The 71356-nt window shown below is 49.9% G+C and overlaps 2 protein-coding genes across 2 annotated transcripts; one reads left to right on the top strand and one right to left on the bottom strand.

The window, feature by feature from the left end:
- Positions 1–4025: 4025 nt before the first annotated feature.
- Positions 4026–16458, bottom strand: Pla2g2c (phospholipase A2 group IIC). Its single transcript, XM_026413011.2, is given in 5 exon segments — positions 4026–4123; positions 4126–4191; positions 11120–11220; positions 14319–14456; positions 16418–16458. Coding segments are annotated over 5 exon segments (444 nt in total).
- Positions 16459–29051: 12593 nt separating this feature from the next.
- On the top strand, positions 29052–29897 carry Ubxn10 (UBX domain protein 10). The gene has a single exon (XM_026413008.2). It carries the CDS (start codon positions 29052–29054, stop codon positions 29895–29897), a length of 846 nt encoding a protein of 281 aa, XP_026268793.2.
- The last annotated feature ends 41459 nt before the right edge of the window (positions 29898–71356 follow it).

Genomic DNA, 71356 nt, shown 5'->3' on the forward strand with positions numbered 1-71356 from the left:
CCCTGAGCTTGTCTCTCACTCATCCTCGGGTGGCTTCTGGGACGGGGCTGCTCAAGGCTCTTCACAGCTTCACTTATAAATCAGGCCCAGAGAAGCCAAGTAAACGACTCCAGGTCTTGGAGGTTTGCATCTGACCCTGAGCCTTCACCTCAGCGAGCTCCGAGTCCAACATTCGCCGTTTAAGAAAGGGAAGCGAGAGACGAGAGACGGGGAATCAGAAGCCATGGTTTGCCGCCCAGCTGACCCCGTACCAGCTGGCCCCTGGGACCAGGTTCCTCCGTGAAATGGGAGAAGTACTCCCTGGGGTCCCCCTGGTGGTCAGTAAGACAGTGGATGAGAAAGCGCCCCAGGAAGGGGCTGACGTTCACTGCTGTGAGGAGACTGAGGCCCAGAGAGTGGGGGCTCGCGTGAGGCCGCTCCAGCCTCCTCACCCCTGCTCACCCCGACTTCACAGAGAAATTCCTGCCCTCCAGAACCAGAACCAGGCCCCCGGCAGGCCCCCGGGGGCAGCCTCCTAGCTCAGCCCTTCCCCACGGATCTCCATTTCTTGGTTTCTTCTGGAACAAGACAGCCAGGAGCTCAAGGTGTGGCACAGGGTTGCACCCGGGTGGCCCTGAGCCAGCCCCCTCCTGCCTTGGTGAGTTGGGGATTTTCACCACCCGGGCCTGCAGGTTGCTCAGGAATCCCAAGGGCCTGGCTCCACGTGGGCTCTCAGTCCCTGGAGGCTGTCTGACCCAGCAACTGAGGCTTGGGGACATGTCCTGATTCCCCTACTCCCTCACTCAGGCTCTTGGGCCCCTTCAGTGGCTCAGCAGTGCCTGGCCAGCAGCCTGAGCCCCCAGCCTGTGCACTCAGTGACCCAGAGGCCCAGCCACCCACTCTTCACAGGCTGACTGTCACCTGCCACGGTCGCAGGCCCTTCCAGACTTTGTGGTGTCCCAGAGTGGGATGAGGCAAGAGCAATTCTGCCTCCTTTGGCTTCCACACATACAGTTACCCCAAAGAGTGACTGGCACTCCTGCGTGAGGTGTGGAGCCCCAACCCCCACCCTCCACGGAGAGCCCATTGCTCTACCCACCCAGACATCGAGAAAGGTGGCTGGTTAAAATCCAAAGGGAATTCAATGTCTGGTGGTTGGAGCTCACAGCAGTGCCCCACGGCAGCTGACATCACTAGGTCCTCACGACCACCCCATTCCTCCACTTGGCAGCTAAGCCTTGGTCACAGGCGCCCATCTTGCTTAGACCCTGGGTGGCAGGAGGCTGGCTGCTCCAGGTCACACAGGTGGAGGACAGTGGGAAGTGCTGTGGGGAGGCTGGCCATACGGCAAGGTGTGGCGGGTAGGAGCAGGGGTGGCTTGGGACCTGGCATCCTGCTGGCGGGATGCTGTGTGGAGAAGATGGAGGGGGCAGGGAGGCTGCGGAGAGAAGCGTGAAGAGCGGCTGCAGTGACCCAGGCCCAGGTGAGCGGGCTCCGGCAGGAGGGCGGGGCTCAGAGACTGTGGTAAGTGCTCAGAGGCTAGATTTTTCCTCCTCCTGTTTTGTTTTTTCATGTAAACATTCGACCTCGTATTTTATGGATGTGGAGTCGGGATGAAAGGGGAAGGTGGTCCCACAGTTGGTGGTAGGAGTTGAGAAGGAGACTCGGACACCCAGGGTTGGGGCCTGGAGGGGCCGAGATGGGGAAGGAGCTTCCGCTGTGGTGGGGAAAGGCAGGTAGGCAGAGGAGGGGACTGCTGTGGGCGCCTCTGGCCGGGAGGCTCTGCCCGCCCCCACGGGGCCTCCCCAAGGCCTGCTCCTCCTTCAGGTCTCAGAGGAGAGGTCAGGCCCCACGTTCCTCCAGGAAGCCTCCCCAACGTGCAGGACAGGGCCTGTGCTCCTGGACCCCCCGGGGTTGCCCAGCCTGCTTGCCATGTCCCGCCACCCTGCGGTCCAACAGCCCGGGGTGTGATGCACCTTTACTTCTCTACCCGAAGCATGGGGCCTGGCCTGGAGCCTGTCCTCAGCACAGATGAGTGACTCGAGGACAGCCACATTTCCTGGTGCATGGAGCCGGCCCTCTACAGCCCCACCTCTGCCCTCTATGACCAGGCTCTACACCAACAGGCTGCACCCAACCAGGCCCGTCCTTTCTCCTACCAGACGAGGTGCTGGGGCCCCTGGGGGCAGCCCGGATCTCCCGTTGGAGTCCAGCCTCCCCGCCCAGCCTCTTCCTTCACCCTGTCTGGGGCTGGTCTCTGCTGTGGTCGGGACTTTCCAGGGCAGGTGCTGCTGGCTCCGCCTGGCCACCCTGTCCTTCTCACAGACCCCCCAGACCCTCCCTGATGCTCCCTGGCTTCAGCTTCCCTTCTGCGGTGACCCCTTCTGTACTGGTTCAGGCAGGGAAGGAGGAAGTAGGCCAGGCTGCTGCAAGATCCTGGTGCTGAGCCAGGCCAGCCCAGGGGCCCTGGTTCCCAGCCCTGCTGACTGGCTGTCTCCGGCAGGAACTCATGATAGCCACCATGGCTCAGCATTTCCCCCAGGATTTTTACACCCAATTTTGTTCATGTATGCCCACGCGGGAGCGTGTGTGTGTGTGTGTGTGTGTGTGTGTGTGTGTGTGTGTGTGTTCTTTACACCTCTGTTGCCCAGCACCATGCATGGCACATAGTAGATGCCCAATAAATATGTGTTGGGTGACCTACGGAAATGAGCACCGCTCCTCGTGTGTGTTTCATGACACGTCTGACCCCCTCCTCCCACACCTACCAGGGAAGGGGCAGGGACCATGTCACCATGTTTCAGTGGGCTCTGTGTCTGCCACAGTGCTGAGGCCCAGGAATCTCCACTTAATAAAGACATGACGAGCCACGCCACAGCGTCCTGCCTTAAAAGAGCAGTCTCTCAGCAGCCCGCAGCTCTGCATGCTGTGACCAGCTGGGCGGTCGCTTTTGTCCCTGTGACGCTGTCTCATGAGTGTGTGGCCAGAGGAGAGTCAGCTTGGCTGACCTGGGGCGAGTGCGCACACGTGTACCTGATCCAGGTGGGCTCCGTCTCTCCGCAGGTGAGCCCCGGCCTCTTCTCCCAGTGGGAGCCCATGTCCCAGGGAGTCAAAGTGCCCTGGACCTCCGAGACCTAGGGCCTGTCACTTCCACCACTTCTGCGTTCTGAGTGAATCACCCGCGGTTCAGATGCAAGGTGGGAAGGGAGACCGGCCTCTTGCTGGGAACACATGCTCTTAAGCTGAGCTCCGCAGGTGACAGGTGAGGATATCCCGAGGCAAGGACAATCACGGTGGTTTTGCCACCTACAGTTCCAGCTGGGGCCATAAACATCAGAATCCGCCCCGATGATGAGATCACTTGGACGTTTATTAGAATTTAAGTCTGGAGTGACCAGAGCCTTCTAAACGTGGATGGAAATCTGGGATTCCTCTGATGCCCTCTTTCCCGTTTCTTGGCATCTTCCTGAATCCACGTGGCAGCAGGGGGTGCTGACATGTCCTCCTGACCCAAGACACGAAACCAGCATCAAGCTGCTCCTACCTGTGGGTGTCCAGGGGGCAGCCCTGGAGCAAGTGAGAGCCAGACACCAGGTGTAGCTCCCAGAATCCCATTTCCCAATATTTCTGCTTTGTCCCCAGGGTTCCCAGGTAGATCTGTTGTAGGCAGGTTCCCAGGTCTGCCTGGCAGCTTGATTTGGGGTTGGGCAGGGGGAGAGTGTAGGGCTCCCCGCTTCTGGATCCCTGTGGGAGGGGGCTGGGAGCTCCTGTCTGCTCCACCCCTGGCTTTATTGCTTCGAGCACTGGCTGCTGTCCGGATAGGTCACTTATTCAGGAGACCTTGGTGGTCCCTCTCTATCTACAGAGTGTAAGCGCCCTCAGGTCAGGGAATTCGCCTCACTTCTAACCTCCCGTCCTCAGGGGCTGGAGGAGAAGGTGCACCGAGGTGGCAGTGCCAAAGGGTGGCTTGTCGGGGATAATCAGAGATGGCTTCCTAAAGGACGGCAGGAGAGCAGATGCCGAGTGACAAGGGGCTGGTGGCCTTCCTAGCCCTGGAGCCGGTGCCTGCTGCGCTGGGGCCACCTGGAGAAGGGCTTGCAGTTTTTCTCGTAGGTGGGCGGGCTCTTTCTGAAGCAGTAGCAGGTTGCTTGTCACACTCGCAGGCCTTCAGCCCACAGAGGCAACCGTCACCAGGATCCAGGGAACATCCACCTGCAGAGACACACAGGGTCAGGGGGGTGCCCTGCCTACCCAGGGCTTGGCTTTAAGGCTGGGGAGAGCAGGGAGCTGCAGGGGCCAAGGGCTGAGGGCAGAAAGGGACGGGGCCAGGCGTCCTTCCCCTAAATCTGCAAGCACTCCCCACCACATCCGGGCACCCACAGTGCTGGAGTGAACGGCCTGGATGGAAACGAGGGGTGGGAGGGGGCTGCATGGAGGAGCCCTGAGGTACGTGGGCAGCCACGGGCCTTGGGAGGAGGGCAGGGACTCGTGTTCCCAGAGCCCATCTCACATTTCTGACTGCCTGCTTGACATGCCACTTGGGTGGCTTGGCACCCCCAACTGGGACGTTCAAAATGGCACCCTGGGCAGACCAGTGCCCCTTCCACCTGCCAAGCCTGTCCTCCCTCCACACTCAACACATGGCACCAACTCTGACTGGAACCAGAAAACTAGGAGCCAACCTGGTCCTCTGTCCACGTCCACACCAGGCCCCGAGTCCTGTTTAAAGTATTTCACGCTCTGCCTGCTTCTTTCCACCATCCTGGCCGTACCAAGTCCCTGTCATCGGCAGCTCTTCCTCCTTAAAGGAAGGAAATCAGCAGGAGCAGTCTTGAAATGTCCCCTGAATTATGTTCACTCTTCTTCAAGCCCCACAGTGCTTTCCTCTTATTCAGGGAAGACACCCCAGCCCTGGTGGCCAGTGGAGCACACTTGCCCTGACTGCACCCCCCCAGCCTCCCCTTCCTTATTGAACCTTTACCCCCTCCCCAGCCTCATTCTGCTCCAGGGACTCCAGTCTCTTTTAACTCACACATCTTACCCTGTCGTCCCAGGACCTTTGCACATGCTACCGTCTTGGTCTGAAAGCCTTCTCTCCAAGACCTTCAAGGGGTGAGATCCATCCTACACTTTGGGTCTTGATCAAATTACACCTCCTCAGAAAGGCTGTCCCTGGCCATCCCAGCCACGCTCCCATGTCCCCCAGTTTATGTCATTTGCCACTTTTCACAATCTGCACTGACTGATTGGTTGACTTGCTTGGGGCCTCTCCTCTGTGGAGCGTGAGTTCTGGGACGTAGGGCCCCCCTCTGGCTCAGCGTCTCCAACATCTAGAACAGATGCTGGCACCTCAGCCGCGGCACAGACAGCTGTTGAATAAGCGAATGAGCCTGTGCCTCGGGGACCCAGCGTCTGCCCTTGGGTTGAGCAGCCACTAGATGGGGCCTTTTCTTAGGTGTCCAGGGTCCTAGCTGTGTGTGTGTGTCTGTCTGTCCATCTGTCTGTCTGTGGCACAGCTTCCCCCATTCTCTCTAACTCCCTCTGAGTTCCACATCTGTGGGGTTGCAGTGAGGAAGAAGGTCACTAAACACCTTGGCGTGTGACCTGGGAAGTCCTCCTCGGTGTCTGTCTGTAAAGTGGGGACGGACAGAAGTGCCTCCTTCCCGGTGGTGGCGAGGCTGCTGCGGCTGGCTCCTGGGCAGGGCACTCTGCCAGGCCCACTGCTGCCGTGACACGAAGAAGCGGTGGCTGTCAGGGGACCGGCCTGGCTGCAGGCTGCCCGCCGTCCTCCTCTGCAGCGTCCACCTGGCGGCAGGAGCTGTCCTCCCGCGCCCGTCTGCAGGCGCCGTTTCTCCAGGCAGATGTCACCGCCCCACACCAGCTGCCCCTCGCCACTCGCCCTCGGGAAGGTGCCAGGGATGTTCACGCCTCTCCCACCCCTCCTGAGGCCCGGGCCACCTCTGCCCCCCCACTCCCCCTTCCCCATCTGCCACAAGCTGTCAAGGTCCCTCAGGCCCCTCCCCAGGCCCGGCTCCCCCCTCTGCTGCCCCTCCCACTCCTCTGTCCGTCCGTCCTTCTCTCCTCCTGCTTGTCTCTGTCTGTCCCCTCCTCTCCTCCTCGCTCCGCTCCTGCATCTCAACTCCCAGGCCTCCTCCTTCCCTTCCCTCACTGCCCTCTCCCTCCCCCTGGTCCTCCTGTCCTTCCTAAATCCTCCCTGACCTCCGTCTCCACCCCCCGTAGCTCACCCAGCCCCTGGCCCTTCTGGAGTGGATCTCCAGCAACGGTCCTTCACTGGGGACTGCCACCCCTCAGCCTGTCACGACGGGGAAGAAGAGGCAGCCCTGGGCCATCTCTGGGAGCCTCCTCCCAAAAGCAAACCTAGATCAGACCCTGCATCTTGGAGTGCGCTGCGGGAGAAACTGAGGCACGAAGAAAAGAACTGGTGGCTTCAGAATGTCCTTTCCCTTTCCATGAAGTACAGCTCCACGAATGAGACAAGGCCACAGGTGCACGTTCCTGCCTGTGGCTAACCCAGACCCTCACCAGGCCTGTCTGTGCCCCCAGCCTGGGCTCAAATTTTCCCCCAATTCTCTACCAAGTGGCACTCTTGGTAGCCTGGTCCCTATCAGAATGTCTCAGCACCTCACATCTTCTGGATTCCCAGCTCCTGCCCAGACCTCTGCCTTAGCGCCAGACTTCAATGCAAGTGTCTCATTGCCGACCCCTTGGATGTTCCTTTATTAGTCCGTTTTCCATAGCTATAACAAAATACCTGACGCTGGGTAATTTACAAAGAAAGAGGGTTATTTAGCACATAGGTTTGGAGGCTGAAAGTCTAGACAGCAAGGTGGTGGCTCTGTGGGGCCTGCCTGGCTGCCTTGAGGTGGATGGCATCCTGGCAGGAGCATGGCCAGGGGCGGAGATCACACAGCAAGGGCGGAAGTCAGAGAGACCCGGGAGGGGCCGGTCTTGCTTTTATAAACAACCCTCTGTGGGAACTAAGCATCATCCCGTGAGAACTGCATTAGTCCCTTCCAGAACCCCCAGACACCTAGTGACCTCCTACGGGCCCCACCTCTTAAAGTCCCCCATTTCTCAACATGGCCACTCTGGGGACCAAGCTGCCAACACAAGAACCCCTGGGGGACATACCCATGTCCAAACCACAGCACGTCTCAGACTCCACGGTTCATACCAAACCCCCTGTGTCTCCGTGGTTCATACCAAGCCCCCTGTGTCTCCGGGGTCCGCTCCTCCCCCATTTCTCCAGGTCAGTAGATGGCGCCACTACCCATGGCCTCAGGCCTCCAGCCCCCATCAGCCGCCCTCTCCTTCAGACCAACTCCCACCTGCTGGCAGGTCCTGGCAACTGCACCTCCGAAGCACAGCCGGCACCTGCCACCACCCAGTTCAAACTCGGGTCACCCTCCACAGGGCTTCAGAAGCCGTCTCCTCCTGGCTCCTCCCTCCCCGCTTCTGCACAGCAGCCCCAGGAATCTTTCCAGAACAAAGCTCCCGCCTGGGGCAGCGCCAACCCCCTCTCCCTTCCTTCCCAAGGCTCCCCGCTCCTGCCGCTGGCAACCAGCCTCAGACCCCCCTCGCAGGCCTCCCTCGGCCACTTAGGTAGGCCCCCTGCCCCTGGCCTGCACCTTGCCCCAGCTTGGCACCTGGTGTGAGCTGCTCACAGCCTGGTCCCTATCAGAATGTGTCTCCATGGTGACCAGGTCGTGGGCTCTTGCCCCTAGAAGGGAAGCTCCCTCCCGACAGGGGTGGCGTCTTTCCCTTTTGCTCTCCGCCCTGATGGCTGGTCTGCCCCCGCAGCGTTTGCTGACGGCCTTCCAGGCTGCCCTTACGTGGCCTGGGCACCAGCCAAAGGCGCCTGTGCCGGGGCCCAGGAGCCAGGATCTGGTTCCCGATCTGTGGCTCACGCAGGTGACAAAGGTCTCTGCAAACTCAACTCCCAGAAGCTGCCACTTCCGCCTTCCCACTCTGGTAGAGGGGGCATCGGAGGCCCAGAGATGGAGGTGACAGCAGTACAGGTGGCTAGAACCGACCGTCTGTCTCCAAGGCTGGGCTCCTCCCCACACGACACATGCGTGCATGCGTGGGTGGAGGGGGGTGTCACTGCCGGTGATCTTAAAGTCCCTTGCAAATGCCAAGTACTTATGTAAGCCCACTCAGAGGAGGGAGAACCACCCCCCAGGCTGCTGGAGGGCAGCTGTCCCCTCCCAGCAAACCGGCCCCTGGGCTCTGTCAGAGGCCTGTCTCTGCATTGATCTCCTGGTGGCATTTAGGTGGACGGACCAAGTTGTTTTGCGCCTTTCCTTCCCGGCTCACCTACCACATCCCTCCCAGCAGCCACTGGTTGCTAGGCAACATGGGACCAGGCTTGGGTGCAGGATTTCAGAGCTCAAGGGAGGCTGGGGAGGGGTTAACCCTTGCAGGGCAGCTCTTTGAACTAAGGGCTAGGGGTAGGGAGGGGGGCCTACCCCAGGAGAGTGGCCGGAACAGCCTTAGCCGCCCAGTGCTTTCCCACCAGGTAGAGGGGAAGAGGAAACCTGGACAGATGGGGAAATCGCTGTGTCCCACAGGAAGGGCACTAACTGGGTAGCCACTGCAGGCCAGCCGCTGTAGCAGGTCACTCTCCTCAGTGCTCCCAGCCACTTTGTGAGACACCGGTTATGAGCTCTGCTGTATAGACAGGGAGACGAAGGCCTAGCTGGGAGGGGGGAGGCTGGCAGGGGGGAGGCGGGGGTGGGACCTGGCTCTGCCTGGCTCCTTCGCCTTTCAGCAGGAGTGGGAAGATCTGAGCCATTAGAGAGGCCCTCGTTGCCCTCCCTGGGCCAGGGCTGAACCTTCTGACTAGCTTGCTGCAGATCACGAGGCCTACATTTGTGTGAGAGTCCTTCCAACAAGCACCGTCTACAGGGCAGGGTGGTGGGGGGCAGGCCCACCTGGCTCTGAACCCCAACTCTTCTTTCCCTGACTGTGACCGTGGCTGTGACTCAACCTCTCTGAGCTCAGCCTCCTCTTTGATAGTGGAGGGAATAATACCCACCTGAGAGGCCCATTGCTGGGGTTCAAGGTGCTACATGTAGAGCATCTATCTTGCCACCTGGAGTTTCCATAAGAATGTGACTCGCAGGACAGGAGGAGCCTGGCCTGCCCTTGCTCTGTGCCTGGCCCTGGCACAGGGCTGGCATTGGACAGGCACCCAGGGGTGCTCAGTGCATACTGGGCAGGTGAATCATTGTGCCTGGGTCCCAACACACAGCAGCCACAGATCCAGCAAGAGCCCAGGTGGCCTGGCTCTCGGCTCACTGCTGGGGGTTGCTGATGCCAGGTGCTGACACACAGCCCCTCCTGTGCTAGGCCCCTGGGCAGGGAGGGCTCCAGACTGCGGGAGCCCGGGGCAAGGCTCAGGGCAGCACGTGAGGAAAGCACAGCCCAGGCCACCAGCTGGCCAGTCCAGCTCTCGTCACCACCCGGCACATGCCAATCAGGGGACATGTGTCACCTGTTGGGGCTCCAGCCTCCTCCCACCCCCAGTTACTTTCCTGCACCCTCCCATGTCCTGGGGTACAGTGTCCCCACGGGCCCTCTACCCTGTGAGCAGCCCGGGCGGAGGCTTGGTCTGGGCCTCTGACCAGTGAGGAGCCTCTCCCCACCCCCTGGTTCCACTGCCCTCCCTTGACACCTCCTGTTCCCTTCTTCCCCATCCTTGCACTTTCTGAGCCATCAGAGGAGGGCGCCCTTGAGCATTCTTCTCCAAGAGTGGGGCCTCTTTGACGGCGGTAAGGGGCACTTGACACCTTCACCAAGATGAAGAGAGGGAGCCCTGCAAAACACGACCAGGAACCAGGATGGGGACGGTCGGGGGACCTTGCCAGGCATCCCTCCCTCTCTAACCCATGGCCCCTCCTCATGGGGCAGACAGCCCCTGGCCTCAAGAAGGTGTCATTCTTGTGTTGAAACAAACACCGTCCTGGGGCACCCCCCACCTTCCCCTCTCCCAGTGTGGCCTTAGGGGCGTCGTGGAAGAGGCGCTTGGCTTTCGGCCTGAGGATGACCCTGGGCAGAGAGCTCCAGCCTGAAGCCTGCTTGAGCTCCCCTGGGGAAAGGGGTGCTTCTGGTCAGGTGAGCACTCACGGGGGGTGGGGGCCATGCAGGGAGCCGCGGGAGGAGCTGAAGCTGATCTTCTCCAGCCAGTGCCGGAGCCTCCAGTCTACCCCACGTCCGTCCTCACAGCTGGTGCCCAGGAGACCTCACAGTCCCCACCCTGGGTCTGGTACAGCCGAGTTAGAATCCCGGGTCAGCACACTGAGCGCTCTGGAATGTGGGGGGGTGCATGTCCTTGGGATGGCTTTCCCTGGCCTCACGGAGACAGATGAGCTCCAGAAACCCTCACTATGGATGATCACACCAGGGGGGAAAGTGTTCCCTCACCCCCACCCTAAGAAGGGAGCCCCACCCTGTATGGGGGACCCAGACCACCGGCTGGAATGGGTGCAACCCACAGAAGGCTACTGCCCAAAGCCACTTGCTCTTTAGACCACACTTGCCCTACCCATACCTACACCCCACCAGCCAATCCATGCCTCGGGACCCCAGGTCATTCCCCATGGGTGGACTCTCAGTGTACCTGCCCACTCTGGCTTTTTTCCACCTCTTTCAGTGGCCTCAATATCCTATGGATTCCCTTCTCATATCCCTCCTAGTTACTTTTGTGTCCCCCATGGCACCGATCTGCATGCCTGGCATGCAGTTGCCCTTAACGAGTATTTGCTCAACTGAAAGACGGTTGAGCTGCTTTGTTAACACAAGACAGAAATAAGGAAGAATGTTTGCAACAGCAACAGTTGCCAAGGGAAGCTGCAAAGACAATGAAATCTCAAGTCAACAACTTTTTATTGAGCAGGTACTATTTGTCAGGTGTTAGAAATACAGCTTTGGGCAGAGAGTCCAATGAGAGATAAAACAAGCCCTTTCCAAGGAGCTCTGGTCCTTGGTCTTGCCCCTTTCCATCTCAAAGCATCTGGAAAAAAATCTCATTTCCTAAAAGAACACTGGGTCAACAAGGAAGTGGTGGTTAAGGAAAGACCAGATTCTAAGGCATTTCCCTGCAGAGAAGGCTACTCACAGACCACCGTCTTGATGATGAGGGACTGGTAGCTGTTCAACATGGGCTGGCAGCCAGACTCCTTCAGCCTCTCGTAGCAGCAGTCATGCGTCACATAGCATCTGGGGCCACATGAGAGGGAGACGGCATGGGTGCAAGGGTCCCTGGGGAATCGGCTGGAGGACCTCAGGTGGGACAGCAAGGGACTCACCTGCCTCCCCTCCTGGAGCCAGAGTGGCGAACTACTACTAAAACAGTTGTCCCTCAGTTCCAAGGAGGAAGGGTTCCGCATCCCTGAGGATGCCGAGGTCCTCAAGCTCAAGTCCCTTATGTAAAATGACATGATATTTGCCTATAACCTACACATGTCCCCTATAATACCTAGTGCAATGTAAATGCTATGAAAATAATCATCATACTGTGTTGTTTAGGGAATAACAAGGAAAAAGCCGATATGTGTCCAGAACAGACGCATTGTTTTTCAACTAGTTTCCATGTGAGGTTGGTGGAATTGAGGATGCAGAGCCCGTGGCCGACTGTAATATTAAAAATAAATAAAAACAGCCAGTAACGTCCACTGAGCCCCCCTAGTACCTACTGCTGTTTCCTTGGTGACTCGGTCCCCTGGGCAGTATAGTCATTGTCCCCATCTTATAGGGGAGGAAAAGCGATTCAGAAAGGCAAATTTCTCAAAATTATGTGGCTGGCGTGTGGGGTGTGTGCGTGCGTGCGTGCGTGCGTGCGTGTCTAAGCAGAGAGGAAAAGAATTGCTATATATCATATTAATAGATCTGACACTTAATAGTTGCTGGTTAAGTGTTTAGTTCAACAAAAGAATGTTGAAGCAATGATGGGAGAACAAAAAGTATACTCATGATATTTGCAAGACCCAACAATTTGTTGATTACAAACCTTTGTGAAGTTAGCTGCTGTCCTGGAAATACAAAACAAATTAAGAACAGGGCGGTAGCAGGAGTTTACATTCTAATCATCTAATGGTTGCCCTTAAGTAGCCGAGACCTAGCACATATCCTACCCTGCAGGAAACAATAAACCTTATCATCTGAATATACACATGATCATGTGGATACAATAAGTTTAATCACAGCCCTAAGACAAAGGACACATAATAGAGACCTGTGAAAGGTGGGGGGAGCTGAAAATACCTGTGTCTTCAAGAGCAATAGTGACATTTCAAATTAGGGAAAAATACTAAGGGGAGGTAAGATAAAAACAAATAATTAAAACGATAAAAAAAATTATGTGGCTGGGAATGATAGACCCAGAACTCAAATAGGTCCCTGAGACTCCTCCATCGGTCCAGCCATTTTGCCTGAGCACCTTCTATGTGCCAAGCACTGGGATAGTCTTTTTTTTTTATTAGTTGTTCAAAACATTACATAGCTCTTGACATGTCATATTTCATACATTTGATTCAAGTGGGTTAGGCACTCCCATTTTTCCCCCATATACAGATTGCAGAATCACATCGGTTACACATCCACGTTTTTACATACTCGTGTCTGCTGTATTCTGCTGCCTTTCCTGTCCTCTACTATCCCCCTCCCCTCCCCTCCCCTCCCCTCTTCTCTCTCTACCCCATCTACTGCACTTCATTTCTCTCCCTTGTTTTTTTTCCCTCTTTCCCTTCAGCTCCTCTTGTATGTAATTTTGTATAACCATGAGGGTCTCCTTCCATTTCCATGCAATTTCCCTTCTCTCTCCCTTTCCCTCCCACCTCTCGTCCCTGAAGGAGACTACTGTCAACAAGAACAGTCACAGTCCTCGCTCTCAGTGCTCAGAGCTGGCTGGGGGCTGGGGGGTGGGGGGCGGGGCCGGGGGAACAGCAGGGGATTGACCTCTGCCCGCTTCTGCTTCTTCCACCACGAGGGTCAGGGATGCGGAGCCCCCGGGGACAGCCAATAAGAAGACAAGATAAACCTGGGCTCAGATCCTAAGACCAGAAATGCCAAGGACAGCGTTTCCATCCCCTTTCCCTTTCCCATCTGCAGGCGGGCTCTTGGCCTTCATCTTTGGCTCATAGTTTTGAATCTGCCTTTGAACTTGGACCACACATCATCAAGGAAAGGGGATGGGCTATGACAGAGGCAAACCCTATTCCAGTCCTGGTTTTGCCACTTAGGACCACAGGCTTAGCGGCTCTTGGTCTGGGACCTCCCCGTCCTCACCTGTAACATGGGGGTGGTGACATGGCCTCCTACATTCACTAGGAGGGTTAAATCAGTCCTCCTGCAGACCACCCGTCCTGGCCAGTCCGCTGTTCCACCACCAAGCGCGGTAGACTCAAGCTCAGGTGTGATACTTCAGGCCCTGGGGTGGGGACACAACTGTCCAGCTAGGTTGAACATGGCAAGGAACACTTTGTCTTCTTATTTCTTCAAATGAAGCAACACACATACTACCCAGTTTCCTCCCGACACCCTCCCCAGATGACACCAGCTGTCACCTCTTCTAGGAAGCCGCGCTCGCCCACCCCATCCTTAGGAGCAGGCCTTGGAATCCAGGTCGGGCCGTGTGATCGCACCCAGATGGCCAACTTTTCCAAACTGGGCCACTTGGATTCCCTCCTAGAACATGTAATAGGGCCAGGAGGCAGCAGGGTAGTCTAGCCACACCTATAATCCTAAAATCCAAGGGCTGGGGGAAGAGCACACAGTTCCTTTAAAATAGCTTCTAGTGCTCTGAACAGGACCAGCTACGTGCCATGCAGGGCCTGGTGTGGAAGGGAACGCAGACCTCTTGTCAAAAACGGCAGGGCTGGGGATGTGGCTCAAGCGGTAGCGGGCTCGCCTAGCATGCGTGCGGCCCGGGTTCGATCCTCAGCACCACAGACAAACAAAGATGTTGTGTCTGCCGAGAACTAAAATAAACATTACAAAAATTTCTCTCTCTCTCTTTAAAAATAATTAAAAAAAAAAAAAAACTGCAAGGTGATGGCAGCAGCACATACACACGTTGGGCCCTTAGGAGGACTGGCCTGGCCGACTTCATGGCCACGTGTTCAAGAGGCTGGCCCTGGACACAGGCTCTTCAAGTCCCACCCTGTGACCCTTCCAGTCTTTTCTTGCGTTGGCCTGAGTTGGTTTCTCTACTTGCCGTGAAAGGCTCCTGGTTCTCCCCCTGCCCCGCCCCTCTCTGGCTTCAAGCTACAGCTTCAGTGCAAATCGAATGGCAGGTGGCCTTGGAGCCCTGCACACACCTGTCTGGGTCGTCCACAGGGATCCCTTTGCCTCCGAGCCCACAGTAGCAGTCCTATCCATAGCAGGAGAGGAAGGCGCTCCTTCCCGTGATGTGGCTGACCATCCTCTGGAACTGCCAGAAGCTGCCGAGGGTGGGGACTGTCACTGACAATGAGGAAACAAGGAACAGGAAAAGCGGCAAAGAGTATGGTGCAGCCTTGGCGTCCCCCACCAGGGGGCTTTGCAGGGGGGCTGTCACCAGGTCCCTAAAGCAAAGTGATGGCCTGGTTGGGATCATGGGCCTCTCTCCTGGGGAAGAAATAGGACCAGGTTTACCCCGTCACACAGAGTGTCTTGCTAACCCACGATGAGCACCCAGTTTCCATGACATTTAGGACAATGCTCCACTGCCTTCCCCTCAAATGTAGAAAACCACCACTGGAGGCAGAAGCCCCCTCAGGCCTGACGCAACATTAACAGGAAAAGTTCAAAGCTAGAAATGCCAGTCCCTCCGGATATCATCAGGCATTTACAACCTCAAAGGAGAAATCAAATACGTACGAGGCAGGAGAGACACCCTCGATCCATATTTTAAAATAGCAAATGCATGTGGACTCAGTGATTTTTACTTCTACAAAATGCTTCCAGAAGCAGGCACAAAAATATATACAAGGATGTTTCTGCGGTATTGTTTGTGATATCAGAACAATGGAAACCACCCACGTGCCCACCAATGGAGGGTGGGTAATAAAATTAGGTGTTTTGAAAATATATTGTCTTTAATAGCAAGATCTCTAGGCAGTGGGATTTAGGAGGGGGATAGAGAAACCGAGGGGCAACAGTTGTTTTGTATACAGCTATGCAATTTGCTTTTATTTTTTACAATGAGCAGGTATTATTTTTCTATTACAAAGTTTCCAGGTGCGTGGGGGGGGGCAGAGCAAGGACCTAGATGAATGAACACCCAAGTTTTAGGAGTGGCTACACCTTGGTGTAGGAAAGGAATAGGTTCCAGGGCGGGGCTGCTGCCGGTACTCAGTATTAACTCTGCCATAAAAATACAGTCAAAACGTGAACCTGAAGAAGAAAACCAAAGGCAGAGTTGGGGACATTTTCCCGGGCGCCTTCCTGCCTCGTTGCCCTGTTGGAAGCCTCACTGCTGTGGCGGATGCCCCCTCCTGCTGCAGGCCGGAGTCGGTGCTTCTACTCTCCGAGGAGGAAAAGTTTCTGGGACCACCTATGTTTGCCTTTTTAAAAAATGGATTGAGACTGTCTTTCCTAACTCATTCATATTTTGTTTTTTTTTTTTTTCTGTGAAATTGTAAATGCATGATGATATCCAGAGGGGCTGGCGTTCTTGGCTTTGAACTTTTCTTATTTTACATCAACCTGAGCCAAGGGGGGGTCATTTTCAGTTCCTGGAGAGAGGTGGGACCCCTCTCGGGCTGCAGCTCTTCAGGACATGCTGTGGGGCTACAGAAGGGACCCTTCCTGCATACAGGTTCCTGTTACACCATGACCTTGAAAGCTGTCAATTCCACCACTAGGGGTGGTTTAGACATTTTTAAGATTAGGGACCCGAAAGTTACTGTTATACAGCGGAAACAGACATTTTTTTAAAATGGATTTGGACAAATATCTACTCAACTAATCCAGAATAAATCTACGAATTTTCCTTTTCCTAGGGGGCCTTTCTTCCTTTTGCAGAGGAATGCAATCTGCTCCCCTGGTCACAATGACTCACAGTGACCAGTTATTCCTTGAGTCATCGTTAGAATGTCTTTCTGATAATAATGCACCACACCTAAACTAGCCAGATATGTGCCTGCCATTTTGTGCAGAAGCCACAAGACTTTAAATAAAGGCAACTAACATCCAAAGGAAGACCCTCCCAGGGTCAGAAGTGGTCGAATCCCAGCCGGCGCCTCTTCTGAGTACAAAGCCAGCAACATCCTAGAAGTTCTATGAGGTCTTGGCAACAGAAACAGAAGCAGAACTTTGGTGGCAGCCTGTTTCGGTGACTTGTGGCCTTCCCTCACCCATTGCCACCTCAGGAGAGGCCACCCCAATGGAAGAGCGAGGACAGCATCCTGGTACCACCTATCTGGCTTACTACTTATGGCAGGAGATAAGGACAACAGGAAGGGCAATGACCTTCATCCCCAAGGACAGCAGGGGTCCAGGGAGCCAGGGTCCCACCTTCTTTGTCTGCCAGTGGAACTCCTGTTTGGGAAGAAGGGACTGGAATGAGACGAGGCCATATGAGTGCAAACCAGTCACTGTGCAGGCCTCGGAGAGCCTTGAGCAGAGGGAGCAGAGAGCTTTCTTCAATTCTCTCTGAATACAATATCCTTCCTGGTTTTTAGACCCAAATATTAAAAAATAAGAAGGACTCCATTAAAAATTCCAAGTATCATTTTTTTAAAAAAACTTCTTTGAACAACACCACCTCTTCAACATTTTTTTTCCTTTGGAGGAGTCAGGAGTCCCTCTGTTCTCAATGACACATACACTGTTGACGGTGGCGATCCAGCTCAGGGAAACCTGGTTCCACTTGCATCTCTGTCCAGGGGTTTTCCCCGCTTGAAACCCTGGTGTCTTGGTGGCAAACTTCGTCTCTCTGAAACTTGGCTTCCTCCTGTAAAGGGAGACTAATAATCCCTATGAGCAATGTCAAGCCTTTATTAAGAATGCTAAGGGCCTGGTGGGTATTGTATGACTCAACCCTCACATCTTAGGAGTTCCTGTGATCTCCATAGAGAGGGGGTAACGGAGGCCCAGAGAAGCTGAACCAATTCCTTATAATCCTACAGCTGTCTACTCCACGGACTTGTGGGAACCAGTTGAAACAATGAAAATAAGACTGTTACCTGTGATAAACCACAGTAATAGGTAAACCTCGAGTTTTCATTACCATCAGTGGTAATGACACCCAGATTAGGCACACTGCCCATGGGCCAATGGAGGAGAATGGGGCCTTGTGTCCCAGTGAGCCACATGGGCCCCATCATAAATCAGGTTATGCCTGATAACGTCAGGACTTGGAGCGTGAACAATAGCTCAGCTGAGCCTAGAGACTTTGGCAGGTGCCCGAGCTGCAGCTCGATTTTCACCCCGTGGCAGAGTTTCCCAGGGAAACTTCAAAACACCCAGCCTGCCGCAGAGCCCGGGGAGAGGTGACCAAGTGCGTTTACTATTTTGCCCTCTTTGGCAAAATTCTGGTGGATGCTGTGAGGCTGGGCCCTGACCAGGTCGTGTGCTGGCCACCCTTCCTTCCCTTGCTATGCGGGATGTTTTTAAAATTAGGTTCTATCTCCACAGGCTTTTGCTTCCCTTTTCTCTTCTGAGTTTGAAAAATATAATTGTGCGCAGCTTTGGTGCACAAAGGAGAGACATCTTTGGAATGGGCAGGCGATGGTATTTTAAAGAGACAAAGAGAGGGGTCAAAGTTGGCTACTGATAATGAAATCTGACAGACTCTTATTAAGCACCAACTGCGTGCTTGGCTAATGAGAAGATTCTGGCCCAAGCAAGGCTGCCAAGCTGGCCGCAGATACCGAATACGTATAGACCAAATATAGCCCTAAGCGCCGTGTGGGCAGAAGGTCTGGGTTCACTTCTCCATTGGTTCTTCCATGTTTAGCTGGATCTTCAGGGAGGACATGCCAGCTGCTCCCCACCCTCACTCCCTGGGAACTGCCCCCTGCTGCAAGGGACCCTGTGTCTCGAGGTTATGACCCCTTAGGGGAGAAGGGAAAGGGTGCTCTCTAGTTCATGCCTGGCTGGGGTGCTGGTTTAAAGGCTTGTCCCCTGCTTCTTTCAGGATAACTCCGAGAGGCCTTGCCGGCCCCAGAACTCCCTGGAGGACTGGCCAAGACCTCAGCGACTGCCTGCACAAGCTTCCCCCTCTATGCATCAGCTTCTCCTGCCATTTGCCAGCGTCTCCCACAGCGTCAGATTCTCCCCCCGTGACATCTTTCCCCATGCATGTCAGCTTCTCCCTTTGTAAGTAGGATTCTCCTTCTGGGTCACTTTCTCCCACTGTATTAGCCTTTTCTCCCCCCACCCCACCCCTGAGGCAACTTTGTCTTCCCAGTCTTGCCTGGTTCAGTTCCCGATGGCTGGACCTCCTGGGAGGCTCCCAACAATGCGCTTCTCTGTCTGAGTCTGTATCCAGGGAGCCCAGAGGAAGCTCACGGGGAGCTGGGAGCACTGCTCTGGAGCTTGGAGAAATAAATGTCTTTTGTGCTCAGAGGCAGGAGCGTGAACCCTCTGGGGAGGGTCACAGAGAGCTTCCCTCAGGAGGGGCACTGGAGCAGGCCTTGAATGAACTTCGGCCTGTATTCTGCTCCCATTTCCTTCTCCCTACAGCCCTTCAAGGCAGGCGCCATCACTGTCGCATTTGACAGACGAGGAAACCGGGGCTCAGAGGAGAGAAATGATCTGAAAAAAATCCACACAGCTACCAAGTGGCAGGGCCAGGATTTAACTTCTGTCCCTAACTCCAACCCCAGGGCTTCTTCCTGCTCACTAGGTCCCCACCTAGACCCCTCGTCCCCGTGGCATTCGGAAGGTCTCAGCATTTTCAGAGATCACAGCTACGGCTTGGGCGAGACAGATGCGGTTCCCTCCTTTTGACTTTTGGTTTGGGACTGAGACAAAACCAAGAGCTCGGGGGCCAGAGAGCCAGAGAGGGAGGGGCAGCCACATTCAACCGACTCCTGCAGCAAGTGGGGGGCCCTGGGAGGCCCTCCGGGTTATGTGCGCAACTCATTGATCCATCTTTCAACACACAGCACTGAAACCCTGGTGGACTCTGCGAAGGAGAAAGTAAGATGACATAAACTGCAAAGCCCCACGAGAACCAAGGTCACGGCCATTTTATCCACTTCCTAATCCCTAGCACCCACCTAGCACGGTGCCTGACACAATGAGTACCAACGACGAAGAGGACAACTTATATATTGCACTCCCTTAACACCCTGCTAGGTTACTGACCACGTCACGGTTGCTGTTATTGCTATTAGGAGGATATCTTCTTCATCGTTCACAAAAGTAAACTAGGCAAGAAGAGATGGGGGGCATATACACACCTGAGGAATGAGTGGATGAGTGAATGGTCACTGTCTTGTCATACTTCGAGTCACATAGACAAAAGCAATACCTACAACCAACCTGGTACCAACATGAGGCCGCAGGTCGTCTCCGTGAGTCCTCTTGGGATATTCCCTGTGAGGCTTATGTTCTCCATCCCAGTTTATCACTGAGGGTAACTGAGCCTGGCAGAGGTTAGGTCATTGGCCCTGCGAATTGACAGGTGCCAGACTTACCCCCAGGTGCACCGGACCCCCAAAGTGGGCACTCCTCCTCACCCGGTAGTTAGGTGAACCATTAGCCCAAAGGCTGCACCTATCCAAAACACAGCTGGGAAGACCCAGCCACCCAAACAGCGCCGCAGATACCCCAGCGGACTTATTTTACTCACAATTCTAACAAGCCCCTCACCCCCTACCCCCTTTTTAGAGCCAGCTGTTGCACAGGAATGGAATCCAGAATGGCTTTCTTGGTAGGAAGGCCAGGGAGGAAAGATAAACCAGTAACCATGGAGGCCTGTGAGCCTGGGGCCACTGAGTGTGGGGGCAGACGGCTGGTGGCATCAGCTGTATTGCACCGGAGCAGCCAGGACAAGGTGCTCCGTGCAGAGCTGCTAGACAGACAGACAGCAAGCAACTCAGATCCTACCACAGGAGAGAGGCCTGGAGCTGGCCCTACTTCCTGTCAGAGGATTTAAGCTCAGCTTCCTCCTCTGAGATGGAGACAGTGGTCCTGCCCAGCCCCCAAGGAGCACCAACAGATTCAACCAACTCCCAAAGGTAAATGCACTTGGCCGACAGTTGCCAAGGTAACGGCAGTGCTTGTCGGAGTCTGCTCAACGAGACCCGAAAGTAGGCAACTCATTTTTGGATATTTTCCAACAATATGGGGAAAACAATAAAGCCCTAAAGTACTTCAAGGGGTAAGCTTCATTATCTAGAAACTTCCCTCCGGCAGATGCCCTCAGGAAGCTGATTCACCAGGAGACATGACTAAGGTGCCAGCAGCTCAGCCTCGTTAACTAGATTATCCACCCAGTTCACACTCCTCCTGAAGGTTATCCAGGACCTCAATGCAAACGTCTAATGGGATCAAGAAGCCCCAGAGCAAGACACCGGGTACAGGTAGAGTGTGGTGGCTCATGCCTACAGTCCCAAAAGCTTGGGAGGCTGAGGCAGGAGGATTGAAAGTTCAAAACCAGCCTCAGCAACTTAGTAAGGCCCTGAGCAATTTAGTGAGACCCTGTCTCAAAAATTTTAAAAATGATAATACAATAAAAAAGGCCATGGATGTGGCTCAGTGATTAAGTACCCCTGGATTTAGTCTCCAGTACCCTCCCACTGAAAAAAGACCCTGAGTACAGACACTGAAGTCTAGAAATCGCTAGTTGGAAATGGGGCCAAATGCTCTTTCAGAACAAGTCTCTAAAAAACTGGACCTTCCGCCTTCAGCTGGGCCTGAGGGACCTCAAGCCGGTTAGCTTTGGGGGCATCAGCTGGCAGCTCATGGGATTCCCAGGAAAAAAGCCAGCATGGAATGAACATCACCATCATTACTAATTCAATTCTCATTAGCTGAGCACCCACCACACAGCAGGCAGCACCTAGGCAAAGGGGAGGAGCTCATAACCCACTGAAGGAGAGCCTCATGGTCAGAAAGCAACATAACCTTCATTAAGCACTTCCGAGTGCTAGGCACCGTGCTAGGACCTGTCCAGGCGTTATCTCACTTCACCCTCCCAGCAATCCTATTCTACAGATGTGGAAACTGAGGTCCAGAGAAGGGAAGGTCCTTGGCTGGCAAGTGGTGGGGCCAGGACTGAAATGCAAGCTTTGACTCCAGGGACCTTGCCTGCAACACCTACCACCAGCTCAACAGCAGCTCCACATACAGTGCTTTTGGAAATGTGGGGAAGGGGGCAGAGTGGGGTTCTGGGGTACAGAGTGGGCACTGGAACCAGGTGGATGTGAGTTCCAACACAGCTCTGCCCTAATGAGCTGGGGGTCCTGAGCACAGTGTTTTCTAAAGCAAAGGAGTCAATGGTGTCTCCTGAAGGAGCTGAATGCTGCCATCTTGGGCATGTTCCACTGGACCAGAGGGGACCAGCAGGAGCACATGACATTGGGTAGGAGGAGGAGTCAGGAAAGGCCTTCATGGAAGAAGGGCCTTGAAGGATCAGGCAGTTTGGGTTCACCTCAAGGAAGGGAACAAGGTGGGACAGGCAGGAGCAAAGACGCTGGAGACGAGAAAGCTGAAGGTCCATTTGGGGAACACCTGGCTGGAGTGCAGGAGGGAATGGGGGAGTGGAGTGAGACAGAGATGGAAAGGAAGGGGGGTCCACACGTACCGCTGAGCATGAACAGACCATGGGCACAATGACCACTTTACTGTGCGCTGCCAAGGGCGCACACCCGTGGGGGTGAGAAGCCCATTTGCTTCTCCAAAGGATTACATAATTCCTAGGTGATATTAAAATAGCTGATGAAGAATCTACTTTCATCTTTTCTGAGTGGGTGCTGAAGGGCTGAAGGCATCGCTTAGATATTTCTGACAGAATCATTAACAAGAGATAAGCCATATGCACCGACCTGCAAAACTATGGGCTCCTAAAACTGCCAACTCCTGTACCTTTCTGGGGCCACAAGACTCCTGCTGGGCAAGTGACAGCTGGCATCCCAACAGGCTTGCCCAGCCCAGGCCCTCACCAGCAGCTGCCACAAATCAAGAGCTTTCTCTCTGGGATGAGCAGAAACACGACCATGATCCCCTCCCCACCCACCACCGCCTCAAAAACCTTGCTGCCTATGCCCATCCACACAGGATCACGTCCAGCCCGTGCCTGCTCCTCTACCCCTGGCTCAAATTGTATTGAAAACAATCTGATTTGTAACTCTATCAGCATACAATATGTCTTCTCAACAAAACTGAATGTTCTGAAGATTCAGTTTTGTTCACATCAAAATCGCACACCTGCACGGCCAGGCCAGGCAGGGTCTGATCCAAGGTCACATCAGGGGGTTGAGGAGCAATAGTAGATATTTAGCCCCAGAGCTAGATAGCTAATCTATGGTTCTTGCATATCTAGTACCTTTGCCTTCTAATAATACAGCCACTAAATTACTCATCTGCCTATTCCAAAAGTCTAGAATAGAACCTGGCAGAGAGTGGTCCAGTTGGGGCTTCTTTTAAAGTCAATTTTGGAAGAAAAGCTTCATCTGTTAGGTCAGGACATGAAGAATGAATGGGAATTAGGCAAAGGAAGGGGAAGAATCTTCCAGGTTAAGGGGATAGCAGGAGAAAAGTCCTGGAGTACTGTGAGAGTGTGTGTGTGTGACCACGTGGTGTGACAGGCCCCGTGGAGGCGCAGTTAACCTCAGACAGAATCCAAGGACAGCCCCTTTCCATTCCAACTGGCAGGATGGAGAAAGCAAAGGCAGGCAAGTTGTAGGTCTGACGGCAGACGGCTATAAAAGTTTCCATATGATGCCTTCTATTTTTTCTCTGCAGAGGGCAGTAAGATTATCTTCCAAGATGGAGGAGGAAGGGGGAGAGGTAGGAGGTTTCAGGAGGGAAGACAGGTTTGAAATAGCCACTGAGGAGAAGGAGAGAGAAGGGAGGAGAAAATGGCAGACCTGCTGGGCAGCACCCACGGTCCAGTTGAGGTTGGAGACCACACTTCCCATCACATCAATGTGTGTGACCTGCCAAGGTTTCTTTAGGATCCAGATGTGGGTAGAGGGATCGGGATGAGGGTTCCATAGCACCTTAGGGATAGAAAGAGAGCAGGACAAGGTGTGGAAGGTTCTTGCCAAGACCAGGGCTGACGTGATGAGCCAGACTCCAGGGTCTGGGAAATGCAGAGCAAGAGCCAGAGATGCCCTAGAAGTGACTGCCCGTGTTTGAAGTGAAGGAGGTCCTGGCCAGGCCCTCAGAGGAGGTGCGGTGGCCCTGGCTCAGAGGTTCAGGATGTGCGCCCAGAGGGGGCGGCTGGAACCGGTGCCCAAAGGGCGGTACCCAGGAGGAGAAGCGGATCAGTGGTCCTGCTGCCCAAAAAGCAGCCACTGGGATTCTAGGGTTGGCCGGAATCAATCAGTCCCTAGGCCTCCTTTTAAACCAGGGAGTCAGGGTCGCTGGGAGGGTCAGGGTCTGATCCAAGGTCACATCAGGGGGTTGAGGAGCAACGGGCTGCGAGGTGGGGAGGGCAGGAGGCGCGGGCTGGGGTCCGGTCGCCTCCAGCTGCAGGGCTGAGGGTCCGGCGACCTGGGGCTCTGACCCGCCCCTCCCGGCCCCGCTCCGGACCGCACCCCTCCGGGGCCGGTTCCGGTCGGACCGGAAGCACGTGGCCCCCTATCCCGCGCGGTTGCCGGGGAGACGGGGCTGTTTACCTGCTGGCCGCGCCAGGCGCAGGAGGTGGATGGAGCGGAGCGGCGAGGTGAGCAGGGCAGGCTGCCCGCCCGCGGCCCCGCCGCGCCTGAGAGGGACCGGGGCAGGCGGGTCCCAGAGCCCTGGTGCGTCGCCTGCCGGGGGACTGGAGCCCCCAGGAGGGAAGTCGCTCCTCCCGGGGGACAGAGCACGCCCCGGCCAGAGCTCACGGCAGTGGAAGTAGGACCAGCTCGGGGCTGTGCACAGCCAGCCTCTGGACACTGATCCAGACAGAGCAAAGGACGTCCCAGTCCCACGGAGGGGCTGGAACCCGAGGGAACCTCCCCCAGACCTGTGCTCTTTCACCCTAGTCATCTCTCACTGTCCAGTCCTGCTGTCTTGCCCTTCCCCCAAGTCCCTTCCTCTGAGCTTTAAGTTTCTTTGCTTCCAGGGCTGCCAAAACTTGGAAATCCATGAGTGATCCCCGCGCCTTTGCTGCTGGAATCACCCCCGATTTCCTTTCCAATCTTCTGATCACTTGGCTTGTGATTCAGTGTGGCACTGGGCACAGGACAGTGCGTTCTGGTCTTAGTCTAGGGTAGAATTGGGAATGGTACCAAAGTTTTCTCTGGGGCTGACTACCATCTCCTGTTAGTCCTTCTAGATGTTGATGGGGGTGGGTGACAGGAGTTGGGATTAAGTGATAAACAGTTTTAAAAGACCAATTCCAATGTATGCATCTTGGTATACACCAGCAGATGGTATGTAGGTGGGTATATTTTATTGCTTTTACTGGAGGTTTAGATTTGGGTTGAAAAATGGGGTGCACTGACCCCGTGGAACATGGTGTATAGCCTTAGAAGGCAGAAATCATGGCTTTCCTTTCTCCCATCAAATTTTCTTCCTTTCCATTTGATTTGGTGTGAATCTTAATGGGCACCTGCCCCCTGGCAACTTCTTGGAAACCGTCCTCAGGGTTTGTTTCCTCCTAGCAGGCCTCTGCAGTGCTGCTATTGTGTTTAAGTAAACAGGCCACTTGCCTACTCAGCTGGCAGCTTGACGGAGTCCTACGCCTAGATCTTGTCAAATCTCTTTGTGGTTGAGCGTCTGCCAGGCCTAGAGGTAGTGAAATTTGCTGAGCATGATAATGATGGTGCTGTGGAAGCCTGCTTGGACTGGGGGTGGCGGGCAGAGTTTGGGACCCAAGGTGTGAATATAAAGGCACACTTGGCCAGATCCCCAAACACCTGTTCCCTCTACCTCCCCTGCCCTTGTGCTGGGTGCCCCAGGGGGAGCTGGTGTTCCCTCCATGTGACAGATGGTCCCTGCACTTGGGAGGAGGCAGTGGGTTATGGAAGCAGGTTGGATATAACGGTTTTACCTGAAGGAGGTGTTAGTCTCTAAATAACCATGAGTGGGCTTTGGGGAATTAGTCATAATGGAGGCTTTTCTCTAAGATAGCTTGCAGTCATGTTATCTTATGACCAGGGTGTCTCGAAAATGACACCCCCTGAACATGGCTAATTATATAGTACCAAAAGGTATAACAAGTGCATGCACATAGTCAAGTTTTACTGTTAAAAATAGTCCAGCAGAGACTGTGAGAACACATGACTTCACTCGTCAAAGTTGTTAAGGAAGAGGTTTCTAAGTTACCAAACTTACTGACAGTTAAACCTTCCTGAGGCATGTGTGGGTGTTGGAAGCCAAGCCTGTGATAATTCTGTAGAAGCTGTGGCAAATTAATAGCCCTTCCCGGGCAGGGAGGGTGGGGAGAGAGGGGAGCAAGCTTATCCTTGGCCCAGGAGTTGGACAGTTATGATCTTGTCACACTGTTCCCAGTTACATGCAGAGCTGCCTCATTACAAGCGAAAGACTCTAGAACTGAATTTGGGGAGAACGTGTCTTAGAAGCTGATCAGAAAATAGATCCAACTAACAAGGAGACAGGCAGGCTTCTTTGGGGGGAGGGGGTACCAGGGATTGGACTTAGGGGCACTCGACCACTGAACCCCATCCCCAGCCCTATTTGGTATTTTACTTACAGACAGGGTCTCACTGAGTTGCTTTGCACTTTGACATTGCTGATGCTGGCTTTGAACTCGTGGTCTTTCTCTCTGCCTCCCGAGCCGCTGGGATTACAGGAGTGGGCCACCCGACCGGCCAGGCATTTGCTAATGAGAAGTTTCTGAACGACCAGTAGCCAGACTGGGTGTGAAGGATGAATGCAAATGGGAAGGAGAGTGGAATGGAGCAAACACAGGCCTTTAAAACAAGAAGCCGAGAGTCACTTATCCCGTGATTTTCAGCAGAGAAAGACATCAGGAATTCATGGGGTTAGTGTGTTTGGGTGAAGATTTTGTTGGCAAGGGAGAGAATACTCCCTATAACCAGGTGACACTGGTCACGTGCACAGAGTGGCAAGGTTAGGACACAGGCCAAGAGGCTTGGGGAATGTTGTTGAGGACTGGGTGGGGAACCTAGCCTGGAGGGGGGTGAATTTGAGGTCAGTGGAGGGTGAAATTAAAAGGAAAGTGGTCAACTCAGGATTTTTTTTTTCTTTGCATTTTTTTTTTTTAAAGAGAGAGGAGAGAGAGAGAGAGAGAGAGAGAGAGAGAATTTTTTTTTTAATATTTATTTTTTAGTTCTCGGCGGACACAACATCTTTGTTGGTATGTGGTGCTGAGGATCGAACCCGGGCCGCACGCATGCCAGGCGAGCGCGCTACCGCTTGAGCCACATCCCCAGCCCTTCTTTGCATTTTTGAGGCAACTGCATAGCTGGTAGCTCCCTGTGCAGTGTAAGCCCCAGGACCTCCCTCTGGTTAGCACTGACTGGGGGGAAGAACGCCAAGGACCCCCTGGGGAAAAGCTCTAGAGCAACAGATGCAGCTTTGGACCTAGAATAACCAAAAGCACTAGATAGGCAGTCAGCCAACACCCAAAGCAAGCGCCCTGAACATTTAACTAAGCCCCTACTATGTACCAGGCCTGGTTCTTCCCACTTACACTTTACTTGGTGTTCCTGTTTTCATGTTACAGAGAATAACACTGAGGTTCAGAGGTATTTAAGTAGCCTCTTCAAAGTCATAGATCTAATTTGATAAATGAGGAAAGTTATATGCCAGAATAAACAGTCATGTAGCTATCTGGAGGTCTTGTGACTCTGGTCCTCTGCTCTTGTGCCTGAAATACTGTTTCTTGGGGGCCATGAGGCACTGGGAAGTCACCAGAAGGTCTTCAGAAGGCTGGGAGAGACCTGGTCAGCCTGAGTAGAGAAAGCAGGAGTCGCCATGATGGTCGGAATGCAGAGGGAAGCAGGGAGCCCACAGCATTCTGGGAAACCTGCAATTGGGGACTGGGAGGAGATGGCAGTAATGGTGTTAGTGGAGGGGCCACCAAGATGGCAATGACAGAAGCAGTGACATGACTTAGTGATTCTGGGTCTACATGGAGAAGTGCTCCTCCTGCCGCCTCAGAGTGTAGCCTCTGTGGTTATTTCCCTGACTCGCCTGAGCAGCCTCCGGGAGACCCAGTGCAGAGGCCCTTGGGGTTACGAGGTGGTTGGGAAGCAAGAAATGCAAGTGGCAGAGACAGAATGTGATGTGCTGGGAGAGAGCCAAGGCTGCTCCTTCAAGTAGCAGCTCATTTGGTTACAAAAGACCCAGGACTGAATGTCACAAGACCTGGCTCTGTTTCAGATTCTGCCACCAGCTCACCGTGTGACCATCAGGCAGCACTACCTCCTGGCTCACGCAGCCGTAGGATTAGCATGTGCCCAGATTCCCCTTAGAGTTGGTTTAAGATGGAGTCTGACCAATTACCAGGCCCAAACTGGTCAGCCACCTGCTACTGTGTGGCTTGTAAGACGGGAAGAGCCCGTCTGCATGTTTAAATCATTGGGGAAAAAGTCAAAAGAGGAATATTTTGTGACAACATGAAAATTATATGAAATTCACATTTCCGAGTCCCTAGTTGCAGTTTTATTGGACATGGCCACCTGTGTTCGCCTCCCTGCCGTCTCTGGAGCTGCTGCAAAGACGTGGAGTTGAGTGGCTGTAACAGACCAGACCCCTGCAGAGCCCCAAATAGCCCCCTTCTGGCTCTTTACAGAAGAGCTTTGGGCACCCCTTGTCTAGAATTTGAGCGCCTCTCCAGCGAGATGGCCGGAGGGGCAGTGGAGCCTTCCTGTTCCTCTCCCCCAAGCCCTGGTGACAAAGTTAAGGAAGGATTTTAAGTGGTTCATGCAGAGCCACCCAGCAAGGCTGGAGGGAATGCAGAGGAAGGAAAAGCAAGGGCAAGCTCAGAGTAGACTGGGAAGGAGGAAGGAGGAAGGGCCGAGGCGAGAGGGGAGCTGGCATGCCAGAAGTCGGTGCCTCCACAGTGGACAATGTGCCTGGGTAGACCGCGAGTCCCGTGGGGAAGGACACTCTACGATGGCGGGTTGGGGGCGCAGGGAGAAGCTATCAGCTCTTGAGTGGAGCTGAGCCTGGTTTCCCTGCTTAGCACCTTAACAGGGTCACTTTCCTCTTGGAGCCCGAGCAGCTGCCGCCCACCCTCCTGACGTTTGCATCTGTCCATGGATGGCACAGGCCACCCCAGGGAGGGCTCCCAGGCCTGGGAACCCACAAATTCCCTGGAATCTACCAAGCTCCCCCTGCTACACGACCTCACCAGTGCCCTTCCCTCCCCAGGGGCCCAATCTGCCCCCCCTCCATTTTTGCAACTAAAGTTAGTTCTATTGGAACGGCCACAGCTGCTGTGTGACGGATGGCGGGGCGGTTTATGCCCCAGTGGCAGAGTTGAGTAGCCGTAACAGACCCTGTGGCTCCCAAAGCAGAAAATATTTATGGGAAAAGTTAGGTGACCCTGCTCTGGATTGTCAACAGGGCATCTTCCTCGTCATCATTGTGCTCTCCCAGCTCACAGCCCCTCCTCCTAAGAATCAGAATTCGTCCTCCACTCCGCCAATCCTGAATTTTCTTCGTAGGGGTTGTTACTCTTTGAAAATATCTTTTTAGGTGTGCGCTTAGCCCCGTCCTTCCTCACTATAATAATTCTAAGTGGTGAGGACTTTGGTTTGCTGATCTATCCCAGTGACCTAAAATGAATGAATACATGAATCGCGGCTGGCGCCCTCTCCAGTTGCCAGAAATCCAGAGAGAAGGCTCTGGGACTGTGGCCCGCTGGTGCTTACTCTGGGCACTTGGGGAGCGATGGCATGGATCCAGTGTTCAGGGATGGTTAACCCACTGCCTCCTCTGTTTTTTTCCTGCTTCCTCAGGGGTCCTGAGAAGCAATGGCCACAGAAGTCCCTGTGAACACAGCACCACCCAAGCCCAGCGCTGTCGTCGACATTGCAACTGGCAGCTTTCTTTGGCAGTCAAACTCCCTCAAAATGCATGTCATCAGGCCCAAGTCTGCCAAAGGCCGGACTCGGCCCACTCTGCACAAACCCCAGGGGAAGGAGGACAGCCCCCAGTGCACCGCTTCCCCCCGGCCACCAGCCATTCCCTGCGAGTCTCCTGGCAACCAGAAGCCAGGAGCCTGTGCGCCCATTTCTCCAACCCAGGGGGCCTTCGAGGAGATCCCTGAACTGCTGCATCAGGGGCCCCTCGCTGCTTCCTCTTCCCTCAATAAGTACCCCGTCCTGCCTTCCATCAGCAGGAGGCGCCTCCAGGAGGGGGCTGTGGACACGGTAGCCAAAAAGGCCAGTTCACTGCAACTGAGCAGCATCCGGGCCCCTTACCAAGAGGAGGCCTGCACTGTGAAGCCAAGCAAAGAAGATTCCAGAGCTTGCGCTGGTGCCCTGGAGAGGAAGTTTGCCACTGGAACCAAGAAGCAGGGCCCCTCCCAGGATCGAAACCTGGAGGAACCATCAGACCAAGAACCCAGGCTGCTGCTCGCTGTCCGATCACCCTCAGGCCAAAGGTTCATCCGCCATTTCCGGCCAACTGATGACTTACAGACGGTGGTGGCGGTGGCTGAGCAGAGGAACAAAGTGACCTACCGAGGCTGCAGCATTGAGACCATGGAGGTGCCCCGGAGACGGTTTTCTGACCTCACCAGATCGCTGCAGGAGTGCGGGATCCCCCACAAATCCGTGCTGGGCATCTCCCAGGAGGAGAGGGAGGGGTGGCCCTGATCCGCACCACTTAGCTGGGGTCCTGGGTCTCTGAGCAAGGAGCGTGCTTGGGTGCCGGGGCCTCCCAGGCAGCCTGGCTCCGAGTGCCATGTGAGCCTGGTGCATCTGTGGTCCCTGGGTCCCATCTCCACGGCATATCATCTGCTGATGTGCTGAGCGCACAGCAAAGACTCCTTGGACCACCCTCCCTGCTCTCCACCTCTGGAGCAGCTGGAAATGTCCAAGACTGTTCCTTAAACAGCTACAGCCAGTGTGCCGGGTCCTCCTAAAACAGAGATTCTTTCTAGAGCATTTCCTCTCTGAACACAAACCCTGACTCTCTTGAAGCCGATGGTTTGCCTTTCTGTATTTGATGCAGGATTAAACACTAGAGAGGATTCTAATCTGGTAAATAACCAGGGTCTAGGAAATCTCTAACTAGCATTTGTATTTCTTGCAAGTGTATCTTTAAGAAACAGGCTGCTGACCTTGTCTCTGGAAGCAGCCCCTCTGCTGGGCTTGGGGGTGGTCAGTTGCTTAGGGATTTCTATTTGTGTGATGAGGCATCAAAGGGAAGATGAGGTCTTCTGCTATTGCAAATCCCCCAAGATAGCACCATTTCTACCGTCCCGGAGCCGGAGGTAGGTGCTCCCACAGCCCTGGATTAGGCAGTGCTGCTATTCAATGGGGACCAACTTGGGTTTCCACTCCTGTAGCTTCTCTATGCACACTTCCTCCAAAACTGAGAAAAGCCAATGCAATCTGATTTCCTTTGCTTTCGTCACGGATGGAATCTTCTGTTTTTGAAATAGACAAACCTACAAGTCTGTTCAAGTTTGTACTAAGGGCCCCTTATAAATAGTTTCATTCCCCAGTTTTGGTGTCACACCCACCTCAAGCATGGAAGGTCCTTTGAGGCAATGACAGCACACCCTGTGCAGGAGGAGGAGCGCACCTGCCTGGGGTTGCTTTGCTGTGCCCATGCCAAGACCACGGCCATGAGGCAGGCTGGCTGGCACCAAGTGCCTTAGCCCCAGATGCCCTGAAGACTGTGGCGTCCCGATTTTCCAAGGCTGAAGTTGAGATGTGGACAAGTTGCCAAAGTTTTCTTGTATTGTGGGTCCAGCCAAACCTGCACAGCTCATCTGGATCCCTTCACTCTGAATCACCATTCAGAGTAAGGAACATTCAGACCTTCTGGGCACCGGCACCCTCAGAGCTTGGCCCTCACAAAGCCATGGGTACTGGTACGTTCCCCCACCTCCTAGGTACACAGGGAAGGCAAGAGTCAGGGGTTCTAACAGCATATACATGTTGCTGCCTCACCTCCAAGGACAGCTTGTGCACAGATATAGCCGGTGGTTGGAAATGTGACTTCTGGTGCATTCTGTGAAGAAGGCTGGCCTGTCCCAGCTGTACCCCATGCCTGTCCCAGCTGTACCCAGGTCACTCAAGGCCAGGTTGGTTCTGAAAGTTTGCAAAATTTCTTAACACTATCCTGATTTAGTTGGTAGCTCCTTTAATTGGAAAGACCAAGTGGGCTGGCCTTGCTTTGGGCAGAGCCACAAAACTAGCCACCGCTTCCAATTTTTGACCATGACAGAAGGTCTGGGGGCTTGAGCCTGGAACCTGTGGCACAGGAACTTCACCTCCCCCCAGATGAAGCACAAGCACATAACTCTGCCTCTGATCTACAACCTGGGGGAAGAGGCTCCCATAAAATCCCACCTACTCTAGGATAAGAATAAAATCCCACCCACTGCGACTTGGCAATTTCTCTAGACAGGAAAGCCTTAGCCAGCTCGAGTGACATGCAGCCTGCCTGAAGGACCAGAACCCTCTGCCCTTAGGGGTGGGCTCTGCTCTGCAGGCTGGAACTCGGGGGTAGTGGATAAAATGGGAGCCAAGAAGCAGAGAAATATTTTTGGTAGTTGAGGATATGTGAATAAAGCTAGATTTGAACCATCATAATAAACATTTTGGACAAAAGATGATAATGCTAACAATAAAAGCTGATTTGTGTGAAATGGTCTGTGGAGAAACACATCTTTTCTTTTAGCCCATCATACACTGTGGATAGAGGGGTGCGTAGACCTCATCTGGGGTTTTCTCCCTGGGAAATCCCATGTTCTACCCTCACAACCGAGTCTTCTTCCCACACTTGAGGTGCCACTGAGTTCCAGCTCCTGCCACGGCTCTTAGCTGGGTCTGTACAGGAAGACTGTCCGGAATTTCTCCTAAAAATCATCACAACGGCTCTTTTGTGTTGGTGAGAACAGATGATTTCAGAATTCAGAGTTCTTGATGGCTCTGCATGTGGCCTTACCAATTTTAGCACCTTGGCCTAATGGGTTCAACTGGGCCCAGGGCACTCTCTTGGTAGCCCTGGAGAGGCTAGACTTGCTCACCCATTTTGTGGTCGTAGAACTGGTCATAAGTTAAATAAGGGTCTGGGGGCATACACTGTGCCACTCTTGACAGGCACGGGTGCCCTAGCAAGAGAATGTATGCAAAGGAATATGAAGCCAACACTGAACTCTCAAGCCCACTGATGTTGGTGGCTGTGGCTGTACCCATGAAGGACACCAGATGAAGGATCACACTATACCATCCCGTGTCGTCATTATTATTATTATTATTATTATTATATTAGGGATTGAATCAAAGGGCACGTCATCACTGGACTACATCCACAGTCCTTTTTAATTTTTATTTTGAGACAGGGTCTAAGTTGCTGAAGCTGGCCTCAGACTTGTGATCCTCCTGCCTCAGCCTCCCAAGTAACTGGATTACAGGCACATGCCACTATGCTGGGCTTGATTCCATATCTTCTCCTGCCTCCTACAAAGGAAAGTTCCCCACCTTTTCCAGTCATGGTGCTGGATGACTACTCTTAGGATCATGAACTTTGCATAAGACAACGCTCATTATTATTAATAAGCATATTTGCTGATTAAGTCCAGTAGGTAAATTAGTCTTGGCAGCAGAAAGAACAGCAGGAGAAATAAGTGACTCATCATTTAGAATCCAAAAAATTTGTACCAACAGATGGCAGGTGGTTTTAGCATAATGTTCCTCTCTCTGAAATTACCCAGGGACCAGGTCAAGAGCCATCAGGCCAGGGCAGTCCTGCTGAAGAGATGGCCTGTGAACATGACCAGGAGCCAGCAGTTACCCCCGAGTTCATGTGTCAAATAATTCACAAAGATGCTAAGATGTATTCCACTCCAGGAATGACCTTAAAAACCCTTGATGGATCGCCAGCGTTGGAGAAGGTGGCACCAGAGGCCCTGGACTTAGCTCTCATTTGTGCTTTTATGGGCCATTTTAAAGGGTTTCCAACATTAATGCCACCCAGACCCAGGGGACGAAGAAGTTTCTCTTTACAGAATTCTTTCAGGTCTGTGTAAATAAGTCAAGAGAAAAGAGTACTTGGTTTCCTGTAGATTGGGGCATCTTCTGTGGTAAGAGGATCTCTTTTTCTACCTTCTAAACAAAATCACAATGGAAATTAGGTTCTTCTGCTTCGGTGTTAGTGTAGAAGTCATTCTGAGAATTAATCAGGAACATCTCTTTTCTTAATCAAAGGCAACACAGTGCAATGACAATGAAAGTTCCAGAGGCTATCTGCCCTCACCCCAAACTGGAACCAAGCAAACCCACCCTAAAAGCAGGAAGGCCAAATCCAGGACGGAGCAGCTGGCAGCCAAAGTAGAGCAGACTCTTGGTGACTCAGTTACCAACAGGCAAGACAGTAACTCACACTATAAAAATAAAATTGGGCATTTTATTTTTTGTCCACACCAGTGACGCGCTGGTCTCCTCTCCCCATTAGGGACATTCCTACCATCTCCTCTGTTCCTCTTGGTTCCTCCACATTCCAACAGCTCAGACTCTCCTGAACACGAAGCACGAATCCCTGCATCTATTTCTGGACACATTTAAATCCTGTCCCATCCCAAGAGGCTGAATAACTGATGTGACAAATGCCAGTGGGTAAAATTAAGCAAGCCTCATCCAGCCGGTCCTGCTTGAGGGGCCTCTGCCTGCTGCACTGAGCAGACTGTGGGGCCAGGGTGAAAGAGAGAAGATGGACTCTGGGATGTCGCAGCTACTAGGCAAGAAATGATGGTGACTCAGGCCAAGGGGGCATCCACAGAAGTCACGAGAGGTGGTCCACTTCTGGACACATACACAAGCCCTTTTCTTTAGGAAAAAAGGAAGCATAGTTTGACAAGTCGGAATTTGCCCAAGTGGACTTGGCTTGACCAGTGTCACCAGTGTGGACAGACTGGGCAAAACAAACATGGCAGCAGCAGAGCACAGGAGATGAGGCGCGGGGGGATAGTAGCAGCAGCGTGCTCATAGAAAGGAAATGAAGAAAATGTGAACAAAGTGACAGAGAAAAGCAAAGCTATTATCTGCTGTAACTGAGAAGAGGCGATAAAGGCCACTGCTTCACTTAGCGTTTAGTTAAAATGAATCGCCATCTAACTCCAGGGCTGCACCCACTGACCAAGGTTGCTTACCACCTTACCTCTGCTCCAGGGACGGCACATGGTTCCTCTGTCTCCTGGCCTCTGTCCCTCCATTTTCTGCCACCCTTCATTCCATTTGTTCAAATCCAACAGCTGATTTGGGGTGCATTTCTACTTGGAAGGGCAAATAAAACCACCATCCAGTGACCTGAGTAGGAAAGCCCTGGTTTCACCATTTCCATGCCTGCCTGTTCTTTATACTCAGAGGACCTGTGGGCCTCTTGGGACCAGTCAAGGACTGACCCCTGTCAGGCCTGTGCCTTCGGATGGAAATGTGGGTATCACAGGTCCACTGGCTGGGTCTGCTCAATGCTAGCTCACTGTTAGCAAGGAATGTCTCTTCTCTTAGTCAAAGGCGACACACTGCAATGACAATGAAAGTTCCAGAGCCTATTTGCCCTCCCCCCAAACTGGAACCAATCAAATCCACCCTGAAATCCGGAAGGCCATATCCAGGATGGCCTGCAGACGACCTGACTTCAAGTAAGTCTAGAAACTTCTGCCCCATCCTCCACCCCTGCATCCAACCCCGGGAGGCTGTAGAGGACGACCCAGACCAGATTGGAGTGTTCCATGTCCTGAAGACCCTTGCACCTCTGTGGTGGCCCCCAGCCCAGGACTCGGCCCCAGCTGGCTCTTTCCCTCTTAACAGAGCTCCCCGCAGGCCTCCATCGCCTTCAAGCCACCTGGAAGACTTTAATTCAACAACTATATGCCAGTCCCTACATGCGAGGCACATGTTAGACTCATCAGCGAACAGAAAAGCCTCCCATCTCTGTCCTTAAGGAAGTCACACATGTTTTTTTGGAGGGGAGATAGAAAGGAAACAATACGCATGGGACTCGTGTAGAATGGTAGTGCAATAAGAGGGGCTGGAGACCCTAGGGTGGGCAAGGGTGACGTGGGGACAAGGAGCATCTGAGTGGAGAGTGGAAGGCGGGGAGTCAGTACGTGGACACGTGGAGACAGAGGGCTGCCAGTAAAGGGCATGCAAAGGTCCCAGGGTGGGTCACACGGAGCCTGTGAGAGGAAAGGCAGAGCCCAGTGCAGCTGGAGGGAAGGGGGGCAGAGCTACCATGGACAGGGGCAGGAGGCGGACACTGTCACTGTGGGTCACGCGGGGAGCCAAGGCAGGGGGCCAGTAGAGGAGACTGGTCAGCTTTCTGGCTGCTGGGAGGAGGACAGGCCCAGGACAGGAGACGGAAGAGCAAGTAGAAGCTACTAGCATCAGCTAAGCCAGAGGCGAGGCCCAGGGTGGTAGCCACAGAGGTCATGAGACGTAGCCAGGTTCTGAGAATCTAATCTGTTTACTTAAAAAAAAAAGCAATATTAATTTTATTCTAAAAATAGTATTAAAGTCAATGCTCTGTAGCATCATTTACATTATTTTTCCAGTTAGAAAAGACTCATTCATACAGGATCCATTACACTCTGCCCCCGAAATGAAACACTTAGTTTTTTTTTTAAGGCAAAACTTGGAAAATAGAGAGGAGATTGAAAAGGGAAGGAAAACCATCCATAATCCTTTCAGTCAGAAATAACCGTGGGTAATATTTTGGCAAGTATTATTTTATCCTTAGAGATTAAATTTATGTTGCACATTACTTTCTTGCCAATAGGCACACATGCGTATTTTTAACATTTGTAATCCTAGCAAACACAGTTTTATATTCTCTTTCCAAATTTCAGCAGTCTTTGTAATCATTTTAAGATTGAGTAATATTTCAACATGTTGATGTCCTGTAATTATTCAACTATTTCCCTTTTCTGGAACATCTATGTGTTTCCATTTTTTTTAACCACAGAAATCAATGCTAAAATTCTTATTTGTGTAGCTTTTCACATCTTTTGAATTATTTCTTCAGCACCAATGCCCACGAATAGGATCAGTAGGCTTAATTATATGGAAAATGTTAAGGATTTTGCTTTGCTTTTCAAAGGGCTATAGAGAGAAGCACATGAATTTTGCCACAGCATCTTCCATTTGAGGTTACTGCTATTTTATAATTTTCCTTAAAATTTTGCTCATCAAAAATGGCAGGGCTGGGGTTGTGGCTCAGTGGTAGAATGTTTGCCTAGTATGTGTGAGGCACTGAGTTCAATTCTCAGCACCACATAAAAAAAATAATTAAAGATATGGTGTCCATTTACAGCTAAAAATGTTTTTTTTTAATGGAAACTAAACTTTTAAAAAATGTGCATGGCATTGATTACTATTAAATGTCACCATGTCTTTCAATACATTTTTAAGACTAAAATGAAAAACTAAAGGTACCACTTCTTTATGGTCATGACCAAGGCCAAAGAAGGAAGGGACTAGGAGTCTGAGAGAGAAATTCCTTTGTTCTTACTATTCATCTTTATGTGAAGCAGTACACTTTCCAAAATATATATGGTATTGAACTATTGGCATACTGGATTTGAATGAATCACATCTTATTTACATACCTATCTGTTCTTTGCTCCAACAAGCTAAACGTGTGCATTTGTCAGGCGTGGAACATGATGGTGAATCCAACTGGTCTCTGCTCTCAAGGGACTTTCAATCTAGTGAATAAAAAATTGGCCCAGAGGGTAAGTAAGTAGTCTTGACAGTGTTCCAAAACTAAGCACAAAGTGACAGAAAACATTCTTACTTATCTACAGTGAAGTCTCGGCAGATGTCTGAATGCTCACAAGAGCTTGGTCCAAGCCACTGGCATTCCGTCTGAGGACAAGGACCAGGGCTACTAAGCCACTGTCCTCTACTGCTTTCAAATTTGAATGTTAAAAAAGAGTCTAGAGGAGGTGGCAGATGAGGGCAAAGGCCAATCAGGGAGCAGAAACCAGTCCATTCCGCAGAGCCTTTGCCAGGACCACTCCTACTGGAAAGGGGCCATGGAGGAGCCATTCCCGCCACTTGCTGAAAATGCTCTTGGACTTGGTCCCAGCTGATTAAATAGTTTGCACTGCTCCACCCACCCCCGACCAGAGTGGCCAGCCAAGGTAGCTGGTACCGACCTGTATGAATTCCTCAGCCCCGTCCTCCAAGAAGCCCAAGGTCTGAGTCATAGACACCAGGCCAACAGGGGGCAAGTCAACATTCACGTTCTTGGTCAACCCAAGATGCTGCCCCTTCATTCTCAGGCAGGGGCTGGACGGCCAGGGTGTAAGGTGGGCTGAGCCTGGGGGAGTCAGACCAGCGCCGGCAAATCTCTGCTCGGGTGGTTTCTGCAGGTGGGGGTGGGGAAGCTTTGACTGGGCATAGCCAAAAACACCTCCCAAAGGCTTCTAAATTCAAGACTGTGTCTAACAGGCGAAAGTCAACTAGAGAATTTTAAAGGGGCCCTCTGCATCCAAAAGACTCTGGAACTTTTTAAAAAGATCTTTCCCAGATATGAATTAAAGTCTTGGAGGTAGACCCTGGGAATCACTCTCAGAAACTCCCCAGAGAATCCTAAGGATCAGCCAGGCTAAGAACCTCTGAGCTGGACGAGGTCATGTCCAGGTTCTCTGGATCTCACCAGGTCAGAGAGGGGATGGCCACCAGAGCTGCCCGGGCCTTATGGTCTTGGAGCTTGGCTGGCGCCTCCCCCTCCACTACTCCCGATTGCCAGGACCCCTTCTTAGGTTCAGCTTCACCCCGGGGCTTCCTGGGCACACCCGCCCTCCCCTGGTTACCCCAGCTCTTTATCACCCCCAGGTTTTTATAAAAGACACCCTCCTCAGTGGAGTAGCAAACACACAGAATTGAGAACCTAAAGTCCTGGGTGGGCCAAAATATCTCCAAACCTCCATCTTCCTTTCCAGAAAGAACACAATTGCTTCCCACAGGGCTGTTGTGAAGCATCAGCTGAACCGTGTTTGGTGGATGTTTTGACACCTGTAAAAATATGTACAAATGCTAATTTTAATTTTAGTAAGTACCTATCTTACATTGTTGTCATTTCTCTCCTCACTTGTCCCACAGACTTTGCCAAGCACCTGCTTCATTCCAGGCATTGAGGGGACAGAAATGAAGACATGCTCACTGCCCTCTAGCTCCCCATCCAGCTTGGGGAGGCGCAAAGGCCTGTAATCTTTACCATGAGATTAGCACAACTGTCCATCTTCCTTGTTGATCCATCTCCAGTGCCTCAAACCACCCCTGACACCTATAGGGCCTCAGTAAGGGGGAGGGGGAGGAGAGGATAAATGGGAAGGGTACAACAGAAGCACAGATCAAAGATGGGGGACACAAAGTAACATGGGAGCTCAAAGGACATTGTGAGGCCCTTCAGTGCCAGCCTATGACAAAATCTGCAGTGGCCTTCTGGTGCCTAGGAATGGGCTCTGCATACAGTAGGTGCCAACCTCCCCCAAATGGAACTGTTGAAGATCCTGCTTTATAAAAACCAAACCAAACCAAACCACCCCAGCTCAGCTCAGCCTCATGAACATGAAATTGAGGTCATTTGGGGCAGCCAAGCCCTTCAGCCAGTTCACAGTGACGTGGTTCTCAATGATGCCATCCCCAAAGAACCAGGCATGAGTTCAAAGCTCTTGGCCATGCTCTGGGTCGACCTGGCAAGCACAGATGAGTTCAGCCATCTGCCGCAGTCTTTATCCACGTGTTTCAAAGCCGGTCTCTTACTACCCTAATAAAGAGAATCTATTCTTTGCAGCAAGGAGCCGCCCAGACAGGTACAGGTAGGTAGGTTCCTGTCCTCTAAGTCATTTTCACAAGAACAGAAGCCCGGTGTGCCTGTGAGACAGGACCACTTCAGTAAGCAGTGAGTCATGGGGCCCTGGCTCCAGTCCCTTTCAGGGACCACATTTCTGACCTGAGCTCAGGGACTAGGCCTGGGGCCGAACTGCAACCCTGCGGACGCTGGGGAAGTCCATTTTGGAGGTCCCGCTAGGAGCTCTGCTCTTGGGTCTATTATAAGAAGAGCAATGAAGCCTTGTGACCTGGTGTTCTCCATGTGGTTACTACAGACTTCACAAGGCTGGGCAGTCTCTCAGGACCCTTTCAATGTCGTAAGTCCACTCCCCACCAGAGGCTGGGTCTCCATGGCCTGTAACTGGAGATTCTGCTAAATGCAAGCACTACTACAAAAATGGGGAACATGAACAGGTTTTTTTTTTTCTCAAAATGCACAAATCTGAGGTTCAGCGATTGCCTTAGAGCCTCTGACACGGCCAGCTGCCCCGCCTGCATGGGACTAGGTTCTGGTACCTTTTCCACCTGGGGCCAAGTGGGCAAGCAGGGCTCACAGACGGCCCAGTTCCAGCATCTGTGACATTTGGGAAACAGACCTTCCTTTATTTAATGCTTTGCCTGTGCCCAAATTGATGCTACGTCAGAACAGGGTGGTTGAACAAGTGGGCGTGAGGTTGCTGTACCAGTCAAATGACATTTTCTCTGCTTGCAGGAGATCACAGAATTAGGAAATGCTTATTCAAAATTCTGCTTGTTATACCAGCTTGTCTACCACTCTCCTGCTTCTCTCCTTCTCTGACTGCTCCTTCTCTACCCGTTAACCTGCCTTTACTTTGCTTATTTTTAATCATTACCTGCATTTTTAAATTTATAGATGTATTTGTTTATCAGCTGTTCCCCAGTTCCAACATGAGGTCCACGAGAGCAGGAATCTTGCTGTCTGTACCCCTGGCACCCAGTGCCTGGCTGTAAACTTGTCTTGGTTAAATAAAGGAATGTCCCATGGGCTCAGGAGATACCCAAGTGCAGTGGGATTTGGCCTCTTGAAAATGGCAGCCTGAAGGTACGTTATCTAAGAGGAAATGGAATCCCCAGTTTCCTGGAAGTACCTTCTCTAAGCCAGGGCTATGGACTTGACCTCAACAGTCTGAGCCACACAGTTATCCAAGCTACCAGTATAAAAAAATGCTCTTTAGGTTGTGTGGGGGTTAAGTGCGTGTGCCCAGGGGCCAGACCAGCAGAGCTTCATGCCAGTTTTCCCACCTACTGCCCAGGCTACCCAGGGCAAGATCTTTCACCTGCTTGTGTCTTAGCTCCCATGTTTAAAATGAGGGTCATGTATTTACCCCGCAGGGCTGTGAGAATCAAACAGGTGAATGTGCAGGAAGCACTCAGGATTCAAGGGGCCCCTGGTCACTCCATGGTGCCAAGACTCAGCCACCGCTCACCAGCCCATCGACTTCACCCTCAGGATTGCATGGGTGGAAACACCTCTGCAGACAGGAGCTAGCCCACAGACAGAAAGGAAGGTCTATGATGTGTCCTTGGGGACTGCTTTAGGAAGCAGTGGGAAGAAGAGGAAGCGGGGCTCGGCTTTGCCCAAGGCCTCACTCCTCTCTGCTGCCGGTGTCTCTGTGCCACAGAGGCCCTGCACTGTCATGAGGTGAAGGTCCCCACAAGACTTCTTAATGGCCACCTGTGGCAACTTGCTTCTGTGAAAACTGGGGTTTATTTCTAGCTGAAAGGGATAGGAGACGGGAACGAGCAGGTTCAGGGCAGCTGCTAGGAACTCCACAGCTGAGGCCCATTTGATCTTCAGGGTTTTCTTCAGGGCAAACATCTCCCCTCCATTTTACAGATGAGGAAATGGAGAGTCAGAGAGGAAAAGTGACTTTGCCAAGGTCACACAGCTGCCAGCAGAGGTCCGGGATGCACACCCAGAGCCACTCAGTGACTGCAACACAGGACAGGTGGCAAAGCACCAGGGGGGACTTTGTAGAAGGGGGAGGGGGGCAGCTGCCACTCAGTGAGACAAACTTGTGGGTCATTTGGAAACACTTGGCTGCCACCTCTAGGTGAGAGACCCACTAAAGCTCCAAGGCCATTCCAGTTCTGGGCCTGGTGTTCTCCATGTGGTTATTACAGATAATGAGACAATTTAGTGGTGTTAGCATCTCTTAATCACCATTTTCATGTCTAGGCAGCTTTCTGGTGTAGATATTCACACTAAAAGTAGCTGAAACAGCACATGGCAAGCCAGGAAGACTGTGTCCAAGGTCAGGCCCAGCATCACCCAGGCCCTGCAGCAGCCACAGCCACTGCAGGAGGCAAGGGCCCTGGGCAGCTCTTCACCAGGAGGCAAGCCGGCCTCCACCAGGCTGGAGGCACCTGCTCACAAAGGAGCATATGAAGCTGGAGAAATGACAACAACCTACTGGCCCTAGGGTCCTGCTCAAACTGGGGCACAAAAGAGCCCTAAGAGATAATATATGATGGGGACAGAAATTCCCCAAGTCCTCCCTCCTGCCCACTGGACCAGTTTTTATTTCTTAGGTCACATAAACACATAGATTATTTTGCCTGATTCAAGCCCGAACATTGCTGGAAATCCTAGCCTTCCATGCATACATACATTATAAACATTAAATGTCACTTATGCGTCAGGTTCCACCCTGGGCCACAGGGATGGATTCACACCTGCCTGAGGAGCTCGCTGTTTGTACAGGAGACAAAGTACTTTGGCTAGTACACGAAAGAGCCTAGCAGGTTTAGCAGGAAGCCATGCAGAGGGGATCACTCTGAAGCCAAGTCCTAATGATGAAACAGGAGTTTGCCAAGCAAAGAGGGCAGAGAGGGCCTTCCAGGCAGCGGGCAGAGTGTGTGCTGAACTGGAACTCAGGAGAGGCCTGCCCTGCTGGTGAGTGTGAGTTCAGAGTGGTGGGACTTGTCCTTCCTGGAGAGTGTTAGATGTGATTACCATGGGACCTGAAGGCACGCTAAGGGGTGTGTGGGTGCATGTGCGTGTGTGTGTGTGTGTGTGTGCGCATGTGTGTGTGTGTGTGTGTGTGTGTGTGGACTTGACCCTGGAGACAAAGGAGAGCCAGCAGAGGTTTTTAAATGGGGGTGTATCGTGGTCCAAATCAGGAGCTGGCCTTAAGAAGGCCTTTCTAGAGGTCATGTGAGGGTCAGTGAGGGGACACCACCTGGACAGGGAGACAGGGATGGAGGGTCGGATCTGAAGCTGTGATAGAATGTACAGCATGGCCTTGCTCCAAGGCACTAGGCAATGAACGAGGTTCTTTATAAAGCACAGCCAGAGCTTCTGCTGCCTTAGCACAACCCAGCCAGCAGGGACACATGGGGGCTGCAGCTGCAACCCTAAGGGTACAAGTTCTTGTCCCCTGACCATCCATGTGCAGCCTTGGGCTTCCTCCGGCCTGTCGCAGAGTCAGGATGGCCTGTGCAGGACAAGCTCCAGAACAGAAGGAACCTTCTGCAGTGACCAGAGGGCAATAGCTCTCCCTGACCTCTGCCACTATTTCCCCACTACAAAAAAGGACACATCTCTGACCCCAATAATGTCATGTAACACAGGACGCAAATACCCAAACCCTTGCTGTGCACCAGGCACATGGGTTTGTGATTTCTGTGGGTTCCCTTGTGTTTATTCTTCTAGAACCCTAGGGTGGGTTCTAGAAGAATAAACACAAGCCCTCAGGATAGAAGGGTCCTTGCAGGGAAGGGAGAAATAGCATATAACTCCTGAAGCCTGAAATCACCCACAGCTGCTCCTTGGCAGAAAGCCATGTACTCAGACCCCTCCTTCCTCACTCTCCTCCACAGCCCCACAGAATCAAGGTTTGTTTTTTGTTTTGTTTTTTTTAAGGTCTTTGGTAAATGCTCTTTGACTATCCAAAATGTCTTTTGAATATTTACCATGCTTAAAGAAAAAGTTCTTCATTAATTGATGAGGTGGCCTTTCTTTGAGGATTTTCATATCTACCCAACCGGGGAAATGACTCTAACATTTAATGAGGTGGTCTGTGGCTTTTACAGGGTGCTCATTAGTCACACTTCTCAATTCCTAGTCTAAAAAAGACATTAGACTCCTACAGGCACACAATGAATTCCTTCACCCCTAGCATTTACCCCTCCATAATGAGTCCTGGAGAAGGCCCTGGAAGCTGCTTCACGCCAAGCATTTACCAAATGGAACGATATGGGCCGGTGGGGGGACAGTGTGAGCTTCGGCTAGTCCCACTGGTCAGGAATGAATCAAAGCAGGATTCTCTGGTGTTCACTGAGGAAGATCACTCAGCTGGCAGAGGGAGGCAAGACCAGAAGGCTCCTAGACAACGACCTTTGCGAATTTTCTCATGGACCATTTTAAGAAACGTCCGAGGGCTCACTGTGAGCAGGTGTTTCTCATGGATGGAGGTTTGTGTTGCTAAGTTGAGGAGGACAGTTCTTTGTTCTTTTATGAAAAAATCAGCAGAAAGTCTCCCCATCAGTAGGGCCATATGCCAGAGAGCTTCCCCATGGGCAGGGCCTGAGACAGGAAGGATCTGGGGGTTCAGCCACACTCCCAAATTATCCAGAGGCCAAAATGTGTCAGCAAGGGAAACAGCCTTTGGGCAGAGATGGACTGGGGTGCGGATCAGAGCACCGAGTGTCTGAAGGACTTCCAAATGGTAACCCGCATCCAGGGGAGCCCTGGATATTTAGGAGACACAGTTTCCTCTTGTAGAAGCAGAGTCAGGAACCACATAGCAAAATGCCTGTCAGGGTTCTGTGGCTCTGGTCTCTTAAGGAAAGCAGCCTCTACCAAGTTTCACAGTCACAGAAGCCCCACATCTTCTTAGAACAAGGTTGGCAACTAGACCCCAGAAACGCATTTTCATTAGCACAACTGCCCTGTCAGACCAGGGCTTTGTCAGAAAACAATCCAGACATGCCGTGGTGTGGGGAGAGACCCCAGCCTCAGGGCCTTTGCTCCAGCCTTGGCTATCCTGGGCACACTCAGCAAATGCAAGCCCCGAGCCTCTGTTTCCTTATCCACAAAGCACAGACCTTAACTAACCTGCCCTGCCTACTTCCTAAAACCTTTCTGAGGAGCAAAGGAAGAGTAAATGTGGGAGCCTGCAGGAGCCTGCCCCATGCCAAGTGAGGAGACTGATGGTCACAGTGGCTCTCACCAAACTGAGCCTCCGCATATGAGCACCTACAGGCTTTGGGGCTCAGTTTCCCAACCAACCACCTCTGACCCCCAGATCTTCTCCTTCTCCTTGGTCAAATTCCTGACAGAATAGTGTGTAATGCCTAGATGTTGATCTTAACTTCCAATACCCCAGAAACCTGTCTACAACTGGTCAAATCTTTATAAGTACCATAGCATCGTTGCTGAAAAGGGAGCTCTCAGAAAAACATAAGCAAACAAAAAAGAATCTACCAGACCTGTGCCAAAAAATATTGTGTCCTCAAAACATAGAGTACAGTGTGGGTACACCACCTAGAACCCAGGCCCAGCCTCTGAGGCAGATAATAAAGCTAGTCCCTTTATCATCAACCCGAAGGTCAAAGTTAGAAGGGCCTGAACTTTTTTTTTTTTTTTTTTGAGGGTAGATGGAAGCCAAGACCAGCTGTCTCAGAAAGCAAGGGGGGTTGCAGGGCAACCAGGTGGTCATCTGCCCAAATATAGAAAGAAAACCTTTACCTAGATTCTCTTTCCAGAAGGGATTCACATTTTGCACTTGCAAAACTATTTCCTGGCTGAGAGCTGACCTACATCGCTGTCCCTGCCCACACTGGTAATTGTCTACCACGGGGGGCCTGTTCTTTGGCCACCATCCTTTTGCTGGTTTTTCAGCCTGTTAATTGGTTTCCAGTGGTTCTGTTGCACCAACGGTACTGAATCCCTCCCTGTGATCTGTCCACTGCTTCCTTGAGCATGCTCAAGAGAACAGATGCCCCCAAAGGCAGCTCAGTGACCCTAAAGAAGCATTCCACCCATAAAAAAACACTTGGAAGAAAGGGTCAATTAACTGTTCTTGAAAAATGTTAGTGACCACACGGAAATGGAGAGGGAAGGCACACAGGTAATAAGGAAGACAGGTGAGTCGGGCTGACAGAGAGCGCTCTGCTTTCTTTCTTTCTTAAGACCAAGGGATAATCAAAGCTGAAAAGAATCCTGAGGGCGGAGAGGGGAACTGGCTGGAATGTTCCACATAAGGAGGAGCAGGGAGCTCTACCCTCCTGGATGAAAAGCCCAGGATTGCGCTCTAAATGGATAGTCGCAGCTCTGTGTGCTCACAGGTGACCAAGTCCAATCTTTTCACTGAAGGGATGAGCAGATTGGATCAGAGAGGGAGCCGAGACTTTGCTGTTTGTTAGAAGCATCTAGATGAGCTCTTAGACTTCCTGACTCCCCAGCCAAAGTTATTTCCACTCATTACCTGAATGCCATGGAGGCTCCCCTCTGGAGCAGCACACGAGAAGGAATTTTTATCGATTTTAGCCACACTATATTCTGAGCACCTTGGAAAGTGACTGGTCACAGAAAGAACTCAATAAATACCTTCTGGAAGACTAAAAGCCACATTTAGCTTCCCTTTCCCCTCGAGGGGTTGTGGGCCTGAGTTTTAGGGCTTTGCCTGTAGGTGTTCACCAGGGGCTCTCTCTACATGCTGACCGCAGCCTGGGTGTCACAGGTGGGAGGGAGGCTGACAAGATGATCCGGGAGGCTGCTTGTCACAGTGAAGATTGTCAACATAAAGGTGGGGGATAGAAGGACATGGGAATCTGGGACTCGTTCAAAGGTCTTGAAACAAGAAGAATTTGGTGGGGAAAGAAGAAAAGCCAGATCCTGTGGAGCAAATATGGGGCTAACAACGTCAAGATCAAGGCCAGGCCAGCAAAGGAGGTAGGTGCTCTGGCAGGTGCGACTGGACAGGGACAGCACAGTTCAGGACACAGAAGAACAAGCTGAGGGCCCTGCCGGAAAGGAGAGAGAAAGGCTTGTCACAGACTTCTGATGAATGATCACAGAGATTTCAGGGCACTCTGGCTTTGATGACACACTGCTGGATGTCACTGATGCATTGGGTGCCTGGTCTCTGGTTAGATGTGCACCCCAATTATAACCGCGTTCCTGTTGGGATATGTGGTCTGCAGCATGAAGATGTTCCTCACAACTCCTTTTCCAGGATGTGTTGGGCTGGAAAGCATGCCTGTCTGCGCATCCGCATCTCAACGGACTCCCAGACGCTGCATCCAAGCCTGGTTCCAAACAAGCATGCTGGAGGAGAATGAATTTTGGGGCGCAGGCCAGCGACCATGGAGAGGTGAAAGGAGCAGGTGAAAGGGAAGTTGGCTGGGGCGGGCTTTTTGGCCGGGGGCTGCCTGGCAGCAGGTTTTGTTGTTTGGAGAACAGAGAGAACATTCTGCTTGGGGCAAACCAGGCCGAGGAGATACTACACTGTGACTCAGCCCTGGGCATTAAAGGTTTTGTCCAGTGTTGGCCAGTTTGGGACATTGCAGTCCACAAAAGTCCCTGAGTCAGATTCTCTAGATTAGAAAAACAAGGGGTATAAAACTTCTCTGAACTCTAATTAGCTTTTTGAAAAATGAAATCAAAGGAGTGAGTTGAAAGGTCACAGCCCGCCCTTGCACTCACACCCACGGCTTTAGGCTCTGCAAGCCATCCCGTGTTGAAAGAAGGATGGGCTGTCTGCCCTTCCTGCTGGGACACAGGCCAGGAGTCAAGGGAAGGGCCAGCCTCTGAAGGCAGAGGATGCTGTCATAGGATCGCCACGGGAAACCAGGCTAAGATTCGCCCCAAGAACAGCCATATGTTTCATGTCAACATTTTGGATTTTATTTTGAAGGAATGAGCTAGGCAATGGCTTTAACCTTTCCCTCCACCCCTCCAGCTGACACTGAATAATGCAGTGCGATTTCCCCCTTCAAAATCCTGGGTAATAGTCTACTCGGAGCTCGTGTCTTTTAGCCATAGATTGGCTGAAAGGCTTGAGAGCCACGCAGATCCTCATGGAAGTCTAGTTAAATGAAGGCCACAGAGTATCTAGAGAGTGGAAAACAGAGTTCTGTCCCCCCACCCCTTGTTTGGGATCTGGGAAGATATGCACTTGCAGAACAGGAGCTCAGAGTTGCAGGGGTTTCTAAGAAAGAGAGGAGGTAAGGCTGAGACCAGAGGCTCAAATTTTGCTGAGCTGGGGAGGGGGCCAGGAGAGGCCGGCTGGCATCCCACAAGCTCTTTCCCTCCTCCACCCTCACGCATCCTCTGTGGCACCTCCTGCTCCCCACCCCAGCATCCTTCCTATGGGCTTATCTTTGGCTGAGTCTCAGGACTGGAAGGAGGGGGCCCTATGCCCATGACCATGGCCTTCTGTAGGCCAGTGGAGACTGACCACTCTTCTTCAGGCCTCAGTGCCAGAATATGTCCTCCTCCACTTCTGCTGAGGTCCGAAATGCCATGCAACTGAAATTAGAAACTTTTTCACCTTCTGCTTTCCTTACCTACCTCAAATGCTGAACCAAGGTTCAGCTCATGGGACTCTGTAGCATCAGAACTGCCACTGGCTGGCTGTGTGACATTCAGGAAATCCATTTCCTTCTCTGGATATGCTTGGGTGTTGAATGAGGACAGTTGATGCAGTCCATTTCAATGGTTCTCCACTAATTTAAAAAAAAAAAAAAAAAAAAGAGCAACGATGGGCTTTTTCTTCTTCCCACTAGATGGCGCTGTGTCCCCAACTGCAGCAGGCAGTGCCTGGAGCAGTGGCAGGGCTGTGTCCGTGGCTGCAGTGTAAGCAGGAAGGCTTCTGCTCACCCAGGGCCAGGCTGGGACGGTGCAACTGGGCTCTGGAGATGAAATCATGGCAGAACAGGAAATGGTCAGTAGCTCAATTTTATTTTAAAAGAGCAAGATTGGGCAGTCAGACCCTTGATCCTAAACAACAGTATCACCTGTGTTTCCACATGGCTACTCTGTCACCAGGACAAGAGCCCAGAGGGTTCTGGCCCTGAGTGGGCTGGGTCTCCACGTTCAGTTCTACATTCCACAAGGTCAGCCTCACAGAGTCAAGGGCTCTGAAGCAACAGAAGGAACACCAGAGCCCTCAGCTGCAGGATCTCTGCCACACATCCCCGAGGGGTAGCAAGGCAGGCCCGTCTGTGACCATCACCTTTCCTCATCTCAATGTCAAAGTTGTTTAATTCAACAAGACGGATATAGCTTCTACAGTCTCAAAGGGGTTTTTTGTTTGTTTTTAAAGAAAAGGCCAAGTAGTTTAACAAATGTTCCAGAAAAAAACAGGTTCTAAAATGTAGTCAGTAAGCCCTTTTTCAAGTATTTGAGATAATATAGTATTGACTTAAAATGCTTATAGTCTTTTGTGGGGGAAAAGATACAGAATAAAATGTATCTACCCAAAGCTGTTAAATGTTGTATATAGGTGGATAAATATTAGAGGGTGAATAACAAGGATAAATTGTTTGGTTTGTGGCATTTGTGTAACTATGGATGATTTGTTCCTTCTTAAGAGTGTTTTCAGTTTTGCTCGGATGTTTGCAAAATATCAATAGCAAATCTATAATGGCCAGGACATACTGACTTCTCAAAGTCTTCCTGTATTTTCCTAAAAATGTGTTTCTGTTTTAAAAGCCTTTCCTAAATGCTGAAAGTTCCATGAGTTCTTGAGTTATTTTAAAGTTTCCCTTTCTGAACCTCACCACTGATGTTCTTCCAATTGATTTTTAAGTACAATGTTTTAGCTATATCAGACTATTTTTTCTTCTCTCTTTAAGTTGGAGGCAAAAAAATATTTAAAAACATTTCATAAAGAATTAATCTATAGCCAGGCATGGTGGCCCACACCTGTAATCCCAGGAGGCTGAGGCAGGAGGATCATGAGTTCAAAGCCAGCCTCAGCAACTTAGTGAGGCACTTAGCAAAACTCAGAGAGACCCTATTTCTAATAAAATTTATATTAAAAAGGGGAAGGATGGGATATGGCTCAGTGGTTAAGCACCCCTAGGTTCAAACACCAGTACCAAGAAAAAAAAGAATTAATCTATAACCTCACCACCATAAAATAGTCACATTCGCCCTGCATGTGCCTATCTGGATGCTGGCTCTGTAGGTATTTTTATAGAGTTGTAATCATAGAGTGCATGTTATCTTATAGAAGACTTATTTTTTGTTAAAGACCCTCCAACATTTTAGCCAATATCTAGTTGACATACTTCAAATGCCAAAAGTGTCAATACCTCATCCAAAGAACCTGCAGAATGGCATTTAATTAAAAGTTAAAATGGTACCTTAGTTTTCAGGAACCAAGTAAGTACCTGTGGATTTTGACTTGTACTAATGAACTCTGAGGCACCCACACGTATGATTCAGCAATCCTCAGCTTCTCTGGACTCCTCTGTGCTCCTCTGTGCAGCTCTGTCTAGCCCTTTTGAAGTTCTGCCTCACAGAGCTTCTCATTTACCTGCGTGTGGTGGGGCTGGGCAGCATCTCCTTAACTTTCTACCCTGGCCCATTGCTGAGCACAGCACCTTGCTCACACTGGGTGGTTTAATGAATGAGAGATTCCCAGGAGTGCATCTTCTGTCAGAGATGGCAGGAACTGGGTTCCTTGGGTTGGGGTTGTGGCCACAGGCTTGCCTAGTACATACAAGGCCCTGGATTTGATCCCCAGCACCACACAAAAAGAAAGAGAAAAAATGTTTAAAAAGAAGAAACCACACTTATTGAAAGAAGGTAAGAAATAAAAAGGCACCATCCCCCAATTCCCAGTGTTAAGGAAGAAGGCAGTGGTGGTTTGACCAGAACCAAGATTTGGCCCTCCATCTCCTACTGGGCAAGAAGAAATGGCACTTACCACCGAAATCACACAGGTTTGTGCACACCATTAATTGCCCTGTCCTTCCACCAACTCAATGATATCCTTCACTGGTCCACGCACATTTACAGAATCCCCAATAGCTCCTCTTCCCAGGGTGGTGCTGCGTGTTCGCTCACCCACGCGACAGGCAGCCTCCAGCTGTCAAGCCTTGAGCAGGAGTGATATCAATTAACTCATGGCAGGAGAGAGACAGGGGAGTCACTTTCAGACCAAATGTATTTGGGGCTAGACAAAGAGGTTCAGAAATCGCTTTACAGCACAGTAGTTTTGCTTTAACTACCTACTGAACAAGTCAAGATCAGGGCTGATGTTTGATTAAAACAAATACAAAATAAACTACTGTTGCATCCTTGTATTCTGCTCAGAAAAGCCTTGCAGATACCAGTAATGAGACATGGCAGGCCAGTAATTAAAATGTAGGCTTTCCTTTCATGCCAGCACAGGGTAAGAATGGGCAAGACTTGCTAAAATACTTCTGTGTGATGGTAATTACTCGATAGTTCTCCACAAGGTTATATTAAAGCATTCCATGCAACTCTAGATGCCAGGACAAAAGAAATACCTTTTAATAAAGTTGGTGACATCAACATCTATTTATACCCCGCCTTGACTCAGAAAGGATTAGAGGTAGACAACGACGACAAGAAGAGTGGAAATAGCTTCCATTTATGTATGACTATTACATGCCCAGACACTGCACAGCAGGTGTTTTATTTACATTGTCTATAATTTTACAGAAGTCCCTCCAAGAGAGATTATTAGGGAGGCAACAGGTACAGAGGCTGAAAACTTAGGCCCTAGAGCCAGACTGTTTGGCTTCACTCTTGGCTTTGTTACTGACTAGCCATGAGATGTGGGCAAAAACCCGACCTCTCTGTGGCTCAGTTTACCATCTGTATAATGGACATATTTGTAATGACTTCAAAAAGTTGGGGAATAAATGGGACCATCCAGGTAAAATGTTGAGAATGGTGCCTAGCACATAGGAATGGCTCGGTTAAGGTCATAGGGTGGCAGAGACACTTGGGGGTCACCTAGTGGCCCATGTACGCTCCTAAACTTCCAATCCCCTTGAAGCTAGGCAGAGCCATATGACTGGTTGGAGTCAATGAAATATTAGTAGAGATGACATGTCATTTCTGGACACAAAATTTAAGAGCCAGTGTATGACCCTTTTAACACTCCCTTCCTTGCCTCATTATAACCCTAGATGCCACATGGTGAGAGAGTGGCAACACTAGAGAGAAGACACCTGCCCTCCAAAGTCCCCAGATGCAGGAAGACTCAAAGGATGCACATCAGATTTTTTTTAAGGGGAAAAAAACAATTTGTGCTATACTAAGCGCATAATATTTTTAGCTTTACTTGTTACTACAGCACAGCATACCCTCCCCTGACTAGTGCAGCTGCTATTATATCATTCTTATTACCTTATTTTTACAGTTGGAGGAGCAAGCAGCTAAAGGGAGACCTTCCATTCAACCTGCCCAGTTATCTGTTTACTCTAAACAGAGCATCACCACATTAATCATTGCTTGTCCCTTTTTTAAAAAAAAAAAAAATCCCTGCACACTCTTTCAGGGCTATGAAAAAGAAAGAAAAAGTTCAGCCTCCATTAATCACTGATAAAAATATCAGAGACACTGACTGTTGGGGACTCTGTGTATTTACATGGAAATGAGGCTGTTGCCATCTGGAAGAAGTACATGAGAAAACTTGGAGGGAGAGAAGATTAGAATTCTTCTATCTTCGTAAGGGGTGTAGACCCTGAAAATTGAGTTATCACAGGTAGGCTGGGATGCGAATGACACCAAGGTGCATAGAAAAACCAGGAAATGGGGTTGAGGATTCACACAAGAGGGGTGACAATGTGACTGTCACAGGGAGCGAGAAGGTCCATGGATCAGTCAGGGAATTCAGCAAGCAGGGAGTCCCTTGGCTGTGAACAGCCTTTCACCCACCCTGTCTCCTCCAGTCCAGTGTGTTCAGGGTCTCCTTCCCCTTCTCTAATATCCTCTGAAGGAATAATGTTCTATGTTAAACCAAAAATCTCTAGAACATCCTCCACCCTAACAAGGCATGGAGTGTGCGTTTCAACCGCAGGCCAGCTCCCTGTTCACCTGCGTTTCCTCTTGGAGAGGCAGAGGACGCCACACTATTTCCAAGGTTCCTGATGGCTCTCAGTGAATGAGGAATGGGAGCACCATGTCCTTACCTGGACCCCGATGTCACAGCCTAAACACATCACAGAGACAAAATGCAGTGCTCATTCTGTGCCCCCTCCTTTTTAATCCATAAAATCGTTACAATGCCTGCCGCCTACCACACGGGGACAGTATGCAAATGAGCTCAGGTGCTATAAAATGCTCCAGAAACCTCCCACAACATGTTATATAAGAGCTAAACATTAATATCCAACAGCCGCCACTCAAGGCCAATTTCTAATTTGAAGGTTCTATCACTATCAACATCCCGGAACCTACAAGATTTTGTCTGTGCGCTTGTTAAATAACTTTTACCTAAATTTAAGTAATTTATGTGTTCTGTGAAAAATTAGAAAACATGGGGAAATATAAAGCATAAAATAAAAATCACAGTCCCACGCCCAAGCGACAACTTGGGTACAATAATCAGCTTAGTAATTTTCCTTTCATCTTTTCCTCTGTATATCTTTTTTGCTCTGAGTCAAGAACAAGCTCAACACATGGTTTGATGCCCTACTTTAACATCACATTAAGAACATTTTCCCCCATCTTCTACTCCAAAATACAGTTTTTAGTGGCTCTATAAAATGCCTATCTTATGAGGTACTCTGATCTGAACCACATCCTCATTGCTGGACACTGTAAGCATTTCCCAAGTTTTCTTCTTATGGGGAAGGCTGAGCTTAATTTCCTCAGCTTTTTGGTGTTCCTGATTATTTTCTTTGACTATACTCTCATGTGCAATGACATGTACCAAAACAAAAACTTAAATTCTGCAAATTCTTGGTTCTGCACAAAAGATAAAAAGAATCAGTCATGGTAGCTAGTATTGCCAATGGCCTAACTCAAGAAGCACAGCACCTGCAGGGAAGACCTGGAAATAGAAAAGTAACAGCTTCCAGTATAAAGATATAAAGAAAGAGAAACTCTAAGGTTGCTCTTAAACCAGGGTTAAAACACTGTTATGTGCCACCACTTAACCAGAAGGCCATTTAATCAAGACCAGACATTAGTTTTAAAAGTGTAATATTGCTATTCAAGAAAAGAAATCTGGCCACCCACACCCTCCTGTAATTCAAAAGGCTCTCTAAAAAGCACATATTGCCTACAGACACGGGCTGACAGACACAAAGAGCTTTGAAGTTTAACCTTTCTGTGTCCTCCCTCTGAAAGCAGAGCTCTGGGGACACTCAGCTCTCCCCTAACAGTTGCCAAGGATACCCTGAGTAGCTACGGAATCAAGACTAGATTTGTCCAAGAATCACCATTAGTTAAGCATTTTTTCTTTTTATTTTGACAAGTTAATACATATTTTTCAAACACAAAATACATAAAGCAATCGAGGCTTCATTCTTTGGATGTGTTCATCTACAAGTAAGTACTTTCCCCCAAGAATCTATCTTTTCTTCCCATCAATAAGCATCACAATAGCAATACTGACAACCATCATAATTAGAGCAACACACCATTTATTTGCACCAGACACCCGGTGCTGTGAAGATGGTGGAGAGATGCACCAATCATAACACTCTGGATGTGCTACCAGGTTTAAAATCAGCAAAACGGTAACGGTCTCCCCTCAAAGCCATTGGTTTATTAACAACAGGTGTTTATTAGGAAACTGCCCAGGCTGAGCGTTCTGCAGGGGGGCTTGATAGACACTTTCACTAGTCCTCACAACTGCCCTAAGAAGCATCATGGCAGCCCCATTTCACACAGCAGGAAACTGAGGCTCGCAGAGGTTAGGAGACAGACCGAGAGTGAGGCTTTGATGCAGGCTTAAGTGCCTCGCTTGCTTTTCCCATTGCCTTTTCCACCTCCTCAACAAAGTTAGTAGGAGATGACAGTTCTTGGTCCAAAGGCGGGGCCAAGATAGCAGAAGAAAAACTCCAAGAGGAAACCGAGGCTGATGCTGGGAAATGGCAAGTGGAAGGCAGAAGTGAGCGGAGAGTCGCGTGGCTCTTCAGCCTGTTCCTTTTATATCGAGGGTCACTGCACTGCAATCGTGAATGCGAAAGAGGAGTGTGTGGGCCTGTGAGGACGGCTCTTCAGAAACCCTCTCCAACCACTCCTCAGAAAAAGAAACCGCTGTTCCGTTGCCAGGGAAGAGGCCAGTTTTACTCCCCCAAGGAATTTCCTAACCCTTCTCTGCACAGAGAAAGCCCCAGAAGCCTTTATCCTGGAACTGCACTTGGGCCAGAGCCTGTAAGAGGTGAAAAACAAGCACTTCTACTAGGAAATGTGGGCAATGGCCTTTCAAAGGTGAGAATCAGAAGTGAAGGAGCCAGCACCGTGACAGGTGGTGAGGACAAGGAGGAGACAGAGTCACACTTCTACTTATGAAAAGCAACTCCAAAGAAAGTAGCTTTGCGCAGTGGGTCTGGTGGGTGATGCTGAGATGGCACCATTTAAGCCAGCGAGAGCCACCTACAGCTTACAGGGAGGGCGGTTTCTCGCACATTTACATATTTACTCAGGGCTGAGAATGCTTCTTTTGGGCTTCTGAGCACTGAAGACCCATCCTGAGAAAACTGGACCGGAAGTCCAGATTCCAGAACCAGTTCTGCCAGCAAGGAGCAGGAGGGCACCCTCACCCCCGGGCACAGGGAGGAAGGACAAGAGGCCACTGGAGGTCTTTTCCAGTTTAACTCGATGTGATTTAATTCAACTCAGCCACCACGGTGGACACTTACACAGTGCCAGGCGCTATCCTGGCTGAGATTTAAAAGTCTGGATCCTGCCCTCAGAAACTCAAAGTTCAGCAGGGGGAAGGGTTGTAAACAGATGGTCCCAGTAGTTAGTGTGATCAGTGCATGTTTAAGGGGACAAGCAGCCCTGGGGAGGTGTGATCAGTGCAGAACTGTGAGCGTACAACGGTTCGTGAAATAAACGTCCAAGCTGGAGAGGGAAGGATCCTGAAGCACTCACTGGTGGGGGATGGGGCACAGGTGTTTTAAGTGGCTCCCAGATGCTTTCCAACCTCCAACACCAAGGCCACATGTGAAGCAGCCTTAGAGCAGAGCCTGTGACCATCCTGCTGGGGGGAGCCCAGACCCAGCAGGCCAAGTGGGCTTCCTCTAGGGCAGGGCTGATCCCAAGTCCTTCCCAGAGCCCTGGGTTCAGAGGTGAGAGTGGGGCTGAGGCAGAGCGGAAGGTCAAGCAAGAGGGCTCCATCTCAGCCTCCACCCTTCCAGGTGTCACGTGCAGAAAGCTTTATTTTCAGAGGGGTTGTCGCTACACGTTTTTGAAAGCCACATGGTCGGTGCTAAGTGCTTATCCACTCATAGCCATCTCTTAGCTCACAAAACCTTGACTATAAGAAGCATCTATGTGTCTGCTCTTGTCTCTGGCAGCAGCTTCTTGGTCTCCTAGTCTACTCCTGATTCATCATCTTCTAAAAGACCATTAAATGCTGGATGCTTCGGGGGTCTGCTTGGGTTTGAGCTGCTGCTGCTCAGTCTCCCCTCTGTCTAAGGGGACTTCCTGGAGCCCTAGGTTTACAGCCCACCTGTTTAGCCAGGAACCCCACCTCTGCAGCTCTGTGGAGCTCTATATCCAGCCATCCCACAGCCCTACGTGACACCACTAAATGATTCCTCAAGTCCAATATGGCCAAGACTTCAACTCCTCATTGCCCATCCCCAGTTCAGTTCTCCTCTCTCCACCTCTGGTACGCACAGGAAATGGTCCCACCATAAACTTGATTGCTCAAGTCACACCTTTAGAAACTACTCCTGACTCCTCCTCCTTCCTGGCTCCAACACTCCATCAGCCACCAGTTCCCTCTCTCCTGGCTTGTTCTTCTACAGCTCTCTTGAGCCACCCACCTCTCCATTCCCACCATCGGCAGTGAGACCCTCTTGGATGATCCCCACCTCCCACCCAGACTCCTAAAAACCTTCTCTCCACACAGCTGCTGGGATATTTCAAGAACACAAATCTGATCATAAAAAATCCTCTGCTTAAATCTTTTAATGGCTTCCCATTCCCTTAGGATCCAAAATCCTTCAAGTGGCTTGAAAGCTGTGAGTGACTGGGCACCTCTCCAGCCTCAATCATGAAACCCTTCCCTCCTTGCTGCTCCAACACGCAGGACTTTTCTTAGTTTCTAGAACAATACATGCTGTCTTCCTCCTGCTCATGTCCCGTGCACCAGGCCTGCTGTGCCTCTCTTGCCCAGGCACCTCTTCTTTGACCTTTATTCTCAGTGTGGACTTAATCCTCAGGAAGTCTACAGTGTCCATGTGGGACATGCCTGCAGGGTCTAGGACTGATCCTCCGTAGCCCTGACACACTGGATTACTTACAATTCTTTGTTCAGTGTCTGTCTTCCAAAGAGTCAAGCTTTCTCTCCTGCCCTACCACCCATGCTCAGCACAGAGCCCAGCACACACAGAGGTGTGCAGAATGCATTTTTTAAGTGTTGAGGCTGCTTCTGTACACTTGTGCCACTTCCTGGCACCTGCACGCCTCCCCTGCCCTCAGGTCCCAGCTACCTTGTCTGCCTGTTCTCCCTTTCCCTTGTCTCAGTTTTCTTCCCATCACCAGGCCCTGCTCTTCTACCTGCAGGTGGGCAAGGTGACCAAAGCCTAGAGCACAACCTCATGTCCTGCTGAGCGCTGTCTACTATGTCAGAATACACTACTATTGTAATTTCTGCAAAAATAATAATCAAAACCTAGAGTTCTATGTCTAGAGACCAGCATTCAGGTTAGGAAAAAAAAGCTGGGGAGGGGTTATTATTTCAAATATCTGTTTGGTTTCAATGGTCACTGTTACATTTTCAGATAGATAAATATATACACACTATGGGAGATGTGCTGGTCAAGTAATTCAGCTTAGTCGGGATTTATAGCTATTATGTCAGAAGCTCAGAGCTCAGGAAGGGGGATCTTTGGGCAGCACAATCCCCTTACAAGGGTAAGCTGCATATGCATCAGGCACAAAGAAAGACAAACCTTGCTTTCCAAAGTATGAAGGCGTCCCTCTTGCTGCAGTGCAGCCTCTTGCTGGCACAGGCAATGTGACCAACGTGAACGACAGAGTTTGATTTGTTCGGCAAAGCCTATTTCAAAGCAATTAAAAAGAGCGTGTCATCTCCTGTCCAAGGCACAAATAAAAGGCCCCGGATGCTCTCTCCTTTTAAAATTGATCCAGGCTGTCAGCTACTTCATTAGCAAGCTGATTAGGTTCTAATTAGCACCCTAATTAAGTGCTTCTAAATCAGAACCCGAGAAGGGTGTGAACTGGGAAGGAAGGGTAGGGGCAAGATGGCCAGGTCCACTTGCAAGACATTTCCATGGGTTTCTTCACTGCAGGCAGGATCCAGACTTTATTCCTGCAGGTGGGTTTCCATAGGAAAGAAATCCTATGAACATTTTATTTCTGAAGCAAATGGTTCAGCCCCTTACTTAGAAAGTCTGGGCAGAAAAGTACAAAGAATTGCTTGCTTAAGAACAACACTGGAGAATATTTGGCAGGTAGGAATAAAGGGAGAAAGCAAAATTGATGCTTTGGGCTCTATCTGTCCTCAGATGTACTCTAGAATGACTTTCTTTGACCTTATGAAACCCTGGGACTCCAGGCAACTAAGAAGAATCTTGGAAAGATTCCTCAAATCTGAGGTTCATGGAAACCCAGCATCATCCCTTGCAAACCACTTTGAGACCAATACAGGTCCTACCCCACACTCCACTTTAAAAGTGCCTCATTTTTGATATGTTTATTGAGGTGGTATTTGTTGTTTATCAGCGATATGTTACTTTCAACTGCCAATATGAACAGTTGCAACCGCACAGCTGAGATGCCTGGGATTACAGCCAGTCAGAGACCCACAAAAGTCCAACACAAAGCCCTGGGGATTTTATTCTTCAAAGCCAAAAGGACCACAATTCAGCTGTTCAGATTTTTTTTTTTTAATCAAGTATAGAGCAAAGGAAACATCTTCATTTCTTTCCTAAACTCTCTTCTTCAAAACAATTTCTCCTTTTCCTATCTTTGTAGCCATTATAAGAAGGCATCAAATAAGAAGTCGTGCAGTGTGGGCTCTTATGAAAGCAAGAACTGTCCATGCCCAGAGATGAAAGGATCGCTGTGGCTGGCAACGCAGGGCCTTATCTTAGCACCCAAATCTTATAACCTCACCCAGCCTCCAGAGTTTTCTAAGCTCAGAAGGTTGATTATAAGTAGGTTCACTTCATGTGGCCACAAAGGATTGAACCATAGATGGTATGGAAAAGAACAGCTAGAACCGAAGCGCTGCAAAAGTTTTCTGAATTAAAAGGATGGGGGTAGGAATTTACCATAAAACTTTCACTGCTTTGTCATGAACAGATCAAGATCATGACTTTGGTATATCTTACTCACAACCGCGTAGCATTGACCATACACACCACGAGGGGAAGGACAGAAATTGAAGTTGATTATAGAGCTATGAAAAGTTACTCCGAGACAGGCTAGCTCTTCCAGCAGGGTGGGGTTCACACCAAGGGCCTTGGGCGGCAGCAACCTGAACACAGTCTTAGGAAGGGTCTACCGTTCCATCTGCAAAATGGGGACAGCACTCTATCCTTACAGAGCCTTGGTGACCATTAAAGAGAAACATCTGTCAGGTCCTGAGAACTTGGCAGTCACTAATGTTTGCTCCCTCCTCTTCCTTCTCTCGTCACGGTTTTCTGTGGCATCTTTTCCCCTCACAGTCCCATTCCCTCTTCTTCTCCTAAAGCACATTTTTAGAACTGTGGAGCCAGAAACTATTTTCCTTGATTTAGATGCCAAACAACTGAATCCAAAACAGACATTAGTAGAATTTCTTCCTCCCTCCCTCCTTCCCCCTCCTTTTCTCCCTTCCCTTTCTTTTCCCTCCCTCTCTCCCTCCCTCCCTTCCATTCTTCCTTCCTCCTTTCCCGGTACTAGGGATTGAACCCAGGATTGCTCTACCACTGAGCTATGTCCCCTGTTCTTTTTAACAATTTTGTTTTGAGTCAGGACCTTGATAAATTGCCCAGGTTGGCCTTGAACTTGCAATTCTGCCTAAGCCTCCCACGTAGCTAGAATGCTTTTTTAATTAAAAAATACATAATAATTGTACTTATTTATGCGGTACAGTGTGATATTTGGATACATGTCTACAATGTATGATGACCAAATTAGGGTAATAAGCATATCCACCACTGAAAACACTTATTTCTTTGGAACAAAATCCTCTTCTAGCTATTTTGAAATACATGGTAAATGATTAACCGTCACCACCCTGCTGTGCTTTGGAACGATAGAATTTACTCCTATTTAACTGTAATTTTGTACCTGCTGGAACTTCTTGGATCTTGATTGTCCCCCAAAGGCACATGTAGTAAAGGGGTGGTTCCCCTCCTGTGGTGCTGTTGGGAGGTGGCACCTTTAGGAGGTGGGGCCTAGTGGGAGGAAGTGAGGTCACAGGGGGGTGCCCTAGATGGAGCTATTGGGACTGGTCCCGCCTCTCCTTTCCTTCCTGGCCTGCTTGAGGTGATCAGGCTTCTTCTCCCAAGTGTTCCAATGTGGTACACTGTGCCACAGACAAACAGGACCAAGTGACCATGAACTGAAACCTCTGACACAGGGAGCTAAAGTGAGCCTTTTCCCTTGCTGATCACCTCAGTATTTTGTTACAGTAATGTGAGCTGACTAACACAGTCGCAAATAATGTCCATGGATTTTAAGGTTTCCTAGAAATCTTATGATGTTTGTGTAAACAACTGAGATTTAGGGACCTTATCGAAAAAGTCTAAAAAACTGAAGAGAACAATCGTGCGTCCTCATTATTCTGGAACTTGACGGGGCCTCTTGTCTTAGAACCTCATACAGTAGATTCCCATCTCTCCCCCTCCTCTCGCCTCCTCTGCATCATGAGCCTTGACAATAGCACAATTACCAGACAGGCGGGTGCCCTTCCTCAAGGGCATAAGTTGCAAACAAAATAACTAACATGATTCAAAAGCTCTGACAGGCCGACTTTTGGAGCAGCCCAAATGGGAATTTGGGAATCGCTGAGGGTATTCATGCAAATGACAAGTCTGCTGGTCCCCCCCACAGACAGCACTGCGTCACTTAACAAGTACACGGCTCACTGAAGGGGGAGAGCATGGAGGAAGAAAGGCAGCGGGAGCAGGAGAGGGACGGAAGGGGAAGTGTGTTTACAGTTACAGGAAGGAGAGGGGAAGGTGTCAGCCAAGTTGAGGAAGGATGTTCAGAAAAGTAGGTGAGCCAGGACTGTGGGATTCCAAGGAAACCCAAAAAACTGGGAATGGAGAAGTGGGTGTTCAGCAGTCCCGGCTCCTACTGATGCCCGATGCTGCTGCCTGTCACTGTGTACCAGGCTCTAGCCTAAGGGCACGACCTGAGTTATCTCCATCGCTACAGCTTAGGATACTATTATTATGCTCATGTTACAGATAAGGGAGCTGAGCTCCCCAGGTTAATCTGCAAGTCCACGGAGCTACAGTAGTGGAATGTGGGCTCTAATCTAGGCTACGTGGCTTCTGGACCATTCTCTCCCAACTCCTGGTAGCAGGAGGCAGGCTTGTACACCAAATTCAGGGACACCAGGATATGTGTGGAGATGACACCAAGGCCGAACTCTCTGCGACACAGATCTTGAGACAGATTTGCACAGAGTTTACCAGTGTGCCCCAGCCCACGCCTGGGCAGAGGGAGGGGAAGGAGAAAATGAGCTGAGATGGAGTCATGACGGGAGCCTGGGCTGAGGCTGGGGCCTGGCTGGAGCTGCTTAGCCCTGTGGTCACGTCCCACTGAGTCAAGAGGGTGAAAGCAGTCAGCTACCAGCACTCCCCAAGGGAAGAACGTGGGCTTCAGTTCTCTCTCCCCATCTTGCCCAGATATTTAGTGGCCTCCACCCATATCTTCAAGGAAATATCATTTTTGGGGGGAGGGGGCTGCAAGGAGAAGGAAGATATAAGGCAGCATGTATGTACCTGACTCAAGAGGGTAAGGGGAAGAAAACAACAGCAATGTTGCCAGGGACTCAGGTCTTCACTCACTGCTCAGGTCTTCAGTCAATCCTGAGAGTGATGGCTGGCACCTTGCCCCTTCTCACATTACAAAACCAGGGTGTGCAGAGGGAAGTATGGCCCTTTGTTTGCCATGCTAAGGAACCTCGTGGAGTAACTAGGATTTGAATTTGGGCTCTTTTTCTAGAACTCCAGTGTCTGAGACATTCTGTGTCTCCCTGGGGGCAATATTCTCCAGCAATGACTTCAGCATGCTTGGGACAGCCTCAGGTCCATCCTCTTAGACCCCCACTCTCCATGGCACGCCAAGCAGGGAGGCAACTGCACCCACTGCCAGAGCCCAGCTGCCAGAGCTGCAGGGGGCACTTGGCAGCCACCTATTAGGAGTCCTTCCTGCCCCTTCTAGGCACTTAGGTCACCATCCCCTCTCCAAGGATGTCTGTTTTTTTTGTGGGGGGTGTACCAGGGATTGAACTCAGGGTCACTCGGCCATTGAGCCCTATCCCAACCCTATTCTGTATTTTATTTAGAGACAGGGTCTCACTGAGTCGCTTAGGGCCTTGTCGTTGCTGAGGCTGGCTTTGAACTCACGATCCTCCTGTCTCAGCCTCCTGAGCTGCTGGGATTACAGGCATGTGCCATTGCACCCAGAAGGATGTCATTTTTTCAGGCTCCGAGGCTTCTCAGTCACTCAGTGAGGTCAATGGCCAATGGACTTGTAACAGAGCACTCAAGCCAACACACCTGTGCTCCTAGATAGCCCCCCACCATCAGACCTTTTGAGGTTTGACACATTTCTCGTGTTTCCTTCAAAAAGATCTCAATTCTGACTCTATCTTTTCCACTTATTTGACTGTGACCTTGGGGGGTGACATCTCTCTCTGAGCCCACCTATGAAATGGGCTGACAATTCCAGGCCAGCTGTTGCATGGTGGCATTTCCCTCAGCAGGAAATAAAGACCTGTGGAATCAGGTGGCAGACAGACAGGGCACTCAGTGCAGCAAGTAAGGATGTTGTTCCTTTCCCAGTTTCTCCAGCTATTCCAGTAAGGCAAGAGGAAGCATCTGTTGGTTTTAATGCCCAGGGCCTGACACCTGGCCAATGTCCCTCATTAACTGCTCACGCCACTTGGGTCAGCGTACCACCAGGTGAACATGGCAACGTGGCTTTACTTGCATCCATTTTCCTGAGTATTTTCTCCATGTGGTCAATGATACTGGCTCAGAACACCAATGTCTAAATTTGGATGAAGCACCATTCAGAAGATTCGAGAATTCATGCCAAGTGCCTTGCACATACCAACTGTATAGTAGTACTCAAGAGACATGATTTTTTTTTTTATTATTATCCTCAGAGTTTAATTGCACAGCTCCTTGCCGTAGTACCCAAGGGCTCCAATTTCTGTCTCGTGGGGCTCTGGCACTAACAGAGTCTTTACTACTAAAGGTGGAGAGACTGAAAAGGAATTAGATTTCAAAAGATGTGAATTGTCAGCCCCATTCCACCACTTACTAGTTGTGTAACCTTGGATAAGTCAAGCAGTCTGGCCAAGTTCAAAGTCACTGTGGTAGTAGTTACCTTTATTAGGCATTTATTATATGCCAAGGAGCCATGTAAAAGGTCTGCTTACATCTCACAACCCTGTGGAGAGGGTATTATTATCCTCATTATACAGTTGGGAAATAAAACTCAAGTCACTTAAGGTATCTCAGGTCACAGAGTGGGGAATGGCAGCATTAACATTCAAATCCAGATCTTTCTGACTCCATGCCTACTTCCCAGAGTTGATATGAGAATTGAAAATAGAGAGGCGGAGCCTTCCTTCCTCATGACAGGTATGTGATAAATGGCTGTTCCTCGGAAAGTTTAGAACACTCCTGGCAGAGGCATCAAGGGGATATTACTTTTTTAAACTGGACTCAAGAGCTATACAGGAGAGAAAAAGGAACCCCTGCTGCTTTGGGGAAGTGAAGACAAGGAACACCCAGCTCCCAGCACTTACAGGACCAGAACTTGTACTTGCCTGGTGAACTTCCTGCAAGCGAAGACAGCTAATGGATGAGCACAGGCAGGTGAACAAGGGCACATCAGCTGCTGCCAACCACATTTGCACTTTAAATACTCAAGGCTGACAAGAGAGCACTGTGGGGAAGATTACCCACCTCCAATCCAGAACAGGGGCCCCCTTGCAAAGCACAGCTGCATAGTAGTGTTGAGGAGCAAAAAAGGCTGCCTCAGAGCCCCACGTCCCAAGAGCATGACAAACACAACTGTGAAGGAGAGCTGAGAGTGGGCAGCTCACTCTGCTGAGGAGGGGGTATTATTATCCTCACCATAAGAGCACCCCAGAAGCACAGCAGTTCCCTGATCCAAATGAAAAAGAAGATTCGGATTGCTGATCCCCCGTTTCAGGCACTTGTATTGTGCAATCAATTACAGCATCATTATAGGGTTAAACACTTGAGATTTTTTTTAATCATTAAAAAAATGCCTTAAAATCCTCCATATGCTAGTAATGATTTTCCAATTTTCTGGGAAACTAAACTCAGAGAGGAAGGAAGAACTTGTTTGGCTTGGGGAAGCACCTGGCTGTCATGGACAGGGAGCAAAGTGCTTCCCACTGCTTTGCTAGGAAGGTAGGAGTATCTTCATGGGAACAGGACAGGAGGGAGAATGACAGGACCCAAGGCTCTGTATTGGAGAAACAGGGAAAAGGCAATCCCACATAATCATTCATGAAATGGCTCCCTCAATTTTCAAGGGCATGAGCTGATAAATGTTGATTGTACTGGCTTGTGTGGGTATTATGCAAATGAACCCAAAGGGGACAGATAATGCTTCAGGGTCACCACCTGTTATATTCTAGTACCTTGCATTTTGAAAGGGGTTAAGCATGGCTGACTTAGTCCTTAAAATACCTGAGTGGGAGTCAATAGTGTTCAACACCATTATTTCAGATCTGACTCACTGTAGGCCACATTAATTTCCTATTTACAGAAGCCACTCTCCAGCACATGATAGATACCATTCATTCAATTTACCACCTACAGATCTGTCAGATGTTACTGATGTCCAGAGCTCTGCAAATACTAGCCTTCCCACAGACTTGAAAAAGCTGCGCTCTTTCAATTATGACCTTAAGATGGTAGCATTTAATGTTTGTCTCAATCACATGAAATTAATAGACAGGTCATGATTTGTTTATAACACTTAAAAGTGCTGGAGGTAAAAAAGAAAGAAGTAGGGGGAGAAGGGAGAGAGAAAAAAAAGAAAACAAAAAGAAACTATCAAAGTAGGTCAGTTCATCAGATGACAATCTTACCCTATGACATGCCTCACTGGCCAATCTCCCCTCTCAGCCAAGGCCAAAAAAAAAAAAAAAACACAATTCATCACCTTCACTCAAAAACACGCATTTAGTGGCTGGGAGTGTGGTACAGTAGAACGATGCTCCTATCAGGCATAAGGCCCTGGGTTCCATCTCTGGCATTATAAAAAGCAAAAAGCAAAAACTATGTGTTAATGCCTTGTGGGTGCTTAGGGATTTTCAGAAGCTCAATGACCCAGCCAGCCCTCAAGAAATGACACTAGAAGATAGAAAATGGTCTAGAGCCTGCATTTCCTTCAGATATAAGACCACACCGTAGAAGAAATGACTATAGGCAAAAGGGAAATAAAACGTTATATATGTTCCTTTCTTTCATTCCCATATCCACACCCTGCTCCCTGTAATGCAGGAGTGGAGACTCCATGGTTCTCTTGTCCAGCCAGCACTTATTTAAAAATTCAACAGAGCTATATCGTAGCACTTCTGTATTAATGTACCTCTTGGTACTGTTACAGAATGAAGTTTTCTTTTTATTTGACAAGACCACATTTAGAGGATACAAGATAAATTGAAGACAATATTTATACATCTGCCAGGGGCCGTCTGTCACTTTAATAAGACAGCTACAGTATCCTATGATTTCCCCTCCCCCTTTTTCTCTTCCTTTATTGTTCTTGTGAGAGCATTTGTGCAATAAATAAAACCCAGAAAGGTAAAAAAAGAATCTGGTCTTTTTAAAACCCATTTTTATCACATAAATGCAAAAAGGGGCAGATTAGCAAGCCTGAGAAGTCAGCACTTTTGCCCCCACAGACACTGCGACAGCAGATAGGAAGACAAAGCCATAAGGGCCTTTTTCCTCAGTGGCAAACAGGACTGATTTAGAGACAACAAGATGGGAGCCTAGCCTCCTAGACACCTCAGATCATCTTAATTCCATCTTCTCCTTCTGATTTATCTCCACACAATGATTCAGCAGATCGATGGGGCCCTCTGGCAAGCAGAGCACTGTAAGAGGGGATTTGATGGTTGCAAAGAACCCAGAGGCACAGTCCAATCCTCCCAGGTCACTGAAGGATGCAGACAAGGCCCTGCAGTAGTGTGCTGAGTTCAGATGACTATGCATTGCCAGGTCATCTTCCTTTCTGTCATGGACACTTGTTGCTTCGGGGCTCAGCCTCTGAGTGCTCTGATTCCAGTAACAGTCGTGTCTTAGTTTGGAAATTCACTCCTCCCCTGCTCTTATTCAATGTTGTTTGGTTGGAGCTGAACCAACCCTGAGCTAGGGAAGAAGGGATTGTGAATTTAAGTAGACCTAAGCTACTGGGCACGCTGCATTCCTTCTGGTAACCAATACTGTTCCTGAGATGTGCACTTTAGCCAAGCCAGGCTGTTCCATCCACCCAGACTCAATTCCAAGACTATTACTGCAGTTGCTGGGAAAGCTGACGACTTCTTTTTCCCTAGATCTATTATGAAATATGTGATCCAGGAGCTGCTACAACTATTCTGTCATCAAGGGGAAAGTCTACCCAAAATCTACCCAAAGTCTTCTGCAAAACAGAAAGATAGAGGAAGAAGCTAGTCACATCATATGAGATGTTAGACCAAGTCATGCCTGAAGTTGGATCTATCCCTGGACTTCCCAGTTAGGCCTACTTAGAATGGGTTTCTTTCTTGCTGGCAACTGAGTCTAATAGATATTTCTCATGCCACTAATTTGCAAATGTCACCACTCATCCTCAAAAACTATCAATGGTTTTCTACTATCAAAATTCAGAGTCAAAATTCTATAGTCAAAATTCCTTAGCTTTGCACCCATTTCATCCACAAAATGACATCAATTTACATCCCCACCTTTATTTTGAATTGCTATCTCAAATGAAACTCTTCTATCAAACTCACACACTCTTTCTCTAAGACGTAACTCAAATCTCACCGACCCCTGCCCCAGGGACTTCACCCTTCTCTGAATTTTCGTAGCTCTCACTGCATTCAGCTTTTCCTTGAGAGTTGCCATAAAGCATCCTTACTGCATTCATCCTGTAACCATGTTTTCATGGGAGAGGCCTCAAGGTGTTTACCCACTAATGGATGAAATAATGACCAGATATTTATGCAGAGTACTGTAGTTATAAATAAGGTAAGCGGTGCAAAAAAATTTAAAGGTCAGGGTTTCATAAAAAGGCAGAAGGGACCCTAACTAAAGGATGAGGGGCAGGGAAGACCTCCCTGAAAAAGTGATTATACAGGCACAAAGAAAAAGGCAGTGTGACAGGAAGAGGCAATCAGGTACGGAATGGTAGGTTAGAGGTCAGCAGAGGCAATTGGCATACACTGTCAGAGGACTGGGAGAAGGCCCTAAACCTTAATTCTACCAGCAAGGGCACTGGAGGATTTTCAGAAGAGAAGTGACCTGATCAGCTTTGTACTTTAAAAAGAGTGCTCATTTCCATATGGAAAATGGATGAGCAGAGTGGCTTGGGAGATAGCTGTTACAGTGATACAGATGACAGAATCTGGTGGCTTCAACTTTGATGTTATCAGTGGAGATGGAGAATTAGGTGGTTTCAGTTATATTTTGAAGGCAGGAGCTGTTTGACTTAGTGATTCACTGGATGTGGATGGGGAAATTAGAGAGGGGTGACTTCAAGGATGATTTCTGGGACCTGGTTCCAGCCACTCCATGATGGGCAGAGCGAGTTTGGAAAAGGAGGCTTTCTTCAAATAGGTTAAATTTTAAGAGGTTGCAAAGTAAGTGCATTTATTCCAGACAGTCATATGGGTTTGAAGTTGAGAGGAAAAGCCTAACCTCCAGATAAAAACTTGGGAGTCTCTTTATAGAGGGTATTTAAAGTCATGAATTGGTTGATTTAATCAAGGACAATATAAAGCAAATGGACTACCTGGAACCTGCTCCCAAGAACTCCAATTCTAAGAGGTTTACTTGGTGGGATAGAGGCAACACAGATAAAAGAAATCCCTAGCTTCCCAGATAGACTTGAACTTCTGGAGAAGAGGAAACCTGCCTAGTTTATTTCTTCAAAAAAAGAAAAAGAAAAAACAGCACTTTGACCTTACCAAGTGTTAAATAAATATTTGTGAATGACATCTAAAAGTGGGCAGAGCATTGGGCTGAGAATCAGAAGATGCAGAAGATGTGAATTTTAAAATTTTATGATTCTTGGTAAAGAGGAAAACTTTAAATCTATATTAGTGATTTAACAGAATATGACAAGTCTTCATTCCTTCAACTAGTATTAAATAGAACTTAAAGGCACAAATGCTGGATAAGACTGGGAAGGGAAAACATAAAGAGGCAGAGGGACAAAGAAAAAGGTGCTTCCCAACTTCTTTAGCTTATTGAATTCTCACTACATGCCTGTGAGTAACAACCTACAAAAAGATCGGTTTTATATTTGATAGCTTAAGAAACAGACCTTCGAAGTTTCAACTTCACAGTCAATAAGCTGTGGGACCAAATCTGTTTACCTCTCAGATCTGAGTTTTTATAACTACTGCACCGATCCTTCAACCCTCACTCAACAACTCACAACTGGTAATGAATATTAACCAACCATGCTGAATGGCCCATGATTGAAGGCCAAGATAAGAGCTGCTGACTGTGGATGCTAAAGAAAGACACAATCAGTATAACACAGGTGGTCAGGAAGCTCTGGAGGCTCAGTTGGACCTTAAAATAAGGACAAGAGAGTTTAAGAGTTAGAATGCATGTTCATAGGGGCAGGGCAGCAAATTCCAAAGCCATGACACCATCAAGAGAAGCAAAATTAAGCCTTAGAAATTCTCCTTCTGCATGCCTCATGCAGGTCCTTTGAGAATGTTCCCAGAGTCAGGTGGCTGTTCTATGATGATGGACATTGAAGCAAGCACAGGTAAAGCATTTGAGTGAGTTCTTTCTTATGATAACTAAGGATCTGGGAAAGCATGTAACTTGGGATCTAAAGTTGGTGTTCACGGAAAGACATGATGCCAATCATGAGTAAAATAAAACCATTATGGTTTTAATAAAATAAAGGAGGTTATCTGTAGAAACCTTTGCGCTAATTTAACTTTACTGCTATCAGGTCCCCTCTTATACTCTCCCCTTATACTCTGAGATCGTTGAGGAAAGGGTACTTACATAGTCACTTTCTCATGATTCAAAAGTGTGGCATAGTGACCTGTCCATATTAGTTATTGCATAAACGTGTTTTAAACTATTAGGAAATAAATATCATATATATTAACAAATAGAACAATGATCCTTGTGAATGAAAACAGGGAGTAATGAGGAGTAATGATTTTCCCCTCTTTCCTATTACTAGGTTTTTTATCAATCAAAGGGGGAAGAAGGGAAGCAGGTGCCAAATGTTCCATTTTCAACAGCAACAATTTCCAAGATCCCAAATTAATTAGTAAATGGAAATACTTTCCAACCTGCCAGAGAACTACACCTAGAGCAGCTACAAATTACCAGCTTACTTCAGTTCTTTTGAAGGGGGTCCTAACAATATATTGCATAGTAAGGGTATTCTCATAGTCCTCTATTTGCACTGAGCCAATTCTATTCTCAACTCTCCCAGTGACTAATTGGATCCTTTTGCAAGAAATCTGGCCAGGGAGAGTGAAATGGGATGTCCTGAGGCCAGGAAACTGCAAAGCTTGACCTCCTTCTTGATAAAAACCAACCACAATTACATAAGGCTTAGACTTTCATACAAACTTGCATTTATAACATGCTTAAAAGCATGCCAAGGGCTTTTTCTTTCATCATCTCATTTGATTTCCCCACAAATAATCTTGTGAACAAGAAGCACTTAGCACAGAGCCTGTTAAGGGTGCAGTTAATATTCAATGAATGAACAAAGGCCGAGCAGGACTTGTGTGCAGCTCATTTCACAGATGAGAAACTCAGGCTCGGAGAAGTAGATCTCAGCGGGCTCCAGGGCTCCCAGAGCGCCGGGCTCGGCTGGCCCATCTGAAGGCTCGCGCGGACCCGGATGGTTCTGCGGGCCGGCGCCCTGCCTGGCTGCTGAGGCCCCTTCGCGGTTCTCCTCTTCCAGGCCCGCTCTCGATGCACCCTTCTCACCACCCCAGTCCTCCGAGCGCCGTGGGTCCCTTCGGCGGACGCCTGCCCGGTCACCTCGACGGTCACATCCGGGGTGTGGAAAAGCCGCGTAACCCTCTGATCACAGCGCCCCCCGAGGTAGTCTCGGCTGGCGCTGACCCGGGTCCTGCACTGATTCGACCACCGCGCCTGCGCAGGAGTCTCTTCCATTTCTGCCCGGGCGGAAACCCACGCGTTAGATCTATGTTCCGGGGCCAAACTCTAGGGCCTCTCTGAAGGAACTTGCCCCTTTGTATCTGGGTCTCTGTCCGCGACGCTGAGCGGGACCGGCCTTTCTGGCTAACCTCGCGAGGATGAGCAACTTCCATAAAGATAGACCTTAGGTTATCATCCCAAACTGCTAGTTAGAAAAAAGAAGTTAACCCTCCAACAAAGTGGTAGGTAGCACTTGGAAAGGTAGGTTAAGAACCAAATTATATGGATTCAAATCTGCCACTTACTACCTAGATGTATTTGAGCCTTAGTTTCTCATCTGATAATGGGAACTTTAAATGTGTTCAGAGATGTACATTACCTATACTAGAACAGTGTCTGGCACATAATGTAAATATTATGTAAATGCAAAGTTCTGCTGGCCCAAATATATTATGGAACAAACATGGTAACAATGCTAACCTTGAAATATGATTTTTTTTATACTGTTAACATATGGTTACAAGATTTGCCTCCCCTGTTCTCCTAACTACCAGGAAGTCTTCTCTTCTTTGCCTGAGTATTTCACCAGCTCTCTGTAATGGTTGAGCGTATGTATGTGTGCAGTTGCTGAATTTGGCAAGTCAGATCTGCTAAACAATAAAGACACTCTTTATATAAGATGGCATTTGTTTTAGTAATAATATGGAAGCAAGAAAGAAAGGGAAGAAAATACATCACCAGATCAGCAAAACCTGAAGTCATGTAGCTGAGGAGTCCTGGGGCAGCTTTTTCCGGGTCTGGGACTGGGAAGTCCCCGGCAGACCATCCTGTCCACAGGTGAGACTCCAAAGTCTTATGCTCAGTGGGGCTCCATTTTAACAATGTGTGTGACCCAGTGATCCCCTCAAGGACACCTCATCTTCCCAAGGGACTAGCCAGATCCCTGATGGTCTTGAAATAGTGAATGAGAATTCAGCATTCTTTAGATGCTCCATCAAGGGTAAGCAGGTCACAGCAGGCACATGAACCGAAAAGATCTTTAACATATTTTCCTTAGCCCTTTACTTTCCTAATTTGCTGACCAAAAAGCATTTTTCCAAAGCAGACTTGTGTCCCAGGTTGTACCTACATGTAAAAGAAAGCCTATAATTTTGATGTGTTGAGAAACAAGGTGCAGTTGTCACTTATTGGCAAATAAGGGCTCTTACTTTACTTTATACACATTTTTTCAATTAACTAAAAAACTTAACTTTCATTTCTGAGTCTGTGATCTTACTCTCCACAATGCCTATAGTAGATTGCAAAAATAAAATAAAACCACCAAAAAAAATTCATTCCTGTATGTATTCCTCTTTGCAATATGTGTTTTTGTTGCATTTCCTGTTCATAGATGGAGTCTATTTATTTACCCCCTTGAATCTGGGCTTGCCTGGTGACATGCTTTGACAAATAGGATACAACAAAGCTCCATTATGGAAGTCCGAAGCCTAGAACTCAAAGGCCTTGTAACTTCCACTGTCTTTCTTTCC

The sequence above is a fragment of the Urocitellus parryii genome, chromosome 11, assembly GCF_045843805.1.
Source record: "Urocitellus parryii isolate mUroPar1 chromosome 11, mUroPar1.hap1, whole genome shotgun sequence".
NCBI classification, from domain to species: Eukaryota; Metazoa; Chordata; class Mammalia; order Rodentia; family Sciuridae; genus Urocitellus; species Urocitellus parryii.

Excerpts from the sequence above, each read along its gene's own strand:
- Ubxn10 (XM_026413008.2), top strand. The coding sequence starts at position 29,052 with ATGGCCACAGAAGTCCCTGTGAACACAGCACCACCCAAGCCCAGCGCT.